This window comes from Lissotriton helveticus, chromosome 7, assembly GCF_964261635.1.
Source record: "Lissotriton helveticus chromosome 7, aLisHel1.1, whole genome shotgun sequence".
Classification (NCBI taxonomy): domain Eukaryota; kingdom Metazoa; phylum Chordata; class Amphibia; order Caudata; family Salamandridae; genus Lissotriton; species Lissotriton helveticus.
Genome location: NC_136068.1, coordinates 374,568,877 through 374,640,965, shown reverse-complemented (window position 1 = coordinate 374,640,965; position 72,089 = coordinate 374,568,877). Strand labels below are relative to the sequence as shown.

Sequence of the window (72,089 nt, the reverse complement as noted above, 5' to 3'; positions counted from 1 at the left end):
TCCAATGCACACATCAGTTATGATGCCCTTGGTTCACTGTTAGTGGTGCTGCCAGTGCAAATTGCTGTACAGATGCACATGTGTGGCTCAATTCCCCAGTTGTCATAATAAAACTACCACTCCCAGAATGTACTCTGCCCTGTACAGTCAATGTGCTATAGTGAGCCTTTTGCTTCATGATGACTGCTGCATAGACACAGAATAGGTCAATCGAGGCATGGGACACATGATGGTACAGCTCTGTCTTCACTTACATCATACTTTCAGACACATATTGCATATAATGCAATTACCAGGTATCTGCTGCTCATGCTCCTCCAGCTGAGCATGGAGGATCGGCCAAGCTGCACGCAGGACCCTCCTGTACAGTGGGAGAGGCGGGGACGATGCACATGGTGCTGGGAAGACTGGCCAAATAGCACCTTGGCCTTGTGCTGGGCCCACCGTTTTAGGTCCTCCCAGCGCTTATGACATTTCCTGGCCTTACGGGTGTATACGCCCACTGCACTGCAGCGCTCCCCAATGGCGGCCCATGGTGTGGCCGGTGCTGCATTACTCAGCTGGTCCTCTGGCCCCCCATATGGCTGAGGATATTTGTTAAGCACCCCCTCAGATAAAATTTCTACTTCCCTATGTAGCCGGGGCTTCCCATCATGGGTATGCCAATGCCCCCACCCCACATTATTTTTTGGGGTTGGGTGTTTGACATGCCCATGATGGGCAGCCCCCTACATATTAAAAAAAAAAAGCAATCCCCTGTGCCTAGTGGGAGATCTGGCTCCCCAGGGGAAGTAGATAAGGGGCAGAAAGACTTTCTTCACAATTTCTTTTGGGTGGGGGCTTGCTCTTGCCTATTTGGGCAGCCCCAAGCCTGTTTAATAATGTTTTTAAAACCCTGGTGTCTAGTGGGCTTTCTGCCCCCTTGGGGCAGATCGGGTAATAATCCTCATCTGGCCCCCAAGGGGGCTAAAAGTCTGTCCCATTTATATTTTGCCGGTTTAGGGGCATTGATATGCCCAGTGTGGACTGCCCCCACCCAACATACTAAAAAAACATATAATCCCTGGTGCCTAGTGGGCTTTTTTACCTCCTGGGGGACGATTAGGGGCAATTGCCGCCATCTGCACCCAAGGGGGAGAAAGACTATCCAATTTGTGTTAGGAGGAGTGGGGACATTGACATGCCTATTTTAGGCAGCCTCCACCCCAACTTATAAAAAAATAAGCCCTGGTTCCTAGTGGAATTTCTGCCACTTCAGGGAGGCATATTAGGGGCTATTGCCCCCATATGCCCCCCAGGGGTGCAGAAATATGGAATTTTCCCACAATATAAAGGAGGGAACAAAAGCTCTTGCCCAAGGTGCTGCTCCCCTATCACTGGTATCTAGTGGGTGGATCCCTGCTTGGGAATCACGCTCCTGCGGCGATCCCCAAGCAGGGATCCACCAAGGGGGTACCATTTCTATGATATCTCTACCACCAGCCTCAGTGCCGATTGGCTCATTTAACTTTCATTTGCACTGAAATGTCATAATTTCACTGAAAACCCAGAACAGCCTTGGGAACTGGGGAAGCTATTCCCCTGGTCAGAAGGCTGTTTTGAAGGATGTGCATGAACAGCTAGGAGCCGTCCGATGCACACGAGCACCGTTGACGTAGTGAAGGAGTTAATAAAAATTAACTTGTCGGATTAATTGCATAGTGTGGTTGGTGTCCATGGTCATAGTGGGAATAATTAGACATTATTTCACACCAAAAGAGGACCTGAGGAATTTTAGAGCCCACCAGAGGCTGACTCCCCACTATATAATTCCAAGACACAATAGAAGGCCAATTGGTCTAGTACAAGAAGAAAGGATTGGGGTATCCCTTTCCTAGGACGATTCCCCTCACCCACCCGAGGGTGGAATGCTTCATCATAGGGGATCTCCTCCCACTACGAACCTAGTCGTAGTGCGGGCTACAACCACTTCTCTGAGAGGTAGGCGCTCAGGGATGTTTTAATGGAGGTGATGAGGTAGACTAAACCTCAAGATGAGCAGGGTCTGGGGAGGGGATATTTGAACAAGCGAAGTGTAGATTAAAACTAGCTATGCGTTATGCTAAACTACTTTTAATGATGCATAGGCTAGAAATAAAAGAAACAATGTAAGACTGAGGGAAATTCAATCTGTCAAAAACATTGGATGGGTCGACATGTTTCAGCCTGATGCTCCCACAAGGGATGCAGTGGCCTTCATCTGGACCACAAAAAAGTGCAAGAAAACAGAGTGCCAATAACCACTTGTATAACTTTGAGCCAGTGGTATAGTCTATATACAAAAACAGTTGAGGGAGTGAACCATCACTCAAACGAAGGTTGTATTGTTGACCATACTGGTCTGCAAATCCCTACAAAGAGAAGAAACAAAGTTGCATTTCAACAATTAACCATCACAAAAAACCCAAATAGGCCTGTACACAGTTCCAGTACATCTGTTAACATATATGCCTAGTAAGCAGCACCTACTCTAATTGTTGGGTAAGTACATGAATACCTGTAACCTTGGTAACACAGACTCAAGGTGAGATTCATTCCCTAGGGAGACATAAAAGGTGGTGATGTAAAATGACTATATCAGTTATAGTGCGACAAAAAACCACACAGCGTGCACAGCAGACAAGAAATGTATCACAAAATAAAGAAGATAAGTGAATGAAGCTAAGACTCTTACACTCATTTTTGAGTCAGAAATATGGACGTATTGAGATTTTTTTAAAAACCGTGTTTCTCTCTCAAATAGATGTGCAATACCCCAAAAGCCAAAGCTTAAAAAGCTGATCCTGGTTAACCAACCATGCAATTAACCAAAGCTACAACAGCTATTAAAACCATGAGATGTATCTTTCCTGACCTACGCTTATTTCTATAGCGTGGTCAGAATATATTCACATATATTCAGCAGGCTGTGTTGTATGTACAATTTCAGCCTGCTGGTTATCGCCATGTTAGAATCAGAAGGTGCCAAATCTATCAAAACACGTCCGAAATACAGGCCCTGCACCTAATGCAGTCATCATAGCAACTAGAAACCATGACAGAGTGGCAGAAAAGAGTGCCTGTACCTTATTCAGGGAAAGACCTGGCATCGTCCACTGTCAGTGCATGTGCCATATTGACAACATTTAGGCTTCCATATGCGTGTGAGGACCGCCCTCCGCTAGTGGTGTGGAACGTGCCTACGTCAAGGGGCGAAACCTCCCTATGTGGTGAGACCATGCGCAATGCAAAACAAGAGGCTATGGGAAATGTAATACAAGCTGACAAACGCAGGTGCGTGTATTTAGAGTGGTGATTTTCTCATTATCGCAACGATGATAAATGCTAATCTCACTCGCGAGTTCCAAGACCAGGAGTGATGAAATAAAGCACTCACTGTATAGTATGATGTCGGACATTTCAGATACCCTACAACATCAAGTTTATCAATTTCTGAAGAAAAGAAAAGGACCAGTGGGCCAAAATGCCATTCATCTATACTACTATTATAAAGAGAGAGCCAAAACCTTTGAGGTGGGTAAGCTCAAGAAGTACAGTACCAATCACAACACCCAATACAGCATTGGAAAGGGCAGTTGCAGCATATGGACATAGGCTATACATCTGCGTACCATATACATTACGAAGGTAAAAGAACCTTAGGGGTAAAGTAGTCCCTTGTGGCGTCGGCGTTGTCAGAGGGGCCTGGCCAAAAAATAAAAAATAAATGGGCGCGGCATTGATGGGGCGCGCCATTGACGCAGCATTACTGCTAACCTTCACAGTACTCGCTTTTGGGCCTAACCGTTCTGACAGGGTCGTCGCCAAACTCCAATGTGCGCCGCATTCACGGAGCTTCGCAGCCTCAATAGTTCTAACAGAATGAAGCGGTAGTGGCGTTGCATAAACCTGGGCATTCATTTTCCTGCATCAACACCACCTTTTCTGAAATTGGTCGGAGCAATGGAGTTGAGGAAAGTTAAAAGGAAGCTAGATAAAATGGTTTGTTTGTATGCATATCCTTGACTCACCGTCCTCCTAACTTCTCAACTGCTGTATGTATGGGACACTTTAGGTGAAGAACTGCGAAGTGGGAAGGAGGGGTATCTGGGCATGCACCACTCTGTATGTGTGTGAGTGTCACACAAAACCTAAAGCAAAAGTGTTCACCTCCCCTCCCACTCATTGAGTTACAAGTGGGTGAAAAAAAGTTGTGCTTCCCTCTTTTTCCCTAGGACACGTACTCAGCACGTCAAGGAATATATGCCCATTATTCTATATATATACTGACAATAATTATTATAAAGGGACGTATGCGTAGATCCAAGAATAAGGATCTTTTTAAAGGTTTCCAATTAGGTCTTCTATTTTTAGTTTGCTCATGCAGTGTTGCTGCACTGTCATTAGGAGTAATGAGTCATCAGCCTCTGCTGATATAATGAATGCAATGTACGACTTTAAATCACACCACTATGCCAAGACTGTACCAGCCAGTCATAGCTTAGAATGACTAACCTGAAGTTAATGTCCTATTCTCTGCCCCTCTCTCACATATTTTAAATGCTTTGTCAAGCTCTGCCTTCCTCCTTCCTCAACCCTCCTTAAACGCGTCCACGTGGCTGCTCAGAAAAAAGGGGCAAGTTTATTTTTATATTTTCTTGAGCGCACGAGTGCATTAGTGAACCATACAAACTCCAACAATATACTAATTACCGGTACGTTTCAAGTGAACATTTTCTTTCTTAACTGAAGGTCAACGCTGCATTTCTATCTATAATTTAACCCTCTAATTTTCAAGTATATGTTTCATAGAAACATGCTTTTTACCGCAGAAGATTCTGCGGGCGCAACTCACTACACATTCAAAAATGGCGTTAACTTATCTGTTGCACAAATGTCTTTCTCAATTATAAAATAGTTCATTTTATCACGTTATTAAAATGCTGCACTAGATGCCCTAAATGTGGATACAAAGTTCATCCACAGTAGCGGCATTCATTACATATGTTTCTACTTTTTGTTTTCTAAAAGCATTCAGAATGACATTGTTTGTCACTGTTTTATAGACAGATGGAATATGTTTCTACTTTTTATCCTAAAGAATTCTGAATGAACTTGTTTGTCACAGTTTTATAGTTATATGGAATAGTCAGCAAAGAAAATGGTGGACTCCTGCAACAATAATACAATGGCTTTATATAGGAAAGGGTAGTCTGATTAGATCCTCATTTGTCAATCTGCCAGAGGAGATATAGTTTAAAGTCTTGCTGCCTTGTCAAGCATGCACAGTAATAAGTGATCCCTGCAGCCGTGACACTTGGCACCTTTTCTTTCACCTTAGTGGCATTGCCAACACAGGGAATGTTGTTCCTTACAAAAACAGGCAAAGGAAGGGCGTGATATGTTTTCTATGAGCATTCCAATGTTTCCATGCATTAGATGCAATGCCTTCAATTCATTTTAAAGGACAACAATTATCTATGAGCAAGTAAATAACCAGAGATTAACTTTTTACTGTAACATTTATTATGAAAGAAAGAAATAACTGGCGTGGTTATTTTCCACTTTATGCAATGAGAGCCACTGTGGCCCTGTGGGTTGATCTCCACTCAGAACCTCCAGTCATGATCTAAATGCCTCCACAGAAACACTCAGACAGCGGGTCATGTAAGCACCCCTACCATGGAAACTCTAGAGGACTTGTGCAAGGGAACGGAAAAGGACCTTAAGGAGTGTAGTAAACTTTATTGTTGAGTCAGTAAAAACCGTAACAACTGTTTGGAAACAGCAAATACATATGCAGTTAAAAGAAACAGAGGTGGTGTTAGCCCATTTTCCTTCTGTGTGAGACAGCATCAGCATATTGATCTTTTATTGCTCTATGTCCTTGCAACATTAAAGTTAATTTATCAGTGGCGGCCAATTCAATTAAAAAGGGGTGAGGCAGGTGTAGGGGACGAGGGGTGAGCACAGAAGGAGCACGAGAAGGGAGCGCAGGTGGGTTAAATTTAAAAGTCTACCTTATTGTATTGTATTGTAATTGCATTTATATAGCGCTTACTACCCCTGACGAGGCGTCAAAGCTCTTTTTGCTGCCGGTCGCCTCAGTACTCCTCTGCTCCCAGCATTCCCATGGAGACATTACACTCTCCAAATCCCTTCCAGACGCTGCTCTCATGCTATACCGTGCACCACTCCTAGTGCATGGATTCTGAGCATTTTGTTATTATCCTGGCATTTTGCATGCCTAGACAGGCAGTGACCACTGGAGTGTAGTCCAGTCTTCACTTTATTCTCCTCACTAGGTTCACAAGTTCCTCCCCAGTTGAGGAGCTCAAATGATTGCTTTTGTCCGTTATGTGAGGTGTTAAATCTAATGTGAACCTTAGTGGGTTGTGGTCACCTTCTTTTCTGTTATCTATTTCATAATTTGCGAGCTGGCCTGCTAAATGCTCTGATAAAAAGACACATTCAATTGTCGAGATTCATTTGCAATCCAAGAAGATTGCCTCCAGGCTGTCATGAAGGTCTTCTACCATAGTAGTCTTAGTTTTTTTGGGAGCACTGAGTAAGCAGTTAAAGAGTATCAAGCCAATTGGTGTTTGGTTAATTTTTATACCTTTGATGGAGATTGCCTGTACCCCCATACTGTTGGAATTGAGTAGCCTCAAGCTCACTTTTATGTTTGATGAAGATATATAGGCCTCCTGAGGGACGCCCAAAGAGGCATAGTCGAAGTGTTTGCTTAAAGATTTGATAGAACCAGGGCAAAATCGTCAGGGAGAGGGCCCAGGTCTCTTGAAGGAACAGGATATCATTTGTCTCCAGAAAGGCTGTTGCTTGCTTGCTCTGGTGCTTTTAAGGCTGGCCATTTTCCATGATGCTATGCTATTGCAAAGCTAGAGGTGACACTTGTTCTCAGGGGCTGGTGTCGGTGGTCTGTTTCGGGGCTAGGGACAGTGCCCCAGTCTTGCATTTGCAGGTTTCTCTTGCCTCCCCCTCTGACAAAGTATGCTGGTTGATTCATCGCAGTGGACCTTTAGGTTCATCTTACCTGTTGAATCTTTCAGCCTGTCTAACTCTGTGGGAATTCTCAACAGTTCATCTTGATGCTAGATCCCACCTTTCCTTGGACGGCCTCACAGTTAAAGGGCTGGGGCAAGCTTGTTAGTAGCATAGGGCAAGATCTGTTGTCTAATTTGCAGGCTCCAAGTCTCAACCTTTGCTTAGACTTCCTGATAATAGAAGGTGAAACAATTCAGTACTGCAATTGGTCTGCTTCAGGTGCTCCTGGAAGACGCTCTGTACACTGGCATTCTCCTTCTGGATACACCCTGCTTCTGCTGATTCAGCTATGCTGACCCAAAAGTGTGTTTTATGCTGTATTCAGGGGTGTCACTTAGTCAATAAGGTTCGGGCGGGGTGAGTGAACCTCGAATTTCCCAACTAAAAAAAAGCAGTAGGCTGGGGTGCGGGTGGGATACCCAAGGTCTGTGATGGACTGTTCCATGAGGAACAAGGTCAGTACTAATTTGCATTTGGTTGGTCTCTGTATAAAGAGGCACAGTGGGCATAAAGAGATTATCTAAGCGATTGCCACTAGTTAAATTATTTGTAAGCATTAATCCCATCAGGGTTTGGGTGACTTATTCCTAGTAGTATGCCTGGAAACTTCACACTGGTGCAGCTTATCAAGCCCACTTTTGCCAATGTTTGTGAATTACAGAAATAAGTCTATTTGCACTCACTCAAGGAATACTTCTGTGGATGCTTATTGGCTTCCTTTTTTTGGTAAACCAGTCGTTATATATATTTAAGATCCTGGTTCAAAAAATAAACAAGTTATAAACTTAGTGAAATGAGAACGCCAAGAAAAACGGATACAGACATTGCAGATCAGACTCAAGGGCACCAGACACAAATACTAAACCAAGAATGCATTTGAGAGGTGTCACACCCCAACATCCACACTGAAGCCACGCCTCTGCCCATTCCAGCTGATCCTGGTATTTTTTCCTGGGAGCTCATGACTACGGTCACATACAACACAATAGCTTGGAGTTCTTGACCTGTGATCACTTATTTCAAACGTATTTTCACCGCATGAACTCTTCTTAGTCTCTTCTACAAGAAGCCTTCATGGTAGAGTTATCAAATTGAGGCATGTGGGTAAGGCTTCATCTTTCTAGACCTCGCCATTTATAAATCAAATTATTACATGATAGACGGCCCTCTGTACTAAGCCTGTACTAAAATGTGATACATTTTCTTAAAAATTCAAAAAGTGTACTTCTTTAACATTCAGAAGCATTTTGCCTTATCACATCACATTATATCATTGCATACACAGTCATTTAATAAACGTGATAGTTTTTAGAAACATTAATGCTTGCTCCCAACAACAATGCCATTAGTGAACTACAAGCCAGTAGTTATGTAAACCCTTAAAGTATCCCAGATTCCCTAATGTCGTTTATTACAGATAGAGCATCATTACAGTCTATTAAATCAAATATAAGAGGTGTTTTTTTCAGTGTACTCCCTAAACTCAAGCACTGAAAAATGTGCTCACGTGATAATAAATGAAATGGAGGATCTGTAAAACCAAATATATGCCTGGAATCACACACTTTAGACATGCTGGGAAGCTGGTATTGATTCCTTAGTGATACCAGGTTATCTTGTTTCACATTTTGAAATTCAGCTACCAGCAATTCTTTAATTGAGTGGGTACTGTTTGTACTTAGAAACGGTGCTTCTTTTATTTGAGTAGGAGAGTACCTGCATCTATCAGCACTGCTGCAATACACCCAGTGGGAGAGTAGCAGCACTTCTCATGAGCAAACAGGTACAGTGGATAGTGAGTACCATTACTTCTACATTTCCAATTAAAACACTGGCCTGCAGATCGCCCCCCCCCCTCTCTCTCATCAAAGTTTGCTGCTTTGTCTTTAATTCTTGGCTCCCAATGAGAAAAACTGAAACAGACATAGCAGACTCAAACCAGGGCCCCCAGACCAAACTACCAAGCCAAGAATGTGTTTGTTTGGGGATGGGGGTTATCATGCTCCAAAAACCCTCCTGGAAGCTACCCCCTGGCTGCATTGTTCATGGAGGTCAGTATGCAGTGTTAATGGCGGCAATAAGCATTCCTACGGCTGTGAACGCAGAGCCCTGCTTTCTGACTCTGTGCTTGACCGCAATCTGACTAGATGTTCCTTGAGAACCACATTGGATTCCGGAAGCTTACCAAATTTCTGTCAGTTGAAGTCAGGAGGTAATTAAAAGAGGTGAAAGGATGTGCCCAAAGTAAAGTTAAACACAAGTTACCCAATGTTGAATTTTATAGATCCTTTAAACTTAAAGGATCACTCTTCAAAATAGGTCGGCTTTATATGACTCCAGAGTAAATTAAATCACTAGGCTTGCTGAGGTCATGCCACGTCAACAACCCCCATCCCTTTGTAAAAAGGATCATGGATTTAGGCATGATTATGGAGAGGTCAAGTTTATTGAGCTTCACCAGTATCAGTCATCTAAAGGGGGAACTGCCAGCAACTGCCAACGTCAGCGGTCCCATCTACACTGAATGTTATAGGTCAGTGTTTCTTAAACATTTTAGAACCACTGCCCAGTTTTTAGAACAAACTTTTGCAACCCACTTACCTTTTAAGCATCATGTGGTAGCGCATTCTCATTTACGGACAGCACAATTTCCAATTAAATGAAAACTCAACTGATGCAGGCATCTGAAGGCTTCACATACCTGGGTGTGTTTATATCAGTTGATCCGGTGAAGTCCTGGGCCAGCAACAGACAACCCTTTTTGACCATGGTCAGAGGCGATGTGGAGGCCTGGTCTTCCCTGCCTTTGTCCCTCTGTGGTCGATCAGCAATCTTTAAAAAGGTCTCACTGCCACTCATTTTATACCGGCTCCAGAACTACCCATACTACATCCCCCAATCATGGTTTACACAAGTCAACTCACTCCTCAATATGTTCTTATGAAATGGAGGGGCTGTACGTGTTGCACTGCGGATGTGTAACCAGTCCACCTACTGTGGCGGGATCGCAGCAGCCTATATCTTCGCCTACTATGCCCCCTTCCATCTCCACAATATAAATGACTGGTGGTACTGCTCCCAAACAGATCCAGCCTATGCTGTTGAAAGCATAATGCTGGGGGACCGCACATCGTTTGACATGCTATATAGTCGCTGTCGACCACTTGCCCCCGGCCACAAAAGTCGTGATTCAGCTATGGAGGCAAGTTATCAGCCGGATGGGGTGGACTGGGCGACTAACACAAACAACTCAGTTATGGCGGGGTGTAGATCTTCACCAAGTAGCGTTGCTACCATGCTTTTGGTCATGGGACCTTATAGGCATATCCACACTTGGGGACGTCATGAAGGGGGTGGTTTTAAAATCCTTTCAACAACTACAGGAAGACTTTCATCTTCATCAAAACCAATTCTATAAATACCTCCAATTAGGACACGCCCTTGCCACGTACGTAGCAACACTGACTGAAGTCCCAGAATTCCACCCACTAGAAGGGCAATTGTTAATGGGGATATCGGCGCCCACAAAATCAGGCAGATATATCAAACTATAATCACACATAATAGCACAACATTAGACATACTCCTATAAAACTGGGTCAGCGACATTCCAGATCTAACAGATGACGATTGGACAGAGACGCTGGTGAGCCCCCGTAATGCGGCGATTGCGTCTCGTTATCAACTGATTGCGTTCAAATTTCTACACAGGGCCTACTACACTCTTCACCGCCTTGGGCGCATGGGAGTAATACCGTCGTTGGAGTGTTTTCGGTGTACATGGGAGACTGGTACCTACCTACATACAGTGCGGACTTGCCCAGTTCTCCAGCCCCACAGGGGTAAAATACTGGCCTGCCTGGGTGAAGTGCTTTAATGGAAGATTACGTTCGATCCCAAAATAATTTTACTACATAGTACAGACAGCATAGGAGGCAACAGGTACAAACAACATTTGCTTTTTACTGGAATCACACTTGCTAAACGGGATATCGCTCAATTCTGGAAGAGCAGCACCCCACCGTCTCCCGGGAGGTGGAAAAAAGTTCTGGATTGGTGTATGGGAATAGAGCTAGCTGTGTTCAAGGCTAAAGGATGCCCACTGAAACATCGAAAGATATGGCAGCGATGGGCTGCCTATACGGGTATTGAATTACCTGAGGTGGAATCTATAGATACTTTCATACAACAAGAATAATTATGTAATAATGATACTCTTTGATTTTAAATACAGCTACACAACACACATATAATACTAGGAATCGGGTGGTGTGGGGGTGTGTGATTCCGAAGCCTTGTCCAGCCATGTTCTTATAAATTTGTTTTTATTATGTCTTCTGTATTAATATGCTGATCCACTCCGTTGAGCAGTAATATATACATTGATATTTTAGCCTGTGGCCTATACTGTACTACTCTAAAACTGAATAAAGTTTGTTATGAGAAAAAAAAAAGGTGCACGGTTGGGACCAGCAAGGTCCAGGAGACTCACCACAAGCAGGGGAGTCAGTGCAGGCCCCGAGCACTCAGGGGAGCCCAAGGAAAACAAAGTTGACCCTCAATTAGATCTACAGGCTGGAGGCACAGGTATCGCGAGAGGACCTCGAGCAGCTCACCAAAAGGAGCAGGCTACGGTGCCCACAAGGTGGGGTGGCTGAAGATCTTGGTGGAAGAAGTTGCCGGTGGTTGGGGCTACTTGAAGCCCAATGCAGTAGTCGCAGAATTGCCAGCAAGCATATGCACTTTACAAAAGTATGTAGTGCACAGGAGTTTGGTTAATGCAACCCCCACAAGAGATTCTGATCTCAGACTTGGTGAGAGGGCAGCTTGGGCCTCAGGAGACGTAGGTAACCACCACCTGTGATGTTGAACCCTTCGGAGTTCTCAGGAGCTCAGGATCAGCAGACCAGTCAGCAGTGTTGAGGTGCCTGCGAATGCAGGCAAGTGACTCCTTCACTTAAAGGGAGATTATCTTCAAGTGTCTTGGATGCTCCATAGGTGCACTTTCATCGGGGCATAGTCCCATTCGTGAGCTCAATGTGGGCTGGAAATGGTCCTCATACTCAATGTTATTAAAGTCGGAACCACTGGAGGGCGTAAAAGGTGCAGGAATTGAACCACAAAGACCAGCGTGCAACAGAAACAATTCTAAATGAGGCACACCTGAGGCCATGTTTTCAAGCTTTAAATGCGCAGGTCAATGTGGAAAGTGCACGAAATTTACCGATTTGAAAGCAAGGCTTCTGAAGAAGAGGAGAGAATTCCTTCAAACCCGTCAAGCCAGAGGACAAATTAATGGAATGAGAAGCTGCCTGCCAGTGTGAAAATAAAGGTTGTTTCCTTACCTGCAGTCTGAGAGCGGCCTTAACTTGCTGATGCAACTTTGGGTGATATATATATATATATATAATATTCCAACCAAAACCAAAGTCTTCCGATTTTCACAAACGGTGGACACGGACCCAAAGTAAGTGCACAATTTCCTTTATTTCTGGATGTCTAAGACGTGTTACAGCTCAACGAGCCTTGTTCACTCGACATTGCCCAATTATTTCACAGTGCTTTTAAAGTGGTAGTGCTGTAGAACTCTAATGACCACGTGACCAACATTGTAATGGAGCTGGAAAAAATCCTCGCCTAAGATTAAGTATAATTTCAATGTATCCCCGTGAAATCATTAAAGAATTGTTAATTTATACAATACATATATAGGAGATACATACATTACTGTTCTATAGAGGTTGAATCTGTAAATTTGATTTAAGACTCGATGATCGTACAATACAAGGTGAAGTCATAAAAATCCTTAAAATAAAGCAATACTTCTAGTATAGAAAGGTGTACTGAAAAATACTAGAAACCAGTTCCAAATAAATAACAGATATTTTACAGTCACGCAGGCCTGAATCAGTGCAAAAAGTGCAATATGTGCAAAGTATGTCCTTTCTTGAATGACAACTGTTACTAGAGGGACTAAGTCATGTGCCATGATTATACCCAAAAACCATACCAAAATTGCTGTGTAATACAATATGGAATTGAGGGTGGTTGTCATCGACTATAAGGTTTGTCATGGCATATGGCTGTGTTAATAAAAAGAGAAGTGATGCTGAGTGTTATATCTTATTCCTGTGGTAGACGAATGAATTGTGGTAAAATACCCTTAATGGCTGCCTAGCATGCAGTTCTGTTCTCAGGTGGTCAGGGCGAACTGCATGCCTAATAAAACTGCTGTAGACAGCGATCTGGTTAACCTACGTATCCCATTGGATAAGATAAGGGTCAACTTCCGGTTAGCTATAAAGTGCATGTGCATGAACAATATCATAAATAAACCTGTAATTGTAGACAGATCCTGTGTTGGTGCAAGATGATCTATCTAACAAGAGGATATATATATATATTTATACACATAATAAATAGCAGTATGGCAAACAAAGAATATATAAATATATATATATGTGTGTGTGTGTGTAATGTGCAGAATATGTTGGCATCATGGATCAACATCTTTTACTGTGCAAATGTGCTATATAGGCAGAAAATGAAGTTTAATAATTGCTGCCTGTGCCCATAGAGTAAGTTAGTATCTAAATAAATAAATAAATACATACTTGAATAAATAGGTGTATAAATACATATAAATATTGGGAAATAAATATATCTCTACATAAATTAAAAAATAGGTACCACATATTCAATAAGTACTCAGAACACACATAATTCCCAATTTTTCATATATATATATATATATATATATATATATATATATACATATATTACCTACTGGCGGTCGCCAGTAGGTAGTTATAGTTAGGACCTATTTTCCATAGGAAATCCGCAACATTCTATTTGCAATAACTTTGGCACCGGTTGACGAAAGTTTCACGGTGATTCGTGAAGCAGGGGCAGAGAAAAAAAGGGGTTCCCAAAACGTGTTTTCCCCATGCAATTTTCCATAGGAACCTTTAATCGCAGCTACAGCCCGCACTGCTGAACGGAATTACACCAAATTTGGCAAAAAGGTAGCCTTTGGTTCAGAGTTGTGCCTTTTTGTTAAAATGTGTAAATCTGTTCAGTAGTTTTTTTAGATATTAAAGGAAAAAAATACATTTATATCTGGGCAGGGCCTAACCACACATCTCATCGTGAGATTTGATTGGCTGTCAGCACTTCATTCAATAAGTGTTGGCAGCCATCTTGGGACCAATATACATGATAGCACCTCATTAAAAAGCGTTGCAGTTAATAGAAGGTTTTAAGACTTTAGTTACATTATAAATCATTTGTTGATGGTACCATACTCATTTTAGGAATTGTGGTGTGTTCTAAGGTGATTTTGTCATATGAAAAAGCCTTCTGCTGGGATACCATGAATCATGTTTGAGGGAAAACTATTTTCTCATGCTTTTCCCACAGAGGTTTGGAAGGTGATCTATAAGCTAAACTGAGAGCATATTTTCTGTAAATTCACATTATCTTTCTCAGTCATGTGAGAATGAAGTATGACATTCTCAGTAAAACATGTACATCCAACAAGGGCAGAGACTGTCAGTTGATTCCTTTGTGTTCTACTGCAGCTTCCCAGAGTGTTCTAAAGAACAACTAGAGCGCTAACAGTTCTAGGTGGGCGTAGTTCGCGAAGTAGCACAACGCGTAGCTATGCAAAGTGCACTTCGCGAGCTACCCGTAGCACTACGCGAACTGCATAGTAACATGTTTGCACTGTGCAAGATGCCGTTTTCAATGATTGCACAGTGCGGACAAGCATCCGGCACTGTGCAATCATTGAAAACGGCATCTTGCACAGTGCGAGCTGTACTTTCCTGCCGCTCAAGTAGATTTTTACTCGAGCTGCAGCTTTCTCAACGCGGACTGGTAGTTACTCATCGCGAGCGGTCACGAGCATGCGCGACCACTTGCAATGAGAAACCTTACCTCCCTGCATTGAGAATCTCGCAGGGTGGTTTATTTTCCACACTCGCGATCGGCAACTTGATGTTGCTGATCGCGAACGAGGAAAAAGTCTCGCGAAGATGTCATTTTGCTTGCTCGAGGTCGGTCACCAACCTGACGTTGAGGACCGCGAGCAAGCAAAAAATGACCGCTGCACTACGCTACGCTAGAAATGTTCGCACTGTGCTACAAGCAGTTCGCGTAGTTGCGCAAACTTTGCAAACTACGCGAGCGTAGCTTAGTGCTTTGCCCAGGGTTACTTGTGACAAACGTATGGCACACCTGAAGCCATCTTGATTGGAATAAAGTGGAAACTCTTAAAACATTTAATTTAAAAAGGAACACAATGAGGGGGTTCATTTTGCCATAGAAATTATGATTAGTGCTGCAGAAAGAATAATTAGGGCACATTTTGAGTGACTTCTCAAATCCTCTTCTATTTCATTAAAAAATTCTGACATGCAGACTGAAACATGCACTTTGAATACCAGTAGCAGACTTCCCTGGTGAGCAGTAGCTTTACTACAGTGATCTAATGAGCAGCTAGAATGCTAACAATCAGAATTTATGGCAAATGTGTGACACATCTGAATGCCTACTTGACGCAAACAAGCAATGAAAATGCAAAAGGTCTCGCCCTCATTTAAGTTAAAGCAATTCAGTATGTAATTAGGTGGCTTTTAGCTTTGCTTGTATTAATGTTTTTTAAACTTTCATGTACATAACATGCATATGTGTGCATATATGTATCTGTATATGAATGCATGCATTTATATTTGTATTTATATAGATATGCATATTATATATATGTTTATATATGTATGTATATATAAATACACATACATATATATAAATGCATATGCATATATATATATGGGCATATGTGTGCGTGTAGAGAGAGGTAGAGAGGTAGAGGTATAGAGGTAGAGAGGTTGATGTAGGAGAGTAGGGTCTGCTTTCCTATGGTCACCCCATTTTTTGCTTTTTGCTTCACTGGTTTTCGACTTAGATGTGGCTGTGGGCCTGCTGATCAGACCCACAGCCCTGCTGTTCTCTCTCTAAATTCACACCATGTACTTTAGGTACATCACCAATTGGGTCACTCTTGTGAGTCCCTGTACAGTGTACCATAGGTACCCAGGGCATAGGTGCACCCAAGGCCTACCAGGGGCTGCAGCATATCTTTTGCCACCCCTGGCTGGCCACCCAAACTGACACAACTGGCTGATCACTCAGCTGGGGCAAGGTTGTGTAATCACCCCTTAGATATAGTATTCCTATATCTAACCTTATATATAGACACATATGCACCTATAAGTCACTCCTATGGCAGGCCTTAACAATCCTGAAGGCAGAGTGCTTGGTTTTATGTGAGATGGTGCTCCAGCGTGAGCTGAGCCGGTCTGCAGCTTTCGGAACCATGTCCTTATAGCTGTTCTATGATATAGCCATACCATATACTCTTAAGTGCATTATGAACCTCGGGGTTAAATGCTAACTTTGGCTTGGCTTTATCAAAACATGTCGTGTAAGGTGTCATACGCTTTGGAATACTACCCCCTCGCCAGTTCTGGCGACGGGGGTAGCATTCCACCCTTTTAGAGGGAGAAGACATGTTGTTCCTACTAATCCCGGTTAAAGTTAACCAGAGCCTCAGCATCACAAAATGGATGCTGCTGCCACAGACACAAGTCTGACCTCCTGCTGCTGGGAGTCCTTCCAGTGAGGGAGGCTTGGACAATAGGTTTCCTGTCTTGGGAGGTGCTAGCACCACCCCAGACAGACCATAGTGTATTGGGGCAGGGAGGGCTGAATGAAATGAGACACTGCCTGGGGCACACAAGGTGTCCCATGCATAGTCCAGTTCAAACCGGTGCTGAGGCACTCCAGCCCCAGCTCTGGCACGAAACTGGACAAAGGGAAAGGGGTGTAACCATCCCCTTCCTGGGTCCCACCCATAGGAGGGACCTAGCAGGTAATCCAGCCCCTAAATTTGGTATATAGGTAGGAACTGAGTCCAAAGACTTTAGATTTATCCTGACAAACTCTGAAACGAAACTCTGGACCTTCGACGATCTATTTTGCAAGAAGACGACTGAAGAATCTCCCTTGTGGTCAAGGAGTGACCACCCTGTGCAAGCAGGCACCATCAAGCGATCAACGGTTTGCTTTGTTGACGATCCTGCCGGAGCCCGAGCACAGAGCCTGACAAGACCCGGACTTCCAGACTTCCAACAGCCCGATCCGCAGAGCTGAGACCCGTGGAGGCGACGAGAGACGTGGGACCGGCCATCTTGGAAAGCCAGCGAATTGCTTTCCGTGCAACTTCTGAGGCACCCTCGAAGTTGTGCATTGGGGATTGAGAAGCCCCAGCCCCGAGCACCAACTGCACCGAAGATCAGCCCACCACACTCCACGAGTTCTGCGTGGGGCCCTTCTGCATTTTTCTGCTCTACGCATCTGTCCGGTCACTTGCCCGTTGGCTAGTGGCCTCTGTGACGACGAAACCTTCGATTTACAATGCTGGTCTGGTTGCTCCAGACTGGGCCCTGCTTCCCTGAAAAGCAGAAGCCCATCAGACCTTGCTGGTCTGATCAAGAAGCCATCTTCGATTCCTGCGTGGGTTGCCTTTGCCAAGGCTTGTTGACTACAATCCAGAAGCAGACACCGCCAACAGCGAGAGTCTTCGTGGGACAGTCCGTATCCAGCTCCTGATCGTCGTCTACACCTCCTGGACCACGTGGCTGCAGAGACAAGCTTCACAACATCACCTGATTGCTTTGCGACATCGCCTGGTTCCTTCCTGGTCCCTGGCTAGTGACCCAGACTCTGTCCCCTCTGCTTTCAGGTACTCTTCACCCTCGATCCGCCCTTGGATCCAACCAGACACTTCTCTCCTGGTCGCCTGCAGCATCTTTCTCCGAGGCTCCATAGGAATCAGCGACAAAACTCGACACACTTTGACACCTATGCACCCGCTTCCTGTGGGTGAGGTAACGCGAGTATTTCGGTACTCCTGTGGGTATTGACTATCCTAGTGTCCTAGTTTCAAGTAGCTTTTCCCTAGTCCATCCGGACGTGTCCTAAAAGAACTAGTTTCCATTTCTTTCGTTCCCATTCTAACTCTACCGTAACTTGCGTGCGTGTAAAGACACTGCACGCGCATCCCGTGGGCCTCCTGCTCCCTATCCTTTGGTAGTACAGTGTAGCCCCAGCGATTCTCCTGGCCCTAGGCCTTTCCTTTGTCCGTGACGTGGTTCTTATACCACTATTTTAGTATATGGTTCGAAGTGTCCACAGGGCATTACTGTATTTTGTACAACTTATTGTATTTTAATTGAGTATCTCGTTATGTGCTTGTGCCTCTGACCTCCTACAGAGTTCAGAGGATTTATTTAGTAATAAATGTATATATATTTTGATATACAACCTGCGTGGTGTCCTTTCACTTGGTATTAAAGGGGTTACATATGGTAAAACAGCTGGCTTCACATGCCCTCTTGAGTTTAGCCTAAGACTGCTTTGTCCATGCTACCACTAGGATAGCTGGTCTTTAAGGTTGACTTTACAACCATCACCATAAGGGTTGTTTGGACTGGTGCAAGGTGCTCACTAGAATAGTGAACATCATATACCAGGCCAACTTCTCACAGTCGAGGTAGAGAGTAGTAGGTAGAGAGTGAGTAATAGAGAGTAGGGAGAGAGTAGTAGAGAGTAGCAGAGAGTGAGTAGTAGAGAGTAGTAGAGTGAGTAGTAGAGAGTGAGAAGTAGAGAGTAGTTAAAAGAACAATAGTACATGGTCTACACTCTATAAGCCCAGTCTGTTTATCCCTACGAAAGAATTGCACCAAAAGTTCTTTTGTTGGTTACATATTTATGTATTTATTTTTTAAGCTTGCATAGCGCGCAACTACCCCCAACAGTGGTGTCCGGGCGCTTGGACAGGAAAAAGGAGGTAAGAGAGCTCACTGGAAATTAGGCACAGGAGAAAAGACAAGTCTTAAGATCTCTGCGGAAAATCGATTCTGAATTAGACAGTCGCAATGGCAGAGGCAGGTTATTCCAAGTTTTTGCGGCGATCACTGCGAATGCTCTACTGCCCATTCTGGTGCGATGAAAGCGGGGGATGCAAGGAGGTGAAGGTGGTTGGATCTAAGATTGCGGCTAGACTGGACAAGTTTGAGCTGGGTTCTCAGGTAGGTTGGGCCCGTATTCCGTAGTGATAGGAATCCAATTGCTGGTCATCAAGGACTACCCTAAACTTTGGATTAAGTTCAACTGTAGTTTTGGTGCTCTGATTAGAAAAATGATATACAACAAATGATCAAGGAGTGCAAGGTATGTGAACGTTCAAAATCAGATAATTTAAAACCTGCTGGGTTGTTGCAACCACTTCCCACACCTATCGCACCCTCTGAACATATCTCCATGGATTTTATCACTGTTCTCCCTGAAGATCAGAAATGTACGGTGATTCCAGCAATTGTGGATACTTTGATGAAATACGCTCATTTTGTGGCTTTGAAAAGACTTCTAACATCCAGTCACTTGGCCCCATTGCTCTTGTAACACTTGGTTCGCTTCCATGGCCTCCCAAAGGTCATCCTTTCGAATAGAAGGTCGCAATTCTCTGCTCAATTCTGGCAAACGTGGTGTAAGGCCCTTCATATTTCTTCAGCTTTTTCCACCAATCACTATTTCAAAATGGATGGGCAGGCAAAGCGTCTGAACCAGACTCTTAAGCAGTATTTATACTAAGTGATAGATGGAACATACTCTTGGGTAAATCAACTCTGGCTCGCTGAATTTGTCGATAACAACTCATACCACTACTTGACAAGTTTCTTTCCCTTCTTTGGAAATTATGGCTTCCACCCTCTAATACTACCCGTGTTATTGCCAAGCATTGTAGCTATGAACCCTAATGTGCAGGACACCAACTCACATCCATCAAGTACAATCTCACATACGCTAACACTTGGAGAAGGCCAAATAAAAGTACAAAATACCTTACGATAAACACCCCAGTAAGGGACCAATATATCATCCAGGGGACAAAGTGTGATTGCCCACCAAACACATAGTGTTCCAGAAGAAATCACACTTCCATCCAAAATATATTGGGCCTTATCAAGTAGCAAAGCAGATTAACCCAATAAATTGGTATTACCCCGCACCGGCTCCGCTTACTGGTATCTTTTTTCCAGGAAAGATTATAGCCCAGAAAATTATTCATCGAAGCCTGCTACTAGCATTCAAGTTCCGCAGCTTTTACAGCGCTCCCACCTCTATTATCATCATAAGCTGGACCCTAGAATGCATTGGGGAAGGAGTGGGGAGTACTGTTAATATGATGGCGTGCGGTGTAGGGCCCACCCCAACCACCACCTCTTGTGCTCAGGTGAAACCCATACCATTGGTTAAGACTTTACAGGGCTGCCATTAGCGTAATGCACAGGGTTTTTCTTGTAGTAAAATTCACGTAAACCAGGGCTGGCGCACCAGTGGTTAGGCTGCACAAAATCCCAGTGTTACGAGGTACATGCTGATTCAACCTAGTTGTACTTGTGGTGTAATACAGTTTTGCATACTTAATTACCCTTTGCTTTCTTTGTAGCTTTGAGTTTGGCCTTGTTTCCCTATGGGAACATCAAATCCCAGAAACACTAGGCAGTGGCCATCTTGGGCGGGGCGCAAGCCTACAAGGAGAAGGCCCAGCCTGAGCACATGTGCTCTAGTCTGGAACCTCCTCAGAATCTGGTCCAGATCTACGTCGGCTGTCTCCGTGACAACGCAACGTCTCTGCAGATGTTAGCAGATTCCTCTGCACTGTTTACGCCTGAAGAAAAATATCAATGCCATTCACATTTACGGGTGCTCTCGTTCATCACAGTTGATTAGGCTGCATGTCATTGGTGCTGCAACACGCATTATACACAACGGTGAGTATGATTGTGTCCTTTAAGCTCAAGGGTGCTTTCGCTCGTCGCAGTTGAATTAAACTGCGTATCAAGCCTCTGAGTTAGTAGTATTGTGACATTCCTCTTACATGAAGGTGAAAAAGATTGTGATGAGCATAACATGCAAAGAAAAGGTAATTGTATGCTTATTAATACAATCTCTGTAGTATCATATTCGCTAGTGCAGTAAACCAGGAGAGCGAGTTCTTTAGTGTTCCTTGTAGAGTTGCTTAATCTTGAGGTTAACAACTGTTAGGTATATCCCGAGGTAAACATATGTGACAGCAAGCAAGAGATGCTGACACAGAGTTAGTTGTATGACTGAGCTGAAAGATCAGACGATTCTATCCTGTTATTGCAATCACTGTTTAAAAATCAACCATCAAAAAGTTCAGCATATATGTTGAAGGTTGTTTGTCTGTTCATTTAACTTTTCCTCTGTTTGGCCGGCCAAACTGACATGCACACTTTTAGTGCCTACCACTCTTCCTCCCCCTGCTGTGCGACACTGTGGCCTGACCCCCCCCTTGACTCTGTGCAATGTAGTAAAAATTACGACACACAACTTATCCACTCTGAAGACATCACCAATACAGACTTACACAACTGCCTGACAGACGTCACCAACTGGATGAAGGACAACTGCCTGAAGCACAACAGAAACAAGACCGAGGTACTGATTTTCAGAAACAAAAGCTCCCCATGGGACACACCTTGGTGGCCCTTAGACTTGTACCTACTCCCACCCCCACTGACCACGCTAGGAACCTAGACATCATTCTGCACAACAAGCTAACCATGACAATTCAGGCCAACTCCCTCTCCTCCTATTGCTTCTTCATCCTCTTCATGCTTCATAAGATATTCAAATGGGTACCCCAAAGTTTAAGACGCACCTTCATCCAAGGCTTCATCTCCAGCCAACTGGACTACTGCAAAACTCTTTACGCAGGGATCGCAGTTCACCTCCATCGACGAGTACAGACATACATAAAGCTGCAGCCAGACTCGTCCTGGATCGCCCTAGATGAACCCACATCACTCCCTACCTCAGGGAAATCCACTAGTTCCCTGTAAAGAAAAGATGCCAGTTCAAGCTCGTGACCCATGCATACAAGGCCCTACACAACTTTGGAATACAACAAAAAGACGGTCCCTGGAAATACCTTATAGGTGATAGAAAGATCAGGGAAATACAATCAAAAGACCAAACGACAAGGCTTCCTACCGATACATATTTTTGGTGGGCGGAATCTCTCACCATCTCATAGATGCTCGCTAAGAGTCCTAAAGGAGCCAAGACGAAACAACTGTATATATAGCCATAATGCCTAAACATTTATTGGACAAACAAACAATAAAAAGTCTTGCTTTTTGTGGTTTTTATTTGTAATATTTATGTAAAAAAAAATTCTATATGATTTATTTATAAATATATACATTCTTATATGCAGCAAAATAACAAAGCTGGATCAAACACCAAAAATAAAATATATACACCTCTGGTCATAAAAAAACTCGCATACTTTCAATCATTGCCCACTAAAATAAGAAACAATAAATATAAGGAACATCAGAAAAACAATAAGACAATCAGCTCTTTTCTCTGAGTGTTGCGAGTTAACACTTTCTCCGATAATGGCGATAGGCCTATTTATACATTCCAAACAATAACTAGGTATATTGGTCCTCTCGTCTTGTCTTCTGATACCCTCAAGGGTGACAAGAAGCGCTCTACAAACCTACTGATTGATTATGTGACTGGGGCACTTTAAATAAAAGCGTAAACATGTGACTAAAAGTACAGGTGACTGAAATGAGGAATGAAAACAACCACAAATACCACATAATAATCCCTGAGATAAAACATGTGAATTTGTTATACAACTGAGAGTCCCTCACTTTCGAATGGCCACTCGCATTAAACAAAATCGGTCATTGGGTTAGAAGAAATGAAAGTCGAGATTAGTTTTTCTATCATGCTTGCTTCTCTGAAAAGCTATCCGCAGACAGTGCGTGTGGAGCTGAAAACTTCCTCTGATCTATGTTCGCTTTTCTGACGTAGTGGAGGACAGACCAAACTTCCTCTGTAAAATACCCGAAAGTAGTAAGAAAGAGGGTGCTGAGGAATCTCCCTGCTTTGAGCGGCCTATGAGGTGGTTTTTCAACACTTCCGTCCCTCTGAGCTGGGAAATTCCTATCGGGGAGGCGGTGCAGTATAAAGACCCAGCAGGGCTGGGAGGAGGGACTCACTCTCTATCCCAGTTAGCCTTCAGCAAGGGGAGGAGGCACTGTATAAAGTAGCCACATACCGCGACGAGCCGATTCAGCTTGTTGAAGAAGAGGAAACTAGTAGAGTGGAAACCAAGCGACCACACGCCAAAGCGCCGCGAATTCACGCGTGTTATCTCTCACGGAGACAAGTTTCCAAACACCGACACCTATTGAACGTCGCTGATTCTGCAGTAGACCCCCGCTGTCCGGAGACAGTTGGCGCCTGGGGATATATTTATTTTTGTGCCTTCGTTGGATTGTGCCTATGAGTGGGATGTGGCGACTTCTGGCACTCTGCGCCGTCCTGGCGGCTGCGGGCGCCGAATCGGTAGGTGGAAATGAAATTGGGATGGGTTTATATATACCGTGATTATGTCTCATGGAAAATGTGCTTGGCGGGCTCTGTGGTCTGTCTCCAGATATATTAAACTTTCCGTAGTGTTTTTAACCTAGTAGTTGTGTTGTTGTGTATCGGAGCTTTAGCCCGGATGGCATTAACGTATAATCTTACTTTTGGTTTCTTTGTTTAGTTTTAAAACGTGTTGCAGGTCTGTTTTTCAGTTCACTGTGATTGCGCTTTTCTGTACTCTGCTGCTGTTTTAAACTAGCCCCCTGTGAGTTGTGATTGAGCTTTTCTGCACTCTGCTGTTGTTTTTAAACTAGCTCCCTGTGGGTGTTTGATTTTAACAGGTTCGGGGTTACTTGTGAGATATCAGCCCATGCGGTTGTAGTTTATGTTTAGGGCTGTGGGAACGGAGAATCGCCGCCTTCCTGATGGTCGAGTGTTGTGTGACTAGGCTTCAAAACCAGTAGTGTTACGTGCAGTTCCTCGGCGAACTAAGTGACCCTTCTCAATTGCAGGGTTTGTTTCCTTAAGGTCGTCGATGTGTTTTTACGCTTGTTAGATTTGTCTATTTATTGCTCTTTACAGCTGAACTTAATAAGTGGGTGCGTTCTCAATGAATGGTGGTTGGTTTAGTAGTTTGTGGAATCCTCAAAAGCTAGAATTAGCCTGCCTGCTGTAGTTGTTGACTTTAGTTCTCATGGTTGTGTTCCTCTGTTTCAAGTCCCGTGGTAGTTTACTGGTAAATGTTCGGGTCTATTTGTGTTTCTGGGGTGTGCCCGTGTGTAGTTTCAGGTCCCTCTCTGCGATCTTCTGTTTGCACAGGCCTTGAACTGGCAGCCCTGTGATTTCTTGAGTCCTTCCCCACCCCTCTTCAGGAATATAACCCAGTCACGGCAACTGTATGCACATAGTAACCCACACCTACCTTGTACTCGTCAACACCGTGGTTTTTTTATTGTTATAATGTGGCGACACATAGCACTTTAAAGAAATGTTGATTCAAGGGAGTCGAGTCGTAGCATAGGTGTGGTATCCGGGAACCAAGACACTTCGAATTTTTGCCTTACCTTAACTTTTTCTACTTGCTATGAACGTGGGTTTGAAGTTTAGGATGGAGATAAACCATGGCGGAAACATAATCTCTGCAAGAGAGACTGTGAACCGGTAATACCGACACTACTTGCATAGGCGTAAGAAAGAGAAGATTGTTCAAAATAGCCGTAAAACAACCTCATTCTTTAATAAAAACTCTACCTGCCAGCGGTCTGTTTATGAACCGTGGCGTGGGATTAGGGAGGGGGACGACTAAATCCTGCCTCCTCCTTCTCCCCATTTCCCGATCCGCGTGATTCACCCGTGCGTCAGCGCAGCTTGGACAGGATGTCGCCCCGTATTGCGTCAGTGCCATGCTATGTTCTTTCCATACAAGGAGACGCGACCAGCTGCTGCCTGTTGTTGGTGGCCGCCATGTTAAATAGAGGCGTACTAGATAGTACTCTATAAGTATTCCCGAACAATCAGTAGTTAAACACAGTGATTTTATCGAAGGTGTAACACATTTCTTTGTAGAAGCAAAAACATTTTTGTGAGGAACCACTTTACTACCGTTAGAATTATTTATACACATGCTAGATATGTATAAGATTCTAGTCAAACACAACTAATGTGCTTGCCGTTTTACGGTGACAAACAATACTCTTTATTTTTTGTTACGTCTTTGGTGTTAGTCAGTTAGTCATGTTTCCGTTAGTTAACACGGCATGACTTCGCTTTAAAATGTCCGTCCCATTAGCAAGTTCTGCTTCGAGGGTACGCCATCCGTTAGCACATGACGCGCCAAACATGGGCATGCTTCCGAGACAGGATTTCGTAAACGGAAAAGGCTTGATGACGTGACAGCGGACACTGTTTGACTTCACAGCTCATTTCTGTTTTGCCATCCATAGGCGATTTTTTTTCTATTATTTCATTTCCTTCCACTATAAACGTCATCTTTCCACAGAAGTTCTAAAACAATAATCCTAATGTTTTTTTTGTTTTGTTTTTACAAAGTACTTGTCGAGTAAGTATTGACGCCACCACAGGTTATTTTGCCACAGCGAACCTGCAGCGGCAGGGACCAACTGTCCAGCATTAACTTCGTATACCGATCATAGTTAGTGCCACTATCTTTCGCGTCGCCAACTTATTTATTGACAGTCCTTCCATTCTACAATGCCACTAATTGAATTTGGTGCTCTGGCGAAATTGCCAACTCGATTGGGATGTACATCAGTGTAATTCTTCGTTTTACTGCTTACTGAGATTAATCTATTTTGCCTTTTCCCTCTGCTAGTTGTAAGGTGGTGAATGTTGTTACTGTTCAAACCCAAGATTGTATTCAATTAGGCCAACCCAGAATTTGTTACAAAGGTATCAGTAAAAAAAAACAGCGGTTTGTGCTCGCACATTCCGCAGTGAGTTTTTATTTTGATACATTTTGGTGTTAGAGCACGTGTGCCTAATAGCAATTTCCTTTTGCTTGCATTTGTGTAGTGCCCTTTCGGTGTTTGATGTACACCTGAAGCACCCAGTTTTCATGTGGTTCTGAAGTTAAAATTACAAACCTGAGTACTATTAATTTTGTAGAGCAAGTATCTCAACTTCTCCCAGAACATTCTACCTCTGCTCACCCATCCTTCTCCGTCAATACTCTGGTAAACCCCCTTGATACATTTCAAACACCCGTTTGTTATCAAATCCCACCCACACCTCTCTTGTATTAGCTACATGGTGGTATTCTGGTTATTCTAATCTCTTCCCCCAACCCCACCCTACTTGCTCTGTCCCCCGTCCCCCCCTACTTGCTCTGTTTTTCCTTGTGCCAATTCTCTGCTTAATCTCACTCCCCGTCGCCCTTTTACATTACCCCTTTACCCTCTACACGCCTTGAACAACTGATGTAACTTGTAATTGACATACCTTCTGTAACAATGTGTAACTTGTAACCTATGTAACTACTCATGTAAAGCGCACTGATATCTCCGGTTCTAGCCAGCACTATATAAAACTCCAGTAAATAAATAAACATAGAAAATATAATTCTGCCTTCAGGCGTTCATTTTGAAGGATACATTTTTCCACCTTTTGTGTAGTGTTTGTAATCTGCCCAAATTAACCCCACTTTTAAAGCTGGCCATTCTGATGAACACATATGCAGTCATGGAGGAGAGCTAGTGGGGACATTCGCCTACATGAGGGAGAGGCCTGATATCCTTCTCCACTCCCATACTATTGGTGCCATCTTGAGGGCATGGAGCCTGACTGGTTGGAAAATGTTTGCATGGGATTTTTAGGGAGTGGGGTTGAACACTGGTCTCACCATGCCTTCCTTGATTGCTAAACCAGACAGAAGAGACCCTGCACAACATGTTTGTGGATCTAAGGATATTCATCATGCCCGGTAACTTGGATTGGGGTTCTGGAACTCAGTTGGAAGCTAAGGACGTTGCACTCATGTCCTTGTGAGCAAATTTATCAACGTTGAAAATGGAGCTTGCTTCAACTCCGTTGTCCTGCAATTGGTTGTTGGGCATTTGAGCCTCAAGCAAGGAATTATCAAAGGCACTGACACTAATGGGGGATAATAACTATCAGCGGAATTACATTTGAAAGGGAATCCGACTTTGAGTACTTTGGCAAAACTAACTGCACAAATGTCCTGGGCCATGCAAATCAGCAAGAACAGTCTAAAATTCCAGAAGAACGTCTCTGGGATATATAGTACCTAGACTAATAGATCGGATACCACATCCCTCTACATATATAATATAAAACACGGGGAGGTGCACTTTGCAGAACAGAGGTGTGTGAATCCTTGCAGGCAAACAACTCACATTGATAGACCATACATTCATCAGATCTATGGCTGATTTGCCTCAGATTGCCCTGCTTGTACCAATATTTCTGGATCTGGAAGTGAAATCTGTCCCTTAAATGTGGAACACCTGACTCCTGCTTTTTTTGGTGGAGGCTAGGGCGTAACCCTGGAATTAACAGAATATTGCTTCACTATTGAAGAGATCATGTCACTAGATAGACCACCTAAAACCCTGTGGATTAATGACGTGCACTTCGTGATAAGGACTCTGTATTGAACAACCGTGTAAAAACAAGAACGTCTCTCCGTTGATATCTGAAGAGACGATAAAAGAAACATATTGGAAATGTATATACAAAAGGGACATTGTTAATTCCAGGTGCAGGTTCCTAGCTCTAGCCTTTCTGGATTACAAATGGTTTGCTCATTTGAGCACTTCTTTGATGTCAACAGGCTTACTGCCACTACAGTTATATATTTAATTCTATTATGGCGTTTTTACCACAAACCGTTTCTGTTCTAAATGTCAAAATACCCAGCCTTCGTTTAGTACTTGTCTGGCCTGCACATTGACAGATGAAATTGTTGCACACCTATTTTTCTTTTGCTCTGCCTACGCATAATTCCAATGTGCCGTACCTTTTTGAGATAAACAAGACAGTTGTCTAAACAATATTGAGCCCTGATACTAGATCAGCAATTGCAGGCAGCTTGTCTCAGTTGCTCCACTCCATCTGAGGCGTGCGGAAGAGGCTTATTGACAAGATGGTTGTAGAGGTGCTATGTTTTTGCACATCGTATGTAAAACGTAGTATCATTGTTTTTTTCTTTCTCAATACTGCATTTAATAGTCTTATGAAATTGGAAAGAGTTGTTATCTTGTTACCTTTTGTATCGACCACTTTTATGGATATATATATTTTTTTTCTTTCTAGAATCATGCATCTGATGAGTTGAATCGAGTAATTGTTCCAGCTCTTTTATGGAACATTGATAACTGTTTTCAATTGTGTTTGAGTGATTAGTCTTTTATATCCTTGGAGCCCTTCGTAGCGGGCTCTACCGGCCATAAAAAGCCCAGTCCGGCTTTAAAGCCCTGAGCCTAAGGGAGCGGGCCTTTAAGGGCTCTGGGGCTTTTCGAACATTCCGTCCATAGGGAGCAGAATGTTCTAAATAGTAAAATAAAGGCCTCACGGAGCCCGAGAGGGTTGGAAAGCTACAGCTGTGAAATAAACATTGGAATATTGGCACTCTGGGCTACCACCGGCCCATAAGAAGCTCGGAGCACTCTATTTTCTTCAATGGATCTCTCAACATTCCAATGTTCTAATATGGTTTTAGCAACTGAAATAAAGATTCTAGGTGAGTGATTTTGCCGAACCCATTGGGTAGCAAGTAATCAAAGCACCTGGTCTGACCCCAGAAATTGCCTCTAAACCTGAGCGGACAGTATAGTTATGCTGGTACTCATCCAGTTCTGGGTAGTCTGTTTTTAAAGACCATGTTGGACGTTTTTTATGTGTTTGGAGGAGTCCCTGACTATCCCTGCCTGCAGAAGTATTTGAAATCGCAAACTAAGTTCCGATCCACTGAAATCAAGAGACTGGAATTGAGAACCACTTTGGACAAATACAGTTCTTACCTTTTAACTCCTCCACCTCGTATAACCAAGTCAGTTGTTATTTACTCTTCATCTATTGGTTTCAAATTACCCTCCATATGTTAAATATGCACCCTTGGTTTCTAATGGGTGCCTTATGCATTTTCAGCATTGAGCAAAATAGGATCAGAGCATCCACGTTTTCTTTAACTCCAACTCGCATCAGATTAGACTACAGTCAGTTTTATACAAGGGATAGTAATTTCATCAGTTTACCAATCTTCTCCATACACAAGCTGTCATTTTGTATATCGAGTGGTCACATATTTACACTTTAAGCCATTGATTGTTAGAAAAAAAATTATTGACTGCCTCTCTAGTCCATTTCAACAAACCTCGGAATTGGCTCCAACCCCAACTCCCCTTGCTTCTGATGGTGGACACAGAAAGTGTTTGTTTTCGTACTGCAGCACATCTGGTTGTCTAAACCCATTATGAGGCCATTTGTGGAAAAATAATTTCCCTCTACTGTATCATACCTGATCATGTTATACTACTTTGTGAACTTGGGTTTCCTGCCATCTCAAATGCTTTGGAAGGCGACAGCAGTGTTCTTTAGTTCATTTTTTGGGACTTTGCAAGCCGGTTTGGACTGGCCTATAAGGCCATCAGGCAGTGCCCGATGTGCTGGTCTGAAAGATCAATATCTGGGCAGTTTTATTACCAGGTTATAGGCCTGCAGTCTTCCATATCTTTTAAAGCACTTGTACAGCGTGTCTCCAAGTTCAAAACTGGCTGATTTTCAAATGTGGGCCACTTTTTTTTTTTTTTTTTTTGGGTTAAGTGGTTCAATAATGGAGGACACTTTTATTTTTGGTGCCTGATCTATTTTTGCCCCAGTCCGACCATGATTGAAGGTGTACAGCTCGCTGAAAAATGTGGCCTGCATTAAGGGTAATTTCTAGAGAAATGGGGGTTTAGGTGGAAGTAAGTAAAAAGCTCCACTTTTATTAAGTGGTTGTTTGGAGAATCTTGCTCTGCTAAAAGTGGCAGTTTTTCTTTTTATTAAAAATGAATTGCTTTAGCTTCAATAAATTTTACTAGCAAGACCGTGGCATGTAAAGATTCTTGTGAGGTAATACGATTTACAGACCGGTGCATACTTGTCTGGATACTGTGATCCCTAGCTGCAGTTTCTTCCCTCTACCTCTCAATGAGGGATAGGTCCATTTTGACGGGGGGTGTTGGTAAGGATGGACGTATTCTTTAAAACAATTTCTCCTTGGCTTGTTGGTCAACTTTGGACTGATATTCAAGTGCTCTGTTTAAGGAGGCCCTGCTGATGTGTGTGTGTTTTTTTTTTGTTTTGTTTTTTTTTTTAGTTTCTAACTCACTGCAGGGTGCTGCCAGATGCACCCGACAGAGTTGGATATGGTATAGAACACCACATCAACAGCACATCCATGAACTGAGGCGATGACCGACATATAAAAGTGTACCAACAATCGAAAGCGAAACATGGCTGTACTATTCATCCAGGCCAACCTCCTGCACCAAAATGGACTCTTGCCATTGTTTTTTGTGATCTCAAGGGGTGATAGGAAGTGGAAGAATGATGTGGGGCAGCCTTTCTAAATCGGTGAGCGTAGTGAACCGCCACTACAACCCCTTTTAACATCTCCAAAAACAGAAATTGATACTTCCAATCCTTACAACGCTTGTTCTTGTTGACCGTACATACAACATGAACTTCATATTTACTCCGATTCTAAAGTTTGAAAATCATTTTCGCAAATGGCCCTTGAAGCGTAGTTTAGGAACTAGTGTGAGTGGTTGGTTGCCTCCTACCCATAACTCGCCATGTGACAAACCTTGATGGGTTATGATTGGATTCAAAACCGGCACCAAGATACAGTCTGATAGGCATGCTGGCCATGTGTCTGTCATTGGATTTTCTCTTTTTGATCTGTATTCAGACGCCTTAAGCAAATCGCTTCTGCGTGTTCCTTATCACATGCATTGTTCTTTATCACATTGATTGTGCTGTTGCTCTCATATTATCGTACTTTGTAAGCCAGCAATGTCAATGTTCTCTACTATGATCCGCTTTCAACAAATGACATTGTGCTGCCTCGTTAGGCTTATTCTTTGCACGTAGTTTCAAATTAATGTTTAACGCCAACTCGATAAGAAATGCATAACAATGAGGTCGAATTCATATTTCTTTGGAAGGGAGATTCGAGTGACCTATTCAAATTACAAAACCGACCTTGGAAAATCTACAAGCTCAGGAGGCAGGGAGAGCATGTACTCATGCGAGTAACCTTTCCTTGGCAACAAACTACCTGCTGTATACTTTGAACTAGTGAATGTTGTTGTTTCTTGTCTCACTACGGTGAGACAATGCTTATATGAAAGCCTTGCTCTGAGGCTTACAGTGTGAAGCTGTACTCGAAAATTCAGTTGGTTGTTGCAATCTTCTAACCTGCTTGACCTGCATGGTCGGCGCTTTGGGCTTTGGATGAAGGCCAGCATTTATAGTTCTGTAAAGCTACTTTTTACTGTAGTGCTAGCTAGGTTCAACGCTTACATTCCGGTGCCCGTGCATGCGAGGGCAACTGGTAGGCTTGAGAAAAAGAAACGCATTGTTTGCAAAATAATGTAGGGTTGAAGCAGAACCGTTCATGTGAAGCACCAGGAGCCCTGGGGGATTCTGATTTAAATCAGTAGGCAATATGGTCTCCAACTGCGTTTCAGCAGCGAAACGCGGTCAATGGAAACATGCCGCTAAAAAGGACGTCACAAGTGATGCAGGGGAAAGGCACAAATACAAGAAATTCCATTACTTCAGTAAATGCATCCTGGAAAACGGTGGCTTTCCGCTCATTTACTGGCACTTTTTTCACGCCAACTAAGTGAAAGCTAAACCATGTGTTCCATAGACCTTTCCGAAGCACCCAATAAAGTTAATTTCGTTTTGTGTGCTGTGTAGGAAAAATCTACACCATTGAGCTCTTTTAAGAGCGTGTCACACCTCTTTGGAATTTAGAACATTAGATTAAAAAAAGGTAATGCCGGAGTCCAGGTCTCAAAATGTGAAATTACCCTTCTAATTGCTCATGCCTCAGTACCCCGGCAAGCATTATGTACAGTGATGAAGCCTGAAATGACATGGATGAAGTTAACCACTTGGATGCTCATGACAAGGGTAACTCGTCATGGACTGCCCATTCATTTCAATGGAAATTACAGTAAAATCCTTGAAGTGCCTTAGCACTAAAGGAGTTTTAAACAACCACTTGCCTGCCATTCAGCCTCGCCAGAGCACAAATGTTTGTCCAGGTTTAATAATTCCTGGGTTTCCATACTGCTTCCAAGGCTCCTAGGAAGAAAGAAGAAATGTCAATACTAACTTTACATGCCATTTGTTTTCATCATCTAGATCCTCACTGCTAACCTGTAACCCCCCCCCCCCCCCCCCAACCAAGCAAATCAATGAGCACCTTAGAAGCACAAAACTCGCAGGGCTCGTGAATTTGAATCCAAAAATGTACCCAAAGTGTTAATTGGTAATAGTTAATTCTGGTTACTCTAAAGGATAACTCTTGATGAAGACCACACAGTAACCTGGACGTTCTTTGGCATTGTCCGAGTGGATACCTGTATATCATTTCTAATTAAATGAATGATCTGTCCTTCACTTGTTAATGTTGGATCTGTACTGTCCGAGTATGTTGCATTGCTGTTGTGAATGAGGGAGATGCTAACCACTTACTCAAAGTTTAAATCAGCTCTTGGCTTCTGGTAAGCTCTGCCCAGTCATTCATTAGGAATTCTTTTCTTGCCATCTCCTACCATTGTTTGTTGTGTCTATAGTCCGTCACCCCTTTGTTATTCCGACGTCTTGCCTATGAAGGAAGATTATCGAGTAGAACACAATACACTTCTACTCATACACACCTCCAGCAAGGGGCTTTTGGACACTTCTTTTCAGTCATTGACTACTGCGTGTTAGCGAACTTTAGGCATTGGCTTTAGAGATTGTTCATCAGTGGTAATATCATCTAAGGTCATTAAACAGATAACGAAGTGTGGAACAATTTTCTTAATGGTTATTATATTGCCCCATGATCCCTACCCGTGCTCTGGTTGCTTCTTTCCCATATTCATGCTTTGCTCCCCACCCCGCCCCCCCCCCCTTCCCAATTAAAACATTTTGGTGAGGGAATTCGGGGGTGAGGGAGCACAAAAGAAATCAAGCTTAACAATTGGGTTGGCATTTGCTTCTTCAATGCCTTTTGGCTTTGCCAGGGCTTGAGTTCTTTTCATCCACCTTTTGTTACGTTATAACTTAGTGTGTATTTCAGACAGTAGTTGGAGCTACCTCTGAGGCAGACTCATATATTTCTATATCTATTCCCCTTCAACAGCAAACTCTGCCTGACTAGGTAATAAATTAATTTCTACTTCAGGAAACTTAAACGTGGAAATCCAGTGGGTTTTTAATTTTTGTAAAACCATAGGTTTTAACAGCCTGGCTACCATGAAGTAAAGCAACTATAGTCGAACCTTGAATCTCTTTACTCACCAAATTAGAACATTCTATAGCAACAAAAAGAACATTCTATAGCAAGAAAATAAAAATCTAATCTTGTTATCCACAATCCAAAATCGATGACTAGTTCCAACTTCCAATTGGCATCTTTAATGGCAAATGGGAGGCCATGCACCAGCATCCCTGAGATCTTTTCAACAACGTTTTGCAAAGATGACCTCTATTTTTGTAAAGATGACATCTATTTTCATCATTGTAGTTAAAGAAATCTCTTCTGATTTAAATCTTATTGATGTGGAGCTTCTTATTTCAGCAAACTGTGTAGGTTCTAACACGTATAATGTATATTTTTAATTTGTTTTTCAATTTTGATGTACTTTTAGTGGTTGTGGCAAAGGTAGCCAGGCCATTGGGGATGTAATTTATGTACGGTCAGTTTGATATGTCTCCAAGATAGTTTCCTCAAGAAATAAGCTCTTCTTATTAGGTTTCGCCTGTACAGCACTTGCGCTGTGCTTGTGAAATCTATTGTTAATATATATCTTAAAAGGGGCTTCCATCCCTCCCCCTCCTTTTCATTGGTCCCTGTGTTTGCCAGTTACTTTTCCTCACTATCTATTGGCTGTAGCATAGTATTGCACATCTCTGAACTAGTAGCATGACTCATTGCAAAGACTCAATGCCTGTATTGCTGTGCAAGTTCCCATATTGCTCCCATCGCTGCTGAATGCCCTGTACTGCTCAATCCTAACAATGCCCAAACACCCTGCATTAAGCAATCTATATTTCAGTCCCTCCTGCGTCGCTGCTCCCTAAATTGCTTTGTTCATGGACTGGGATCCAACTCCCTGCACTGGTCCTAACCGTACCGGACACACTACTGTGCTATGATTCCATCACACCTGGCAAGTAGAGGTGGGTGAGCCACTGAAGGTTTGTGCCTGATGGCTTGCTGGTTCAGGTCGAGGTCTTGTTGTAACCGCAAGCCCATAACGAGCGGAACTTTTCATGTACCTCTGCATCCCTCCCTCCATGCTACCTCCAGAGATACCTAGGGAACCAAGTTGGAGTCTCGTAATCGGCTCAACATCGTGTGGTTCTGGGCATATCACTTAACCTCCCATGAATATAAACAATAAATGCGACCTTGTGTAAATGTAATTGGTGCTCATGAAACTACAGAAACATGTAGAGATCTAAGCCTTAACATAAGGAAGGACCTATGGATACTCATTCAGTGTCTGGTTTGTAAAATGTGAAACCAGAATAATTCACACCTCTGCTTATATTCTCGGTAGTTTATATATCATACTACAATCTCCACGGTGGTCTACAGTTAGCTGTCTGTGCAAGGATGCTGCGAGAACTGTCACTTCTGACTTGATCGGGTTCTGTGACTGCTTCTTTGGGGATTACCAAGTAACCAAGTGTAATTTGTGCCTCTCTTGCCCTGCTCTGTCACTGGGGAAACCGTAGCCCCCTATTCTACCTACAGCTTCCCTGCTGCGTGCTAGGGAGATTGACACTTCAACTGACCTATGAGTTTGACCACAAGTTGCAACAAAAAACAGCTTATTAGTAACATAGGCGAAACCTAATGCATTTAGCAGTGCTTGTTTTTTAAATAAAAGGTACCTTCTCTGTAACAAGCCCTCTTTCAGCCTTACGTCGACAAAGCATAGAATTTCGAGTGGATGTTCTTTTCTCAAGGATATTATCTTTCAATATTAATACCAGCCCTTAATAGTTGTTTACTGCAGGTACAGTGCTGTCTGTTCATGGCCTCAAAATGGTAGCGACCACACCCACATAAGCTATGCACTGTGACATGCCTGGTTCTCAGTGAGAAGCAGCAAGCCACAAAGGCGGTTCACAAAAGAGTTGCCCAAGGGAAATAAAAGGCTGAAACGGGGCTACTTTGTGTTATCCTAAAGAATGAAAGAACAGGATACAGCTATTGCTAATCTAACCAGCTCCACCTCTCTTTGAGTGGGATATGTGTGTAGATTATATCACAACGGCAGTTTGAGCGACAACATGGCAAATATAAGTAACTGCGTGTGTAGTGCAAAAGTGAGTAGTGTATTGCGTCTTCTACAGACTCGCACATTAAATGCTGACTTACTCTTAGGTTCTCATCACAACCTGCAGTGCCTGGTTCCTCACCGGTTGCTCTGTGATGAATGAATGCTTCGAGGCTCAGTTTCTTTAATGTCTCGTTTTGTACCCGTTACTGTCGAGATTACAGATGGCAGGACCTGGCCTGGATATAGTTCGTCTTGCTGCATAAAGTGTGGTCGTAGGGCGAAGATGGAGAGAACATTCAGTAGACCAAATATTACACACACGTTTACAAATCTATCCTACCACCAGAGGCAATTAAAAAACTTTTATGTTCAAATCGTGGGATCAATCAATCAATCAATCAATCAATCAGAACATTTGTATAGCGCACTACTCACCCGGAGGGTCTCAAGGCGCTGGGGGGGGTTTCCGCTACTGCTCGAACAGCCAGGTCTTGAGCTGCTTCCTGAAGGCGAGGTGGTCCTGGGTCAGGCGGAGGTGGGTCGGGAGGGAGTTCCAAGTCTTGGCGGCCAGGTAGGAGAAGGCCCTTCCTCCTGTGGTGGCTCTTCGGATGCGGGGGACGGCGGCGAGGGCGTGGCTGGTCGATCGAAGCTGGCGCGTGGGAGCGTAGAAGTTGAGGCGGCTGTTGAGGTATCCTGGTCCTTGGTTGTGTAGGGCTTTGTGTGCGTGGGTGAGGAGCCGGAAGGTGATTCTCTTGTTGACCGGGAGCCAGTGCAGGTCTCTCAGGTGTCCGGAGATGTGGCTGCGGCGGGGGATGTCCAGGATGAGTCGTGCTGAGGTGTTCTGGATCCGCTGGAGTCTCTTCTGGAGTTTGGCGGTGGTGCCGGCGTAGAGGGAGTTGCCGTAGTCCAGCCGGCTGGTGACGAGGGCCTGGGTGACCGTCTTCCTGGTTTCGGTGGGGATCCATCGGAAGATCTTGCGTAGCATTCGCAGGATGTTGAAGCACGACGAGGAGACGGCGTTGACTTGCCTGGTCATGGAGAGGGAGGAGTCCAGGATGAAGCCCAGGTTGCGTGCATGGTCAGTTGGTTTGGGTGCGCTGCCCAGGGCGGGGGGCCACCAGGAGTCGTCCCAGGCAGAGGGTGAGGATCCCAGGATGAGGACTTCCGTCTTGTCCGAGTTCAGTTTCAGGCGGCTGTTCGACATCCATTTGGCTACGTCTGTAATCCCTTCGTGCAGGTTGGCTCTGGCGGTGGCGGGGTCGTTGGTGAGGGAGAGGATCAGCTGGGTGTCGTCTGCGTAGGAGATGATGTTCAGGTTGTGCTGGCGTGCGATGGCTGCGAGGGGGCTCATGTAGACGTTGAAGAGAGTTGGGCTGAGCGAGGAGCCTTGAGGGACGCCGCAGATGACTTCGGTGGCTTCCGATATGAACGGGGGGAGGCGGACTCTCTGTGTCCTTCCGGCGAGGAAGGAGGTGATCCACTCCAGTGCCTTCTCCTGAATTCCGACGTTGCTGAGGCGCTGTACTAGGGTGCGGTGGCAGACAGTGTCGAAGGCCGCGGAGAGGTCCAGGAGGATGAGGGCCGCTGTTTCTCCGTTGTCGAGCAGGGCTCGGATGTCATCTGTAGCTGCGATCAGGGTGGTCTCGGTGCTGTGGTTGGCCCGGAAGCCAGACTGCGAGAGGTCGAGGGAGCCGTTCGTCTCGAGGAAGGCGGCCAGTTGCTTGTTGACGGTCTTCTCAATGACTTTGGCTGGAAACGGGAGCAGCGAGATGGGGCGGTAGTTCTTGAGGTCGGTGGGGTCGGTTGATGGTTTCTTTAGTAGAGCGCTGAGTTCGGCGTGCTTCCAGCTCTCCGGGAAGGTGGCGATGTCGAAGGAGGTGTTGATGATGTCCCGCAGGTGGGGTGCGATGACAGCGTCGGCCTTGTTGAAGACGTGGTGAGGGCAGGGGTCTGTTGGAGATCCGGAGTGGATGGAGTTCATCGTGCGGATGGTGTCTTCGGTGCTGATCGGGGTCCAGGCGCGGAGGGTGGCGGTGGGGGGCGGTGGTTCGGTCGTGGCGTGCGTTGGTTGAGTGCTGAAGCTGTTGTGTATGTCCGCGATCTTGTTGTGGAAGTAGGAGGCGAGGGAGTTGCAGAGGTCTTGCGAAGGGGTGATGTCGTTGTTTCCGGCGTTGGGGTTGGAGAGCTCTTTCACGATGTTGAAGAGTTCCTTGCAGTTGTGTGCGTTGTTGTCCAGTCGTTCCTTGAATGCGGTTTTCTTGGTGGCGCGGATCAGCTGGTGGTGTTTTCGGGTGGCGAGCTTGAGGGCAGTCATGTTGTCCGGTGTTGGGTCTCTGCGCCAGGTTTTCTCGAGTGCTCTGCAGTTCTTCTTGGAGCCATCCTTTGAACTGTAAAACCCTTCATTCCAGCAATTGATTTGTCTGAAAGTTGGGGACTCAAAGTGCGTAGACCTCTACCCTAAGTGTGTGTGTGTGTGTGTGTGTCTTAAAGTACAATGATACCAGAATGGAATGTTTCCTGCATCCTCTGACTCGCTGTGGAACAACATGGGTATAGTTTGATATTGTATGTGTCAATTCTGTGAGAATAATCTGATGGCTTCGAAGGCGGTGAATGTTTGTATTAGCTTGTGGAGCAGTGGGATTATTGAAGATAATTCTACTTGTGGTGCTTATCAGGATGATTTCATATGTGGGAATTAATAGTAGGAAGGGGAATGGAGATTACCAACTGGAAGTCAGTCTCCAGCATGAAGCCATATGCATTAGGTATCTCTTAAAGTGAAGCTTGCTCAATTTCTCATTGAACTTCAGGGTCGTGGAAGCTTGGATCAGCACACCATAAGGGCACAGCAGAACAGTTTTTTTACTTGTCTTTCTCTTGCTTTTGTTTCTTAAGCCTGATATTTTTGCCGCAATTGTCATTTAGCCGATTAGAGATTGTGGTTTTGGTCGCTATATAAAGCGTGCTCGCTTTTGCCTGTTTATAGATGATGCAGCAGACTTTCACGGTATGGGGGCTACAAAGGAGATAGTGGAGTTATTTCTAGGTGGATGAGCTTCTTTCAGACTTTTTAAGTCCTTAATCAGTTGGGCAACAACTAGAAGGACTCCCTACAGGGCGGACCAGATATGATTTTGGGATGCCAATGAGCAGGGTTTCGTTATGACATGAGATGATACAGGGCTCTTCCGCCTGTTGTAAAATTTGCTTCATGGATAAGTTCAATTCAATTTCCATGAATGAATTGCAGTCAAGTCCTCTAGAAATAGGTTGTTTTGAGCAGCCAAAAACAGTCCAGGAGCTGAAAGAAGTTCTCTCATGGTGTTTTTCACAGTTGGCTGATGACATTTGTGCACAGTGGCCTACATGTGCCATTGTGCAACAGTTAATATCCTATTTTCAAATGTCTTTTTTTTAATTTTTAACCGTAAAATTATAAAATAATTGGGTATACCTTTAATGAAATGAGTTGGTTTTATCAAAACTCTAGTCCGCCCCAACCCCCTCCGCAATTGCCAAGCATTGAAAAACGCCAGTATACCATCTCGGCGATGGCACCGATTAGCAGTTATTTATAGCAGAGCTTCTTAAATATACTTGCAAAGTAGGTTTTCCCACATCCTTTGCAAGGAATAAAGGAGAAAGGGTTGTAGCCTCCCATCTTGGAAAGAAAAAAAGGACTGTTGATCTTCTTGGGCACCAAATGTCATTTAGTATTCAGTAAGTCAACCGTAACCCGCACCCTTCCAAGGACATGTACTCTACACAGAAGCCTTGGATTGTCGAAGTGGTCAGGAAAACGTTTTCTTGGTCCTGTATTTTATGTAATATCAAAACTCTAGGCCACCCCCAACCCCCTCCGCAATTGCCAAGCATTGAAAAACGCCAGTATACCATCTCGGCAATGTAATGTAAGGGGACACTTTCATAGCACGTCTATCACTCCATGGAGTATCTTGGCGCTCAAACCAGATGGTAACGGTTTAAGGAAAGGATTAACCAATGGAGGCGCTTACACTTTACACCAGTGCTATGCAGGCTGCATCTGTAAGAGAAAACACCCAGGTCTTTAGCGCTTTCCTAAACTGAGTCTCATGGGACAATGACCTAAGGTGAGGTGGGAGCTTATTCCAGGCTCTAGCTCCCAGGACAAAAAGAGATTTTCCTCCTTTAGTGGCCAATCTAAATCTGGGGATGGTTAACAGATTCTGATTAGCATACCTCAGGCAGCGAGTAGGATGGTATCGTTTAAAGCCGTTACACGAATATTTAGGCCCTTGCTGTTGAAAGGCTCTAAATGTAATCAGCAAGATTTTGAATAGGATCCTTTTGCCAACTGACAACCAATGCAGCGCAGCTGACGCAGATGACTTACAAGGCCAACGTAGCACCAGCCGCGCAGCAGCATGTTGGACCATCTGTAGCCTATGGAGTACGGACTTAATGACTCCAGCATATAGGCTGTTACAGTAATCCAGCCTTGAACTTATTAAGGCAACTGCGACTGATTTCCTGGCTTAGATTAGCACAGATTATCAGTTATTAGCATTAGTTATTCACAGATTAGCAGTTATTTATAGCAGAGCTTCTTAAATATACTTGCAAAGTAGGTTTTCCCACATCCTTTGCAAGGAATAAAGGAGAAAGGGTTGTAGCCTCCCATCTTGGAAAGAAAAAAAGGACTGTTGATCTTCTTGGGCACCAAATGTCATTTAGTATTCAGTAAGTCAACTGTAACCTGCACCCTTCCAAGGACATGTACTCTACACAGAAGCCTTGGATTGTCGAAGTGGTCAGGAAAACTTTTTTCTTGGTCCTGTATTTTATGTAATTTCCCTTTGCATTTGTTTTTCTTTAATTCTTTTTATCTCTTGCTGACCAGTTGGTTTTTATGCAGTTATATTTCTTTTTATTAATTTCTGCCAATTGTAGTAGTCTTTTTTAGGTCTTGCCTGCAACTGTGCATGTGCTCTTGCTTGCAAGAGATTGTATATCAAAGGGGCTTGCAGGCCGCCCACTGCTTCATATTCGTTGGCTTTCTTGTACTTCTTACTTGCTGCTGCTTTCTAATTGGCCACTGTGTGCTGGCTTGAGGTCCTCTTCGTTCATCTGGAGCACAGACCATGTACTGATTGCTTCAGTTTGATTGCTGCCCTTCCATTGATAGTGCTGATTGAAGTACTACTTCTATTTTTTTCCTTCTTCCCTGTCGTCCTTGTTGATTCTTTTGCAATGTTTAGCTATGCTTTACTGTGCCACATATATACTTCAAAGAACCACGTTTCTCATTGAAATGGATGCTTGCGACAACAGATGTCTACTTCTAAATGTAATTTCACTAAGACATGGACAAAGTTGTTCTTTGTGATAGGATTTTATGGCAAATGTAATCCCTCCGGCCCCCTTTTTAACGCGTGGGGAGATTAATTAATTTGGTCAGAATCGCATTGGTGTTGTGCCAAGACCTAACCAGCATTGGCAAAGCAGCCAGGTCCCGCTTTTGAGTCTATTGACTCTGCCATTGCCTTTTGTTCGTGCTCTACAGATGGACATTGCCGGCTTTGGCAATGATCTGTAGCCATGCTGTATATAGACTAATGTATCCTGCGCTAATGCACTTTAAAAGGAAAAACACATTAGCCCTGGCTTTGTCATAGCGCTTTCTTAACCCCTTCGCTGCGAGCGTCAGCCAACGACTGGGTCGTGCTGTGCACGTCCGCTGTGGCCCCGCCCACTCTTTGAAACCGCTGCACCGCGATTAAGTTAGATTTGGCCACACTGCAAAGTACCTGCGCTGCTATACAGCATGGCTGCAAATCCAATAGCTCTTGCAGCAAAGACCCATGGACCCTGCAAACGCTTGTTTCCTTTGGTAGCATACGTGTGACCACCGGTTCTGAAACAGTGTTGCATGGATAACAGCTGCTTAGTCATGGCTAGTTAGAATAATTTTTATTAGCTTTTGTCCCTATTATGTCTCTTTATTGTAACGTTTATGTACTTGTTTTTTTGTTGAAAAACACAAATCTAGGCAGCATGGAATATAGTAAATTTAGGGAACAGTTCGACATTGTTGACATTTTGATGTCTCATTTGCCTTTCTAAAAGGCAAACCGATTGAATATCCGAGGAGAGCGTGGCATAGACACAACCCAATACAGTGTTTGGATTTTTTCATACTGTAGGAAAACCGCTTTGATCAGCATAGTTATTAAACTGAAACAATTAGTTTATGGCACTGTTGTCAGTGATAGAATAGAAGTGGGTTGCACACATCTCGTCAGTGATAGAATAGAAGTGGGTTGCATACATCTCGACCTAACGTTACCTTGAGCGGATATAAAATGGGTATAAGGGGAGTAATTTATCATCCAGTTATTTCCATACAGTGGCAGTGAACCGCCTGTTCCTTCGATGGCTAAAGTGTGTATGAACAAAGTTGTAGCCACATTGCTGTCTGTAATTGGACGCTATTGTACCAAGGGCAAAAGGAGTACATTCGAACCCAATCTCTATCCAGGGCGGCAGAACTGTGCTTTGAAGAGTTATCGCAGAGATGTATAGTATTCTCATCAAAGCATGCGTTAATGTACTTCTGCCACATTGTGGTTTCTCACCTTACAGCATTTTTTCCTTTCATCTTTCACTTTTTGGTATTGCACACATTATAATGGGCATTCAACCTATATTTCAGCGTTCAATTTAGTGGATAGCAATTCAAAGGCAGCGTTTGTAAGTACTTATGTGTTTTCCAGAAAAGATAAGCAAAAGCAGTGTAGGCCCTACCATTGCACAAGTGTATCGAACCAAATATCAGTGATACCATGCTCAACTTTGCATGGCCCCACTGCCTGGAAGCCTCAACTATTCAATTAACGACAAGAGGTGCGTCCACTATATTGTTTTGTTTCCGACCCAGATTCAGGCAATCCAATATTAACAAATATAACCATAATAAACAAAAATGTGATTCTGTTTTAAGAATGTGTCCAGTATCCAACTTTTATTTATTATTATTTTTTTTTTGCTTTTTTCTTTTTCCAATATATTTCATTTTCCAGTCCGTCCACCCAACGCGTTTCATCCTGTATGAACTTCATCAGGGTTGTGCTTTTCAAACTAGTGTGACTTTTAAATAGCAAGAAGTATAACCTCCGGTTTCAGTCTCTTCAAGGGTAGTATATCCCTTTTCGGGCGCTGTAGTACCCCTAAATCATCTTCCTCCTCCGTGCGTCAGGGCTCGAGTGTCGCAGAAAAATGCCTCCCCTTATGTATTTACCCCTTTTAGTTGTGGGACCAACATCCATGTCCCATACAATCATGAGGGGCTAGTGCAGTGTATTTTTAGTTCTGTGTACGATGATGACCTCTTTGGTGTGTATTTATTTTCTCTTCTAACATTGTCTCTTCTTCTCTATTTAGTACATTCATATTTCAGTCGGTTTTATTTTTAAATTATGTTTTGGCATCAAATTTGTTGATGTTAAATGTAGGGTCCTATTGATGACAATATCTATATAGACTTTTTATTGCTTACATGTTCGGAGCTGTAAACCTGGAATATTTTAATTGTAATGTTATACAAAACTTCTAAAGCGCACATTCCCACTAGTTTCATGGCACTGAGAGCACTAGCAGCAAAAGGACAATGCAGATTTTTCATAGGATTGTCTGAAAAGCTATATTTTTAGCAGGGTTCTAAATGTTTGTAAGAGGTAGCAGCTCTCATGTTGTCTGGATGTGAATTCCAAACACCAGGAGCCAGCATAGCGGCTTGGTTTGGACAAGCTGCAGTCTTTGACTCTGTCCCTTAGAAAGACCTAAATAAAGAGCATTGATGTCACCAATACAGGAATTTGAAATGCTTTCTATAGCTTTGGATGTTGCCTTGGATCTTTTTCAGTGTACAAACAATCAATCATGTATAAACATCACCACAGCTGACTATATTTTAGTCAACCTCTATCATTGGTAATGATTTTCCAGTGTTTCTTGGTGAGGGCCTAGTAAAGATGTTGAGTAAGGTACCTGGAGCTGATTTGAGATTCAATCCATAATGGACAGCAAGCATTTGAAGTCTGTCCTTGCGGTGTTACTGAGGGCTTCCCCCAGTCTCAGCCGTCAGTTGTTGATACAAGTCAAGATGTGAAATAATAAGACTGCGCTCTTCAGTAATTTTGTCTGGTGAACTGTCTTCCTTTGAACTTCGTCAGGTAGTCTGTGTCTTGACTGTTCATAGATATTTGACGGGATTTTGTAGGGGGCGAGTTTAGCAGGTTGCGTTTCTTTCATCTAGGCCTGGCTTGAGTCCTCATCGTGGTGTATAATGGTTTGTCCTGTTCTTTGCTCCTTTTGCCCCAGAATTTTGTTTGTCAAGGCAGTTTTTTTCCTGTGGTATGTTTGGTTCAAGCAGTTTGTGATGTGGTTTTGACAGATTTAATCCTGTCATATTTGGAGGTCTTTAGCATTCATCTCAAAGTTCAATTAAAAATGTCTCGATGAACTTTACTTCTGTCTTTTCACGTGGTTATGGAAGATTTGCACCACAACCCCAATTTGGAATCCAGTTCCTTTAATAATGTCATAACCGCCTGCTTGAGGTGGTCTGTATCCTTTCCTTCGTCAAGTCCTGCATTGATGTTTGCCATTTTAATCAGTCAAGAATTTGTGAATTCTCCCCCTGAGAATCCTCCATGCAAGAGATAGATGGACTCTATCTACATGGCCGTTGCTCTTTGTCATTGTCATTCCAGGTTTCATTACATCTCTATTATGTTAGCAAATTCCCTGTTCTCCATGTTAGATGTTTTGAGAACCCTTGTTTTGTTTGGTTTTATCCTGCCCATTGAGCAGTTATGGCCATTGCCCTACTTGTATTACTATTAAGCCCATCCTGAAAGCTCTGTTCCTCATACCCTCTTTGCTCAAGTAGGATATGTAGAAATGTTATTACCATCCATCCGTGAGCCTGAAAGGATACTCTTTGATTCTCTGATCACTGTTCCACCAAATGTGAGGTGGGTAGCACCAGTTTAAAAAAAAAAAGTGCGTGGAAGTTCACAACTGAGTAGGTAGTGTTTCCCTTAACCATATGAGCATATAAAATGCAGATGTGCTTTCTTAGTATCGGACTAGTTTCTTAGTAACTTTATAAATGTTATAAGATACATAATTCAACACACTTTTACTGCAATAGAGGTCTACAAATATAGCAATTGCAAGCAGTGGCAGCCCCTCCGTTGTGGTGGAGGAGCTTTGCCCCCGCCCCCAGCAGATGCAAACTTGAAAACTGGAATGATGATAATACAGTTTTTTATTATTTTATTTTTCGTAACGGAGCCGAGTCTTGGGCTTGGAGCCATCCTGACTACAGCACTGCAGCAGGGGTAGGAGGAGTAGTGGGCACTGCTGCAAGTGCACATGTCTGTTTGGCCGGCTGTCTTCAGGCAGCCAGACTGACTTGCGATGAGATCTCTCCAACCCGAGCTGCCGGGTAATAGTATTTCCAGAATGAGAGCAGCATCTGGATTGGCCTTAGGTGTCTGAGAGCCTGTCAGTGCCCTAGCATTAGAGCCAGAGGGGCAGGAAAGCGGCAAGTTTTTATTTTTTTTTGATTGCCACTCACGCTGCTCCCCCACTTTTCCCTGATACCAGCCACTATTAATTTCAAGTTCTGGAGACTAAATGGCCCTAAAACCATTAGAGGTTGTTTTGTCTGACCACTGTGCTTTCAAACTCTGTTCCTTTAACCCAAGGCTTCACAAAGTGGAGTTTTATGGAGGGAAGGAGGCTGCTCTATAAATTACTATCCATAAATCAATAAATAAATTACTCCACACTGACTTCCAGTTCTTGCAATGCATATATGCTGACCTGGCAAGCCAGAGCTTTGGCATTTGCATTGTCTTCCATTCTGAAACCTACAGCTGATTACTAAACTAATTGATTGGCTAACAGTGAACATAAGGTATTGAGCCCAAAGATAACAGGAGGAGCAAAGGAGCGCCCATATCCATTTCATATTAAGGATGCATGTTACAACCAATACCGTCCCGTCCCTCCAATGGGGGGGCTGGGGAGGGAGTGGTCTCTTGTCCTTGTTGATAGGACTCTAATATTTTGTAAAAGAAAAAACAGACCTCCCAGGATATGAGAGCAACAACACATTCTGAAGAGATGTTGTCGTGAAATGGCTTCGCTGTTAAAGCTACAAAGGCAGTTGCGTCGTGCTTGGCTAGATTTCTGCACCCTCTCCTCCCTCCTCAGCGCGGCGTTGGGAGCGGTGTTGACTGCACCCCAGGGCCAACCGAAATTGCCAGTGTTATCGCAGACCAGTTTCCGCGGATTGGCTTGCGACCAACTGCACCGAAGTCCATCGTAATAATAAAAGTCAAGAATTAACTTGCAGCAGAGTGAATTGTGGGTGTTCTTTAGTTCCAAGGTTAACGTGTTCTTGTGTGTGGAGGCCCATGCTGTCAAAACAGTCTTGGAAAAAAACTGAAGAGGCAAATAAAGGAAGCTTTGTGGGGCGGCGGTTTGTTGGAGCTGTGGCTGGCCCCTTTCTCTTTGTGGTTGTTAACAAATGGTCTTAAAAGAAAAGTTAGAATTGGTTTCCCTTTGCAGTGCTGTAAAAAGTGGAACTTGATTGCACTCTTTTGCACAGCATCCGTTGAGTTTGTTTTGTTGGCCAAATATCCTTTTGATAAGAATGGACTCGTTTGTAACCAGTACAAAGAAGATATTATTTTGTTCGACAGTTCTTAACTCTTGCTGATTTAAATGGGTACATATATTGCTTTATTTTCGAGGTCCTTTATTTCCACAGACCTTTGAATTGTATAAATGTATCACCCGGGTAAAAATGGTATCTGCTCTTTGTGCGGTCGGCTATATATCCATAATAGCTAGTCCCAAAAGTGCACTTGTTGTTCCATCTGTACCAGCCTTTTAGGTAGTAGAATCCATGACCTGATGTGGAATGATTCATTGGTGTCACTAAAGGGTGTAGGTTAATTTTGCTAAGTACTGCTTTCAGTTAACAGCGCCTCCTTGAGTGAGTGAAGTAGGAGTTTATAGCACGCTAGATTTATTGAACAACAGATATTACTTTGGATTTTTTGGTGTTTTTCTTGGAGATTGTAAAATGCCTTGTAGTCAGTGTGTGTTGGCTAGCTCTAGAAGTGCAGATCACCCAGCACCCTTCCACCAAACCAAACTGGATACTCGTGCAAGCACAGACCATACATGTTGGTGCTGAGGTAAACTCAAAGATATGTATGTCCTGTTTTTAAATATAACCCTTTATCCAGCACTTCAGGGAAATGCACTTGACTGTTTGGGAGCTTCCTCGGTCTTCTGGCACTGCACAAAGCCATTACACGACCATTGGAGTTCAACCGATTTGAACCAGTGACTCGATGGACTGATGATCCTTGCTTCCCTCTTGCCGCGTTACTGTTTCTGAAGCGATTTGATCTACATTAAGGGTGGATGCATGAAATTGTAGGAAACAAATGGCAGAGTCACCACTAAAGATCACTAAATAAGCCTGATGATTAGTAGAGGTGAGTAGAAGGTTCTCAGATTACCAAAGAGGTTTGGGTGACCTAAAGTTCACATCAATCATTCTATACGTGTTTACATTCTCAAGCTTAGGCTGTTGAACCTCCCATTGACTTTCCTCGAAATGTTTGATGTAGCTTTGTAACTATCCCTTCTAAAATACTGGAAGCCCCTTCCTCATAAAGGCCTTTTTGTCTGTTTGTAAACTTGTCCGTTTTTTTTTTATTTCTGAGAGCATCGTGCTTCTTTTGGGGTATTTATTTATGATTTTTGAATGCTTACTAATAGCAAACATGCATCCTATTCATATTATGTGGATTGCTGATGATCCAGAAGGCTGGTAAAAAAATATAGGAATGAGTTAACACCATAATGGTTGTACCAAGATGTGCTTTCTGTTTTCAAACAGTTGGTAATTCTGGCATTCTCATTTCTCTCAACTGTTCTTCCCTGTCTTCTGTTCTCCAGTTTATTTCAGATCGGTACACTTGCGTGTCCCACAAACGTGAGGCGCATAATTTTGCAGTTTGCAGCACTTGCTTTCAAAAAAGGCGTGTTTCTCTTATGTGTTCACTTATGGCTGTGGTTTACAGACTTTTGCATCGACACAAATATGGCAAGTGCTTTATGGGGCCTGTGTTATGTAAAAGCGGCAACGTATTATTGACTTATTCTGGTGTGATGCTTTAGTTTTTCCTTTTTTTATTTTTCTGTTTGTTGTAATGTGTTGCTTTTCCGTTCTCACGTGGCACCAGTCTTCTTGTGGATCTGACCTCGCAGATTTAGAACCACTGTCCTATGACCTTCACTGTCAAGCTTATGTTCCATCCAGTGTGTGCATTCCTATTCTTTTCTTATGTGAGTGGTTATTTGCATCCTTCACAAAGACTGTGCAAGCAGCAATAGGAGTCATGGGTTTGGGTCAAAAAGTTCAGTCTGAAGATTTAAGGCATTTCTGCATCAGGAAGCTACTTTAATGCAGGACAAACCTGGCGTTCTTACTAAACGTATTACATCGTTTTACAGTATTCCTTTTTGATATTGTATTTTTCTTTCTTTTGATCTAGGTAAGAGAGACTGCCATCATGAAACCTACTGGAGATATATTCTCTGGCGCTTTACCGGATGATGAGGATCAGAGCATTGATATTGGGGATTTTGATGGTGATGAAGACCTTGATGACGATGACTATGATTACCCATCAGGTTCCGGAGATGGAGGTACATACAATCCATTTTTGTCTACAGAAAGCGATCTAGTGCCCTTATTGACGAGGGCATTGTTTTTCATCTCTTCATTTGCAGTTTCCATTTTGTTGCCCATAATTGTGCAGCTGTGTTGCAGAGGCTACTTGTGTGCGCTTAGCTCTGCACGTGAACATTAAAACAGATCTAAAATGGTTCTTAACTATTAAACTTTTTGTTTGTGCTGCTCTGAAGGAGGGTCAGTGACATTAAATAGTAGAAAACTTTCCTAGTGAAATCAGTATGGTAAATACCCATCAGACCCTCCCCATTTGTTTTTTTTACTGCTAAAAATGTTGTAATGAGCTTTTGTTCCAGTGCTTTATATTCCTTTTTCTAGCATTGGACTTTTATGCAGGGTTGAATACCGATATGGTTAGGTGGCTCAATGTATAAATGTATACTATTGATCCGATACTACCTTACCAAAATTGTGCATGTTTCCATCCCAGTCATCTGCCAAGTTCTGCAGATCCAGACCTTAGATTTGAGTCTAGACTTGTCATGCAATAGGCGCTTACCAGATTGTCTTGCTGCTAAACTTTCCAGGCATTCACTTGCTTCTCCTCATTCTTCTCTTCAAAATCTGTACTATGCCCAGGTACTATTCAGCAACAAACTATGAGGTGCTTTGGAATTAAACTTGTGTAGCTTCGGCTTGGAGAGCTGTGATCACCACCAGTAGTCTCTCTGATTAGGGTAACCACTTGACTCCAGGTCCTAACTGCTGCTGTCTCCAGTCGTGAACGTTTCACCTACGAATCATTGATTTCCAATGTATTTATTCTGGTTAGGCCACTGGAGCAAAACAAGACCATAACACCTGGAATGCACTGGGCTGTCGTGCAAGCCCAGGACTGGAAACCATCAGCCTGATTCATCAAGCTGATTTGCGCTCGCAAAGGGCCAGATTCTGAGAATCTGGCCCTTTGCGAGTGCGATTTTTGCATTTGGTATTCATCATCCCAAATGCAAAAATCACTATTAGCGAAATCGCATATTTGCGAGGAATTGGATTTGAGGAATCTCTAATATAGATTCCTTAAATGCAATTCATCAACCAAATAGAAATAGCGAAATCGCAATATTTGGTCTCAATTTACCACCAGGTCTGACTTGGTGGTAAATTGCGTAAATAGTGTAAAAAGCACTTTAGTGCATTTTTTCTTTTGCATGTTACACACACACATGTCCTTTGGACATGTGTGTGCGCAACACCTGTTCAAATGTGCATTTTAGGGGGGCTACAGGGTGTCCTTTGGACACCCCTGGCACCCTTAAAATCGCTATCTGATTTGCGAGTAGCAAATTGCTACTCGCAAATGAGGGATACTCCCCATTCATTCCTATGGGCCTTTTGGCCCATAGGAATGAATGGGGAGTAATTGCTACTCGCAAATAGAGAACATGTAGGGATCGCTATTTATTTAGCAATTCCTACATGAATACCGTTTTGCGAGTCCTCAATAGCGAATCGCTATGATTCGCTATTAGGGGCTCGCAAAACGGCCCCTTGATGAATCAGGCTGCATGTCCCTTAATCCTTGGACGGAAATCGCCTTAGATGTGATTCAGATGGAGGTGTAAGGCATGGAATGAGTCTTTACTTGTTTGTTAACACCACAACTGTCAAGGTGCCCAAACTATTACTGCATCCTAACCACCTACCTTATTTTCGAGCTTGTTGGAGATATTATTTGAGCTGGCAGCAGTAAATAAAAGCCTGGCTTCTCTTTGGCTTAGTCCCCGGCTCTGAAACTGGACTTCGTGCAAAATGCCTTGATTCATGTAAGTGAAGGACTCCTCCACCTTCTTACATAATTTTTCCTCCGATTCCATATTCCAGGGTAGGTCCTTTTGTCTCTTTAGTGTTGACTTTCTCGAAAGAATTTAGAAAAAAAAAATGGTAAATGTTGGAGCTGCAGGCAACTGGTGTTCACAGAAATTAACAGGGTGGCCTGAACTTTTTTGATGCAGAGAGAGGCTTGCCACAAAGTTAAAGAAAATGTGATGCACTCCCGCGTTTCAGGCTGACCAAACGTGTCTCAACAGATTTAAATTACAATTCTGTTTGTGAACTTGATGTACTCTGAAATCTGAAGAACCGGTTCTGCTGTTGGCACAGAACCGGCTTAGACAGATAAGATGGCTACATAATGTACAAGGGCAAGACAAACGCGCTTCACTCGCCCTGGCAGATAAAACGAGATTCCAGTCCCTTCAGATTTTCGTATAGTAGACAGATTTTTACTTGGATCTGGCGCCTTCTTTACAATGAAGGCTTCTGTTTTCCGTTGTTTTTTTTCCAATAGAAACTACACTTTGTTTACATATTTACTGTTGAGTACGGAAGAAAGCTCGATACTGATACGGCTTTAAGTGGGCCAGGACTTGCCGGTGCTAGCACCGGCAGTTCTTAAACTTGAGACGAGTCCTTGTCAAGCTCTCCATTCGGGCCTCACCCTCCGGTTGGAAAAGAAAATATGAACTCTGCAGCAGTACCACGGCTTAAAGACTTTGATGTAATTTAAGAGACTCATTTTAGTTCTTTCACAGCCTCATTTAATATCTGAAGCATTTTCAATATTATATACAACAAGTCCATAGTCGTTGCTTATTTATTATATGCAACTAACAACCATTGACAAAGCCAGTAGCCCTGGCTTGTTGTAGGTGTAATGTTACTTGTTGTGTTCTATATCTAGAGGCAATGACAGAAGCAGGAAAACACCAGTGGGGTGGCACACTATGCTAGCACAGATTTTTATCGTACGTGTTTTAAAGCCATGCCCTCAATTACATAAGCCAAGACTCTTTGAGATCCCCCCCCCCCGTTTTTCCACTCCACTTAAAGCCCTGACCTTATATTGCGCGTTCCTCAGTACTGTAATTCATGACTGCCAGTCCAATGGATGTGCAGACGTACGCGAGTTAAAAAAAACTGAAAAACTTTTGTATTTTTACTTAAAGGAACTTTTTTAAGTTCAAGAAATTTTTATTAAGGTAATTTCAGACCAAATACGCATAATACACCAGAAAATGTGTTTAAGAAAAAGAGATAAGTATATAGAATAATAAATAGAGAGAGAAACCAGAAGGAGAAAGAAAAAGAAGAAAGAAAACAGCAATATAAAAAAAGAATGTATACATACATGACTAATAAGTATACCAAGGTACAGCAGAGAAGCAATAGAAAAATGTGAAAATCACAATATAATGAACGCATATCATAAATACAAAACAAGTATACAACATGAATTATAGTGAACAGTGTGGAACATCAAGAACCCTTCATGGATTTAAAGGAACTTTTAAGCAGATGTACATGTTTATATTGTTAATGTGTTCATATTGCCTATGAAAAATCTGTTTGAAAGTGATTTGTTAAAAGGATGTAATGAGACATGTACCAGTGTTTGTGCTAATGTCGAAAATCCACCCATCCAGGAATTCTTGGCGTCCTCGGTTTAATAATAAGGATATAATTTAAATAACATGTTCCCATTACATTTTTGTCTGCAAACGTACTGTATTGCACCTATTTTGAGAGCTTTAGATAAAAATAAAAAACAAAAAACGAAGTCCTCAAAGTGTAAGTGCCTCAACTGTATGTTTTTTTTTCCTCTTTACAGACATTTCAAACGAAGATGAATCTTCCTCGGTGGTACCCGATGTAAGTTTGAATAATGTTCTGTTGTGTTTTTTTGCATTGAAAACGGTGTATTTTCGCTTTTGCTTGGTGCTATACAACTATTGCAATGTTAGCTCAGATAGAACATAAGCGCAGGCCTTGCACCCTGCAGTTCCCTTTGGAACCAATTTGTTCTTACTCTGCACTCGTTTCACCAGATTTTCCATCTCTAGAAATGTCAAATGAAATTTACTTTTGTATTTGTAGAATTGTACCTTTTACGCCCATAACAGAATCACCTTAGTTGATGTGGCCCAATCCAAAACTTGCCAATTTGTTTTTTTATTTAGGCATCTCCTTAGTATGGAGAACATTGCACTGTATTTTCCCTTCTGCAACAACCTGTGAATCTTTCTCTTTCACTCTTTTATCTCCTTCTCTTTCTTCTTTATGCCACTCCTTTCAAGTGGTGTGTGAATTCTGCGCAATATAATTTTGCGTAAATGGGCAAAAATGAGGTGAAATGCAAAAACTTGCCCATTAGAAGATTGTTTGGGCTAATTTATTGGATTGCGAAAGAACATGTATGTTTTTAAAAGGAAGCTAGTTTTGCATAAAATTTTTATTAATTTTGGCATATTTAAATTTTTTGCAGTTTCCTACTGATAACCGCATTCCTGATGGTGATGCAAGGAAACCAAAGCAGGAGAATATTGATGAGGAACTGGTGCAGAGAAACGAAGTGTCCCCAGATAGGTCTGCTCCTGTGTCGGAAGACTCATCGAATGAGATTCCAATGGCCATTACTGGGCATGAAAGCTTCTTTCAAAAGACAGAAGTCATCATCGGTAAGTACTTCTTTTGAAGGGGGGAGTGAGATGCACATTGTACAGGATGTTGGCATGCCAGTTGAGGGTTGGCTCAATAGTGGTGACCTTGGGCCTATCCCACTTTCAGCAGTTAAAGCACACTTTTGGGATGTATTCCGGGACGGCCCATGCTGCGGTATGTTTTATCTCCTCTTCAGGGTTCCTCCAGTAGAGGGGAGTAGTATGCTCGAAGCAGCAATGATCCTCTTGTTCTGACAGTCAAACAAGCTTCAGTAGACCAAGGTTTCACTTAATTCCACTCTGAAGAGAGGGCTTGCTGGAAGTCAATGTACAGTCTTAAGGCTGATCTTCCTTTAGCATGGAAAATGTTCTAACCAGAGAGGGAAAGACTAACACTTTAAGAAAATAGCAATGGAAATATTTTGCAGGCTAATCAATGTCCTGTATCTATGACATAGAACCCCTGCAGAATTTTAAAGGGATAGGGTAAAGGAGAAAACCTGAAGGTTATATAAAGGTTTAGATTGTAAACCGGTTCTAATTGTTTATTTGTAGTAAAATGTTGTGTGTTTAATCCACATATTTCAAAATGTGCAGTTGCCTAATGTGTACATTTCCCAGTTCATTTGTAAAGTAGCCTCTGGGGCTGGTTTATTCTTTCGTAGTTGCACCTCTTCAGGCAGGGTTATGGTAGACATTGCGGTGGAACCTCATCATGTAGAGCAGATCTTGGACTATGAGGCCATCAATAGTTATTCATTTAAGCATTAGTACACCATTTATACAATCTCATTTAACAAGGTAAACCTTCTTAATGAGACTGGTTATTGTAGACCATCTTGTGAGCTAATTTGTGGGTCCCTACTGTTGGAAAGTGGATTATTAGTAATGGCAAATGGGTATCTGCCACTGGCAAGAAGGCCACTGACGCCTTCTAGGGCCCAGAATAAGTCTTAGAAAAGAATTTCCATGCTCTACCCATGGTAGCTTGGCTTCGAGCAGGCAGGCTTAACTTCAAAGACAGGTATTTAAAAACACCAATTTAGTAAATAGTGAAGATACAACACACAATAAAAATCTAGCACCAATTTATAAAAATAAGAAATCACCAAAATGAAAAAAATCCAATGTAGGGAACCGGAGATATGAATAATATATATATATATATATATATATATATATATATATATATATTACAGCTCCAGGTTCACAGGATATTTAATCCAAAAGAATGCTGCACACGCAGGGGTGGTTCCAAACAAGAATCTTTAATGTTGGAACTCACAGCAACAAATGTTGTTGCTGTGAGTTCCAACATTAAAGATTCTTGTTTGGAACCACCCCTGCGTGTGCAGCATTCTTTTGGATTAAATATCCTGTGAACCTGGAGCTGTAATACGTACGCGGGCACACGCCCGCTTTGTGTGCACCCGCTCGAGAGTGCGGCTGGTTGGTGTTTTGGAGCTGGTATATATATATATATATATATATATATATATATATATATATATATATATATATATATATATATATATATATATATATATATATATATATATATATTTGCGCTGTATAGTACATAGAAACCTATAACGCCTATTGGGACATCTGGTCATTCTAGACTGGGACAAGGTCAAAATTTCAAGTTGACTGCGATGGAGCCCTGCGCGGCTTCCCATCGCGTTATGTTGGTCAACGTTTTTTACCTTCTGACTTTAGAAACTTTTTGGGAGCTTTTCTTCTCGGTATCCCTCGAAGCTCTCAGCCAGTCCAGGATTCAGTGAGGGTTCGCCGGCTAGCCTTGCGACGAGCTCCCGGTCAAACTTATGAAAGTCAGACCTCCTGGAGCTTTCCAGCAGGCCGAACCAGGGATCCAGGCCAGCTCATGGTTGAATTTTTCTGGCTTGACTCTCGCAGTTGGTCTAGGTCACCTCTCAGACGTTTGGACTTAAAACATTTATAGTGCTTTTTCTTCAGGGGTCCCTCACTGCTCTTTCCCAGGCCGGCTTCGGTGACGGTTCGCCGGCTTCGGTTACAGCCAACTCCTGGACAAACTGGAAATCGAACCTCCAGCGCTTTTCAGCAGGATGAACCTGGTTGGCAGGCCGGCTCACGGTTGAGGGTAGCAGGCTTGATTGGCCAGATTGTCGGTCCCCTTATTGAGCTTTTTTTTTTTTCCCCCAAAGTTCCCCAAACTTCTGGAACTTTCCTGTAGTTCCTCAGAAGGTCCCAAAGTGTCAAACTTACTCCAAGGGTCTGGAAGCTTCAAGATGGTCCTGGAAAGTTTCGGACTTAAGTTCCCACAATCCACTTGGACAAAACCCTTACAAATCCACTGGTAGTACTCCAGTCTGGGGATTCTTGGTGGTGACGGTCCGGGTGAGCTCTGTTAACCTGTAGCTTGCAGGGAGTCCACTCTTTATCCCTTTTAAAGCCAGGTAGTCCACAGGACTGTAGTTCCAGAATGTCCAGCAGGCGCAGACTTCAGAGTGCAGGGCCTGGTTGGTGCAAATCAACCAATTCTCTGGGTCCAGCAGGAGGGCGTTTCTGTCCAATAAGGTGCAGGGCAACACTCCAGAGTATGACCATATCCTCCAAGTGTGGCACTATAGTCTTCCAGAGAGCACCATTTCTCCAAAATTCAACATGTCTAATTTTCCAGCAGAGAGACCAGAGCTGGCTAAGTCCACCTTTAAGATGGTTCCTCTCCATATTGTCCCTCACTCCTTACATCTGCTTATTCCTTCCGTAATCCTGCCACCTGGCTGGGTTCAAAGAATAGGGGTGTTAATGAAACTGGCCTCTCTTGCCTCCTTCAATTGAAGATTGTTTACCCCCCCCCTTCTCTGGCATTCCTATGTAACCGAACCCTGCCATGCCAGAATGCCTCACTAATCCCAGGGGCTACTTATAAACTCATCAAAGCAGCCTGGCTAATCGACTTAAAACTGACCAATCAGTTCAGATCACTGGCAGGCTGGATTTTGGCTTACAGACAAAGTCTTAACTTCTTGTCTGTAATTTGTAGGATAAATTCAACAATGGCATAATGTTGGATTTATCAATACCATTCTAGGAAGTCCTTGATGATATTATATGACCTCCTTAACAGGAGTTATTATTTAATAACTTCTTGCCATGCTAACCTATGTGGCTGGGGATCTGCAATTGGGAAAACTAACTGGGCAATTTCTCCAACACAGTGCTTACATATTTTATAACAAACTCCATCCCTTGAACACCTAGGGGAGACATTATGAGGTCTGATTACATCTAAATATTGCAGACCCTCCCTTAACAGTATTCCTAGCACAAAAGTCTATTTTGGGAAGCACTTCACTGCAATGTGGGGAGTGAAATGTGCAATTTCACTAACCCCAAGCGCATATAAAGCTTATTTTATATGGGTCCTTCTTATTTAGTACCTGACACCCACAGTAGAATGTAAATACGAGCTTGCCGAGGACTTGCCCTTAAAGGCTACTCCTTTTCCATCAGCACCACTGACTGTGTGAGGATTTGACAGTAGGCCTCCTGCAATCAAAAGACTGCCATATGTCCACTGACGTAGGCAATTGGCACCCATACAGTACTGAGGCATATGCCTAATACTAAGGGCTTGAGTGTAGGCAGCTGTTGCAAACACTGCTGGTCTTGTTCGTCAATCTGAGGCATGAGTGTTGTGGCACACTGACTGCAATTCTGCCATGCATGTTTGTTACCCCCTGGAACCGAGGTTTTGTGATTTGTCCTAGGAACGTTTAAACATTAGATCGCCCTGTAGGTAATTTTTGTAAATAGTTAAGTGGATTTATTAAGCTTGCAGCACGACTACTACTAACTTCCACTGTAACGAAAAGTAGTTAGTCGTTCTGCCATTTTTGCTAAATTTATAAACTCTCCTGGCAATCTGTTAGCTGAGGGGTAATTTAGGGAGCATCTGAATCCGTACACTTTTTTTTAGATTTCCTAGGTGCTAAAAGTTAAAAATATGTAAAGCTAAATGCATACACCTATGTGTAGCGAGCAGTGACTGGGCTCTTGTACCTATAACATGCTGGATGGATTTATTTCAAGTGTAGAAAATGCCATTCAACCGCATTATCCAGAATACTCATGTCTCTTTTTGTTTCCTCACTCCCTCCAGCTCTGATCGCCGGTGGTGTTGTTGGTCTGCTCTTTGCTGTTTTCCTTATCCTCCTCCTGTATTTCCGCATGAAGAAAAAGGATGAAGGCACCTACGACCTTGGAAAGAAGCCCATCTACAAGAAGGCGCCTACAAATGAGTTCTACGCATAAACATTGCTCGTTCCTGAACAGACTTTTTCACCGCATTTGGCGCCGAACTTGGGTGTACCTGCAAATGCCATTGCCGTACCTTCTATCAAAATGATTTTTAAAAAATCCTCCGTACGACCCATTATATTTTACTCCATGGTAAAAGTGCCACGTGTAGAGGCAGAACAGACTGGTTTGCCTTTAAAAACTAAGACAATGTTGCCAAATTATTTTGGTATATTTTTGGGGGTGGGCTATAGGCGCAGGGGAAGCAAAGACCGCGCAGATGCCACCCAAACCTCGAATTATCACAACATACTTTTTATAAATGTGTGTTTTTGCTGAACACTCAGAAACCTTGCGTGATTTTTTTTTTTTTAAGTCCTTTCCTTTTAGAATACCGACCTGTTGAGAAAAGCTTGGTTGTGGGGCATTTCATATAGAATATAAAAAAAATAATATATATATTGGGTACGTCGCTTTTGTCCTTTTTTATTTTTTTTTTTATTATTATGTTTAGAACACTAAACGTGTAATTCCTTTATAACGCTCTTCGGATAAAAGACTTCAGGGGTTTCATGATGCATTTTGATTGTGGCTCTAGGAACTACAGTTTCTTGGCCATCCATTTCTCGAGCGCAATCCATGGCGCAATATCCTTAATATGGTGACTCGGAAGGTACTCTTACAGTTTTGAAGACCATTCTTTGTGTAGTGTTGTTAAGCAGAATAAAATAGCATCATGTAAATGAAATAACAGTGGCTTGTAGAGATTGTTCCAGAATAAAATTCTACTTTTTATACTTAATTTAATTCTTATGTTTTTAGTACCTTATGTTTGTGTACTTTACTGAGGGCATTCCTTCCTTTTCTATGCCATTTTCCGATCAAAATGAAAGACCTGTCTAAGTTTGAAATGCAGGTGTATATGGGTTTCTGCATTTCTGTATTGGCTATGGTATATGGTACATATTTATAATTTTATAAGTGACAAATAGGGATCAAAATCTTTTCATTGTATTTATACCTTTCATAGTTTTCCTCGTGTGTAACAACGGTACCTTCATGTTTGACAAAACTAAGCTATTTTGTTAATTAATGTAGCTGATTTTTTTTTTATTTTTACGGTGGATCTAATATATTTTAGATGAGTGCAGGATATTTATTTTGCTTTCTGTATATCTGATTGTCGCTTATTCGTTTCAGAATGTTTCACCATTACCTGTGCCACCCAATATTATCAGCTTTCGCATCTTTCTTTAAATGATCATATGGGAAGGCGCCCAATTTAGAACACTTTAAATTATTGGTACTGGTAGAAACAAAGGGAAAGATGTACATCCTCTATATATCAATTTTGCACTCAAATTATTTTTCTCTATATGTAATGTGCATCAGATGCTTAATTCCTCAAATTGTATTAACCAGACAAGGCCTTTCAACATGCTTTACTACTAGAATGCACGTAGATGTAGTATCGGCGAGGATTGTTTGAATTTTTCCAAAGAGAATTTCTTTATGGATAGTAAATGTAACTTTCCAGCTTTGCCTGTTTGGGCAGAAGGCGGCAGTTGATTTCTCCACCAGAGACATGTTTTATTGGTGCTTTTTAAATTATATATTCATGCTTGTATCTTTGGGGTGACTCCAAAGTGGCTATGTGGGTAGAGGGAAGAATACATGATTGGGCTTGGATTACTTCTAGAAAGTTCATCTGGTTGATCAACTGTTAAGTCGTCCAACCTTGGAAATGTACAATGTCCCCAAAGCACTTTTTTGCTAAATTTTATAGACTCATGTGAAATTGTTAGAGGCTGTGCCTTCGGCGCCACGTGTGCATGTGATGGGCAGAAAGAGAGAAGGTGGTCCCAAGTTGTGCCAGCCCAGGCAGGCTCGAGAGTGGGTATTGTCTAGTATATTTAGATTCTTTTTCTGTTTAAAGACCTTGTATTAGTCTTACTAACAGAAGTATTTCTGCCTTTGCAGGGTGATTACATTTTCTCAACCTGCCATAAAACTCACCCACCGCAAAACGCTACCCCTTTGACGTGTTTTTTATTTTCTTAAACGCCATTGAAATTGCAGCAAGCACTACAAATTATTGCTGAATTCTAAAAAAAAAAAAAGTGTTGAATCTGTTATTGGCCCTTATTAGGTCTGGCTTTGATATATTTGTATTGGTTTTGCCAGCCTCCTGTGTTTCAAATAATACTTAATAAATATGTCTGCATATATGTGTGTATATAGATGAGCTTTGTTAGCTCTCTATAGCCATTGGTGTGGCCAAGTGTCACTCACGTTTTGCCTCTGCCCATAAGAGCATAGGGCAGTTGGTCTGACCACTTCAATCATTGTCTCTCTACACTGTGAGTGACTGATTTGGTTCTTGCCCATCTGCACAACCATGTAAAAAGTAGTCCACTTCAGTGGCAGGTTAATCTCCTTTCGTTGTTGCCCCAAACATGCATGCCAGCTTTTAGGTGACCACACCTTTACTTTTTATTAAACTTAAACCTTTAGTTTATGTTGCATATGTTTTGGCAAAAAGACATTTTAAAAAAATTGCATGCTTGCCAAGGTCAGACCTTTTGGATTTGCCAGTGCTTACTTGGTCTTAGAATTGATATAGATTGGTTCACGTGTAACCTGCCCATTCTTTAAAAGCAGTTGCATGGCCGAAGAGCAGTGTGTAAGGGAGTTCATCTCTTTAGAAGTTGGCTTTGATTTTAGAATGAAACCAGTTCTTCAATCGTTACAGCATCATTCCCTTTAAACTTTGAAACGCAATTAGATGCTGGGCCACGATTCTTATTTCTGCTGTGCCGATGATGGTGTTTCGGCTTGTTTCATGGAAGCCTGTATTAAGTCCAGTGCCTTGAGACCTTCACGTGTGAGTAGCCGTGCTATAGAATTCCCTGATTGATTGATTGAGTAGTTGAAGATGGACCACAGACCATGGTCACCTCCGATGTGCTCATCCATGCGAGCATTAGCAATTCTAGTTTGGGTACATGTTGCAGCAGAGGGGCTTCATCTGATCCCACTGCTTGTTATGTGTTCCACATTTATCCTTTCTAAAAACACCTCAGATAGTCTGCACACTGCTTCCTGTTCACAAGACTAGACAATCTGCAACATAGAAGCTATATGCATCAAAGTACACACACGCTGGTTCTGTAGTGCTTGCTAGCCTTCACCCTCATGGAGTATGGGATGCCTTCAATTATGCGGAGGGGTCTTTTAAAGTGGCACCTGTATTTTGTCTGCATTGAAGCGCCAGATTTGTGGATGTATCAAGGAGCTACAATGACAGTTGTTCTTTACTTAGCGTACTAATGGCATTGAAACTCTGGGAAATGTGTGTGGAATTTTCCTAACGCAACACAAAGATGATGGACGTAATGTTGAACATTGTCAAACATTCACAGATCTGGATTTAATCCATCGTTCTTTTGCTCGCCGCGTCATTCCAGTTTGGACCCAGTCATATGCAAATCAGCCTTGACCCTGTTCCCCATGTGGACAGTCCAGCCCGAACTGTCAGGCCAGTTCTCCCTGGACTGGAAAACAAGCATCTGGGAATAGTTTTGGCTCCTCAGCCAGGCTAGCTTGAAACCGGTGGCATAACGTTTTCCTAACTACTTCGTTCTGACGTATCTTTTGCATTATGTGAGACATGAAGGCTCTTAGTCTCCTTTTTCTGCTTCCATATATTGTGATCTAATATAGTAGAAATGTCCACTGTAATGTGTAGTGGCCAAGAACTTGCCCGTACTACTCACAAGGATTCTGGCCACATTTGATAGCTTTTCTTTTGTTTAGAAAACGTGTATTAGATTTGTAAATGCAACTCTGCCCATATCAGGGGCCTTTGTCTTTTTAAAATTGACCAATCAGTTTTCAACTGTGCAGAGAGAACATTGCACCCAGAGGTTTATGTAGACGTCAGTAAGTTTGTAATGCATGTCTATTTGGCGTTTGATTGCAGCAGGTTTTTTGTTTTTTAGCAGAAATCCAGTGCCTACGTTTACTGTACTATTTTTAAGCACTTTTGTCGCAATGCTAAAATGTGCTTGAGCCTATCACGGAAAAAAACTGCAACATAAGGAAAAAAGTAAATACAATTATTTAAAACTCTCAAATTAATAACAAACGGCTGAAATGTTTGCAGTTATGACCTGTATGGAAGGATTCCCTTAAACAGCCCACACTTCCTTTGGGGTACCTTAATTGCACATGGATTCCTCATACCGCCCCTCCCCAACAAAGAACCCAGTGTCCCCTTTCTGTGTGTCCTCTCTTCTTGTCTCAGCACCTATCACCTCCCCTTCCTTATCGCCTACCCACAGCCTCCTTGTAGCCTCTGCCTCATACTTGTTTTTAAGCAGTCTCAGGTGCTCCGCTTCCTGTTACCATACAACCCAGTACCCGCTTTTGCACCTCTGTGCTACATGGGGTCGTCTGTACCCATTCCACCGCCTCTCGCCTAAAACTCGCTCACTCCTTGTGCCGGAGTTTTTTTCTAAACGTGATTTTTTTTCTTTTTTCTTTTTCTTTTCCTAGCCCTGTTTGCATTCCACCGCCATGTTATGATCCAGGCACAAGGGCCTTATCCGCTGCTTGGAGACAGCCACACAGACCCAGTCAGTGTGCCAGATAATGGCAGGGTCATTCCCCCTTCATCAGCACAGTTTGCCGCTAAAATGCAAACAAACTAACCGATCGGTTTGTGAGGAAATTAGGAGGCGCATGCGGATGCAGCTTCCTTCTAAATGAGGTTTCGGCTTCAAGGCTAGGTGGACCTAATGCATTCCGGGAACGAGTATTTCACTTTTTTTTTTTTTGCTCATCTGCTGCCCACATTTTGCATGGTTCAGTTAGCGTTCAGGAATCGTATTCAAGAGGAAATTCCATGGGGCTTATGTATTGTCTGTGTGTACAAAGGGAGAACCGCTAGTCCTGAAAAGTGCTTTCCCTTTTTTATCATAACTTGACACGCACATTTTCTGGAGTGCTACACTTAAGTTGACTTCAGCAATTAGCGCCTTTTCTCTGCTAAGAAGATCCAGTTTTAGACCACTTTCGCTACCAATAAAACTGTTTCGAGTAAACCTCCTTTTACTCGAGTTTCAAAGAGTGGGTGTTGCATTTGTACCCCCTCGGAAATTGTTCTGATCGACCACGTTCTCCACAAACAAACTTTGGAGCCTTCTAGCTAACATACCAGAGTAGCGCAGTGTTGTGTGTTTTCTATACTTCATGTAAACAGGGAGTGTATTTAGAAAAGGCATTGATATACTGATCGATCGTTAACCCGCATATTTTTGTATTTTAAAGTTAATGAACGGTCTTCCTGTCAAATACCCCATGGTAATCAATTTGAAACCCCCTTTCTATGAATTTCATATACCCAAACCCTTCTCGTCGTTTGTTCAGCTACAGTAATTTGCAGGCCCAGAAAGTTTTATTTTCCGAGTGCCATTTGAATTTTAAATCTACTTTTTATGGACCTAATTGTGCGGGAATGTTTCCGTGCTGGTCATGGCATTTAAGGCACAGCTTGCCTGCTTTTCATGTCCAAACAATGAGATTGAAATGCCATGGAGTGTCTTTGCCGCTTGCACAAGCCTTTAATGAATCGATCAGCCCATTTCCTTTTTTTTGCATAGTGGAAAGCCGTGGAATGTTCCATCCTGCTGCAGTTTTCGAAATCTAGCCAGGTGTCACAGGAAGTTTTAATTTCGAGTTCACTGTAGGCTGCGCAGATTTAACACTACTTTGGCCTACATAAACAGACGGAAACGTGTTCTTTTGCTTTTGGAAACGTCTTCTCGAAGTGCCAGTCAAACTTTTTTGCTATACAAACTATTTTTATGTAAATCTGTAAATAGTAAGTGCGACATCTGAGGCTGAAATGTTTTTACAGTCTTTTTGGAATATTTGTAATCTAGCTCTTCTGTCTATATTTGTACCAGTATGTTTGTTATTTCAGGTTCTGACTTGATTTGAAATAAACAGTTTCCCAAAACAAATGGACTGGTTTGATTTTTGAGTAACATCATTCCGATTCTTTGAACATTTATTACCATGCTTGTAAATGACCTTTTCCCCTTTTTTTTTCTTCTGTATTTGCACTGAGGTATATTTACAGCGTGGGCAAAATAATGTATCCGTACTCTTAGCCCAGGCACAAGAATGCCACGACACCCAGGCCCCACAGTCCCATTTGGTACTGGCCCGGCTCCTGTGCTTGGCTTTCTTTTGAGTTTGTGGCTTTCTCTTGACAGCCTGATACTCTAGCTCTACAATCAGTTCATTCAGCTTTAGGCTTGGGGTTTTGCTCACACTTGATTATGAGAATGGCAGAACAGCATACAGTTTTCTTGACTTACTCCAGGGAATGCATTTGATGTGCCATGACCCTCTCTAATTGATTTCCACATGAGCTCTCCGATGTAGGAATCTTTGGATTGCGGTTTTACCCAGCCTCTTAAAATTACTGGGTCAGCTTCACAACTTTATTTCTAAGGCTCAACTGAAAATGTTGCTTGTGTCTGTAGCCATCTGGGCTACTCCACAGACTGGTTGAGTAAGGAAGCGAGTGAGGCAGGGTTGTTTAGTGGTAAGCATTCCAGCTCAGCGCGCACTGAGAATGCAAGGCTTTTAAATAATTAACTTTACCACAAAACAAGTGCCGTTGTGACCAAGTCCACTGAAACTGCCTACACCATTCTTATTTAATATTACAAAAAGAGAGAGGTGGGCATGTTAGTCTGTTATTTGGGTTGAAATGGATAGTGGTGGGACAGAAGAGGGAAGGATTTAGACTTTTTCCCTTTTTTTTTTTGGTGGTCACAGCAGTAGGAGGAAGCTTGGAATAAGTAAAAGGAATGTGGAGGTAGAAGAGTCAGAGGGAAGGGTTTAGAAAGCCTGGTTTTGTGGCATCAGAATAGTAAGAGGTATGAGATGATGCAAGGATGGGTAGAGTAGGGAAGAGTCTATAAAAAGTTTTTTTGGAGGATTATAGTAATGGTATGGGATGAATGAGAGAGCAGCGGTAGAGGATATATTGATCAAGATATAGGGTGAGAAATAGGGTAGTGCATTGGAAAGAGTAGTAGAAAGAGGTTTGAGATGAGTCCGAGTTGAGAGAGGATATATTGAGAGGGGTACAAGGCGAGAATTAGGGTAGTGCATTGGAAATGCTTAATTAGAAGAAAGTAATAAATATATAGATCCTTAAGTACATGGAAGGTATATAGATGCATAAAGAAAGTAAGAATATGTAGATTAAAGAAGTATTAAATGGCGCTGAGACGGACTGGGGGGGTGGGGGTTGTGGCCCAGTGGACAGAATACCACCTGAAGCCTCTGGAGGCAAGGTTCAACCTAAACAAACCAAAATAGGGCAGCAGGCGAATTCCGGGCCACAGCTTGCAAAAGAGGGGCAGCTGGAAGCACACACTGAACGCATTCTGGCGGTGATCAAGGACCCCAAATTGGCTCTTGAGTGCAAGATCAAAACAGTGACTTCAGATCTAGGGCTACATCACACCAGTCATAAGAAACTGGCAGGAAAATTGTCAGACACAGAAAAAGTACTGACCCACATCACACCTGTAGTCCAAGACAATAGGGCCCAGTTAAGTAAGCTTCAAACGGAGGTCAAGACTCTCACAGAGCACCTGGATGATACAGAAGGGTGCTTGAGGAGCAACAATGTGCAAATCATTAGAGTCCCTGAAAAGACTGAGGCCATTAGTGCTAATCTTTTTAGAAAAATTGCTTCTGGAAACAGTGCTGACTGGGTGGGCTTAGACGCTGTACACAGTGGAAAGGGGTCACAGAGTACCAGGGTCCCCCCCGACTCCGTGGGCCCCCGTCCAATCATTGCATTCTGCAGGTGGCACGTACGCCTGGCTCATGGACAATGGAGGGCAGCTCAGTGAATGTCTACCAAGAATCTATACAAATACAGTTCAGCAACAGCAGGAGTCGTTCCTACCGGTGAAATGCCACCTCCATACTCTGTCTGAAATGTGCCCTACTCTTCTCTGCAAAGCTCTGTGTTTCTACCTCCAGAGATATCCTGGTTCATTATGATTGCAGGCAATGGTTGGAAGAGCAATGCCATCCACCGCCTAAACCTGAGACTGGGCCCTTTGAACACCCTCTGCAAGGGACGCCGGCAGGGGACTACGACTCCAACAAAGGATTGGGCCATGTGAGTATAGCCATAAAGGTCACAGCAAGGATAGCAATTTCAGCTAGAGTTACCAGAGTGACTGAAGGTATCTATCATTGCTAATTGGAAGCTGTGATTTATTTTTTTATTTTAAGAAATCAAACACTAGGATGTACGAAGCAACCGAGAAGTTAAATAGTCTGAGGATACATTTGTAGCAAAGCATATTGGACGTATGTTGTATATATCATCAAATTTTATTTTTAGTCCTCAAATTTTATGATTTAGTGAACACTGATCTGATTTTCGATACAGGAGGTTTCAAATCTGTGTTAACACAACAATAAGTGTAGTTGAACTCCCTATTTGGCTAATTTCTTGCAGCTTGCTCATTAGAAAATACTGAGAACCCAACAGATCCTAATCATCCTTGACTTCTCACATTTGTCTGTCAACAGAAGATCTCTACTCCCCACGAGTGATTTATTTATTCATCAAAGGTCAACAAAAGAGGCCATGCCTTTTAAAACTGGCGATACAAAAGGGGATGATGGACGGAGTGATTGAGCAAATCAAACACTCACACCCAGTCAACTGATCTGGGTTTAATCCATCACCATTCTTTAGCTCCCTCCGCCACCCCAGTTCAGACATGGCCATATGCAAATCAGTCTGACCCTGTGCCTCATGGCTTTGGCAGTTCGGGCTGTAATGCCAGAAACCGGTCCCACGATGCTTGTTTCCGGTCCAGGGATGACATGGCTTTGGCAGTTCGGGCTGGACTGTTCCCATGAGGCACAGGGTCAAACTGATTTGCATGTGGCCATGTCTGAACTGGGGTGGCGGAGTGAGCTAAAGAATGGTGATGGATTAAACCCAGATCAGTAGACTGGGGGTGAGTGTTTGACTTGCTCAAATGCTCATGCCATCATCCCCTTTTGTATTGTTTTAAAATAACTGGGTCAGCTTCACAACTTTACTCCTAAGGCTGTGTTAGCCCTTTGTACAGAAAGGCCTACATTTCTCTCGGGATTGTAACAAGAAATGAAACCAACAAAGCACATAAGCTAGTTTTAGTTTATGCAATTGGGGGTCTGGTAACCGGATCATCCCACAGACTGTCATCTCCGACTGCCTCTCACCAGACAATGATGTGAGTGCAGGGTACCCTGAAATTCGAGACCCCTGAAAATTCACCTCCATCAAAATGCCCACCCTTACTGGATTGGTGCCTGTTGAACCTCAATTTCATGAAGCAATGTGTCCATGTGTTAAGGCACCTACCAGTGCATCAAAAGTTCAGTGAAATGATCAGTTAGGTAAATGGGCTACTCAATAACTGCGTTGTAGATTAATGGAAAAGTTAAATGGTTTTATTACAAAATTCAAAAGTAAAGCGGTGCAGAGTCTAAGTCCAAATGAGAAGCAAAATCAGGAGAGTAACGGACCAAATCCTTGTATCCTTATTAGAACAGGAAAGTCTTCTGCCTCACCTTCAAGTTTGTGGGTTTTTATACGTTATTTTCGCATATGAAATGAACTGCAGAATCACTGTGGTGTGTGCAAATGTACCATTTCAACAGCAATTCGGATCACAATAAGTTTGAAATGTTATGAGTTAACACCCGGCGCTGGGAAACCCTAGGGTAGCTGTGCGCCTTACAAAATTAAAATGATAACTATCCCACTACTTGAATATTAGTTCTACCCCTTCTATGCTGATATTATCTGGAGATACTAGATACATGAACAATAACCTGTTATATGAATGATAGGGCACTGAACCAGAGGAAAGACCATGAGGTTATTGTTGCAGATTGTGATTGACCCGTGGAAAGTTCATTGAGAGCAGCATACACAATGACAGTTGACATAAACCGCTTAAACAGCTGCTGCAAAAATTGCTAAGAGGTGTGGGCAGTGAGGAAAGGCATGGTGACTTCCATCATGGACAAGTTAACTTGGACCACTTAAAGTGAATCCTAGTTAACAAGAATCAGAAAAATACACTTCTCTGCATCATAGAACATTTGTTTCATATGCAAAGTACTATATTCATGTGTACATGTGTAATAGAGTGTGAAAATACATTCTGCAAGTTCTTAATGATGCAGAAAAATATAAACCCACATTCTCAACAGCTCCCCCCCGATAATTCTATAATCACTAAAATGCTCAATGAGTGGAATTACTCTAGCCAGTAATTATAACCCAGTCTGCATCACCTTCTATCGAGTTGATTCTCCCATCAATTTTAGCTGATAGTAAACGCAATATTTGACATTTCCATCACAAATACTTCTCTCCTGTGCTTTAATGACCATTTTAATTTTACACCCACATTTTAAAAGCAAATATTGAGAACACTTAAAAAGAGAAACTGGAAAATTGCATAAATTATTACAGGGATTAGAATTAGTTTTAGCATTACCCCCAGACTATCAAACCATTCACCAAACTTGGTAAAACCCTTCTCTAACTCACTAAGCCAAAAACTTTGTTTCTCACAAGCTATGCTCTTCTAAAGCTTGGACTTAATGAGATATGTCAGTACTATTATTCATATGTAAATTAATAACCCACCTGTTATCAGGTACAAAAATATAGCATACTTTACCTTCTGTACCTTGCAAATACCATCTTCCTTTGCAAGAAGGACAATCTGATTGACTGCTAGCCGCAGATCCCTTCACGTAGAATTATCCCCAGGCGTGAGACTGGATCTGAAAACTTTTTGCCACAGCATCCCTGCACGTGGGGTAACATCACACGACTCCGCCCAGGCGTCGTCCACTCACGTGACTTCAGCGAGGTCACATAAGACCCGCCCCGGCGCGCCTACGTCAGTTTTTTCCTTTTCCGCGTCTAACGCGGACCCGGTTCTTGCTACCGGCCTGTTTCGGGCCTTTTTTTCTCAATTTCTTTGGAACACTACCGACTGCGAGGCATTTCAACAGTTGAAGCCGAAGTCGCGGCGGTAGCGCCACATGAAACTTCTCTTGGCACGTCTCTCCAGGTCGACATCCTCCCCTCCATCTGCTTCGGCGGATGGTTTTCGGTTCGGCCGTGGTCGTTGTCCTTGCCCTTCTCCCATGTCACGTGAGCATTGCTCCCCGGTGGGTAAGTATCAGTTTGTCACCGGGGGCTGGGTTCCGGCCTACCTGGGCACGGACTCTCATTGGGTGATGCCGCCCGCGTGTCGTCCTATCCACCTTTTGGCGGTGTTGGGGCATCGAGAGTCCAGATGGAGACATACGCAGCGGCTTTGCAGGCCTCGCTGATGTGTTTCTCCCCCCCCTCCCCTCCTTCCCCTCCAGGGGTGTCGGCAGACCCCTCGCCTAGCGCAGGGCCCTCCGTGGCACCGCCGGCAGCGCCAGCCCTGGCGCCGACTGGTTTGGATCCAGGCCTTGAGGATGTGGTGCTGTTGGGGTGCGGCTCCTCTGGGGGCATCTCCTTCAGGCCACAGCGTCTCTGCCTCGCTGCAAACTCCTGCAGGAGTCCCTGTGGTGTCGCGGGAGTTCGCTGGGGCCCGGGTCGAATCACCGAGCCCCTCTCGGTCCCTTGACAGGGTGGTCCTGTCTGAGGCCTAGGTGATGCTGCTACGGTGCTGGCAGCAGCTGGACTGTGTGAAGCCACAGGGGTCGGTGAACCCTCCTCGCCCCGCTCCAGGCCCAGGCTGGGTGAGGACCCCTTGCCCCTCTCCGGGCTCCTCTTGTCCTTCCCCCGCAGGCAGCTGCCTCGACGTGGGGTGAGTTGGAGGTTGTCATCCCTGGCACCGCCTCATGGGTTGCCGAGCGATCTACGCCTCATTCTGGGCCGCGGGTGGCAAAGGGCTTCGTGTCACTCCCCAGGGCTATGTCGTCCCCCGCCCCCCCCCCCCCCCCCCCCCCACACTGATGGCTACCTCGTTGGAGGTCTGGTCGGTGCTGTTCTGGCGCCACCCTGGGACCAGTGCAGCTCCAGCCCCTGCTCCGGTTTCCGCTTCGGTCCCCGGTGCAGGGCGACTGGGAGGACCCTTGTCCGGTGAAGCCGGATGGACCCGGCACTCTGCTTCAGGCAGCGGACTTTACGGCTCCGTGCAGGGGTCGTGCCGTGGATTCGTCTTCGGACGCTCCTTATCCGGAGTTAGCCTATATATTGGTGTCATCTTCCCCGGAGACGGGGCGTCATGTGGTGTCTTTTTCACCCGCGTTGAAGGGCGGCTCTCCGCCCTTCCTGAGGCAGATGTCTTCGTCGGAAGAGCAGCAGGTCCCTCATTCGTCTGCTCCTTCTGGCCCTTGCCTGACCTGCTTGGCCTCTGGGACGGCCGCTTTAGTTTGCAGCTGTCTCCCACAGAGGAGATGCTTTCCCCGCCACTGGGCCCTACGGAGGCAGGTGTGGCCTTCGTTCATGCGGTGTCCACGGCTGTGGGCATCCTGCGTATTGGTGACTCGGTGGCTCATTTTCCGGCGGACCATCTATTGGAGGTCCTCCACCAGGGCTTTGGTGGGAGGGAGAATCTGCTCCCCTTTGAAGGTTCCCTCTTTTCTTGCTTGACAGGGGCTTGGAGGCATCCTGCCTTAGGGGACCCGGTGCCTCAGCATCTTCTGCACTGGCATCTCTCGACGCCGCATGACCCGGCGTGCCTTTCGCTCCACCCTTCGGCCTCTATTCATCTTTTCATACTGCTTTTTTCCTCCCTGCCATCATTGTTGACTCAGCTGTCCCGAGAGGCCTGCTGGCTGGAATCTTGGGGGCGCAACATGTTCGCCTCGACCAGCTCTGCCCTGCGGGCTCTGAACACCTTGTGTGTGATGGCTCGGGCCTCCTCTTGTTTGTGGGACTCGACTGAATCTCTGGGATCCGCGGCGTCCCCTGAGGGTGGTCAAATGAACTTACGGCATCATGCGTTGGATGGCCGGGAGCTGGCGGCGTTTATTCTCCGCTCTGCCCTGGATATCTCATGGGGTTGGGCCGGGCCATGGCTTCCTCAATCGTTCTCTGTCACCATGCTTGGCTTCGAGATGGAGTATTCCCTGAGAATATTCGGGAGCAGCTCATTGACCTTCCGTTTGATGGCATCCTGTTGTTCCATGCCCCGGCCGACTCTGCCATCCAGAGGCTCTTGGCAGGGCTCCGTCCTCCTGCTCCTCCTCCTCCTCCTCCTGCTCCTCCTCCTCCTCCTCCTGCTCCTTCTCCTCCTCTTCCTCCTCCTCCTCCTGTGTTGGAATTGTTGCGCAGACTTGGCCATGAGATTTGGCCTACTACTTGCTTGGGCTGCTTGTCAAGCCTTTTGCGGGGATGTTTTTTTCCCCGTGGCTCTTTTGTTTGTTCCTCTGCTGCGGAAGGTCTTCCAAAGAGGGTTCCCATGTTGGAGCTTATACCCTAGGTCATATGGCTTGCGTTCTGCTGGAGGGTTCTGGTCGACTTCGGCTGCCTGTTCTCCATGGCATTTGTGTAGGTTGCTTTTGCTCCTTGAGGTCTTGTGCGAGGCTACTCCTACTGGTGTGCCCGGGCATTTCCTCCTTTCCCTGCTCCTGTCCTGAGGTCTGGGACGCTCTTATGTTCTCCCTTGCCAGGTGCTGCCTACTCAGCCTTCTGGGGCCTTGGGCTGTTCTTCTCGTTTCCTTGGGCCCTCTTGGGTTCTTCTTCCGCTTTTCCTGCTTTGGTCTTGGGTGGATGTTATGTTGCCTTGTGGAGAAGTGGGATGCTTCGGCCTTTCCGCCCTTGCCTTTGGTTCCTCTGCTGTGAGTGTACGAGCCTCTTCAGCCTTCTTTTCCCTCCGACATCCACTTGGGGTCAGTAGGGTTCTGCTTGTGGGGGTTCCCCTTGCCTGGCAGGGACTAGGTTCTTCCTGGTCCACAGATCTGGTCCTCTAGGGGGCCCTCTGCTCTGTATTGGCTGGTGGGGTCCTTTCGCAGACCCTCCTTCCCAAGGGGTATTGCAAGGGTACCTATTCTACGTGAAGGAATCTGCGGCTAGTAGTCTTTCAGATGTACGAGTAACTTACCTTTGGTAACGATGTATCTGGTAGAGTCGATTCTAGACGCAGATTCCTTCACGGCCCGCCCCTATTCTGTGAGGACCCTTGGGTTGGTGTTTGGTACTCGCCTCCCGGTGGCGGGCTGTGTCTCCTGTGAGTGCCTTCCTTGTTCAGGTGACTCCGTCTGGGGGCGGTTCATTCCTCCTTGGTTCTTGGAGGATGGGGTTCCGGTGCTCTGGTGCCCTGCTGCTCTGGATACTCCAGGTTTGAGTTAGATTGCTTATATCCCTGTCCTTCCCTTCCCTCCCTTCCTTCCAGTGCTATCCCCTGATTAAGGGTCATCTGGCCAGGTCTTGCCCTGTCCCTTATAGGTGGTTGCCCTCTAGGTTGGATGGCTTGGAGGGTTGTTGTCCCTGTCTGTCTTGGGACTGGTCCCCTTCCTCTGGATGGGGGTGGTAGGTTCACTACAGGTACCATGACTTTACACATGTTCCTTGCCTCTGGGGCAAGGGAGTGGGAGGCTGTCTATGTGCTGACCGGGTGGCTGGGCAGGGTTCTGCTTGCTCTTTCTTCTTTCCTGTCTTTAGGTTCTACGGTGTTGCCACTATTCTTTGTGGTGTTGTTAGTCACCGCTTCTTTCCCATTTTTCTGCTCTTTGCACACTGTTCCCATGCTTCCACAGTTTTTTATCTGGTGATTCGCGTTGTGGTGTGGAAATGTTCTACGAAAACAA

The 72,089-nt window shown here is 43.6% G+C and overlaps 1 protein-coding gene across 1 annotated transcript; it reads left to right on the top strand.

Moving 5' to 3' along the window:
* Positions 1 to 23,245: 23,245 nt before the first annotated feature.
* Positions 23,246 to 63,241, top strand: SDC4 (syndecan 4). Its single transcript, XM_078652194.1, has 5 exons — positions 23,246 to 23,601; positions 48,293 to 48,446; positions 52,103 to 52,143; positions 52,757 to 52,949; positions 57,079 to 63,241. The coding sequence occupies exons 1-5, from the start codon at positions 23,539 to 23,541 to the stop codon at positions 57,228 to 57,230; spliced, it is 603 nt and encodes a 200-aa protein (XP_078508320.1). The 5' UTR covers positions 23,246 to 23,538; the 3' UTR covers positions 57,231 to 63,241.
* Positions 63,242 to 72,089: the final 8,848 nt, after the last annotated feature.

Bases quoted from the DNA above. Each gene is read 5' to 3' on its own strand.
- SDC4 (XM_078652194.1), top strand. From the start codon at position 23,539: ATGAGTGGGATGTGGCGACTTCTGGCACTCTGCGCCGTCCTGGCGGCT. The intron at 23,602-48,292 runs GTAGGTGGAAAT...CTTTTGATCTAG, and splicing joins CGGCTGCGGGCGCCGAATCG to GTAAGAGAGACTGCCATCAT. The intron at 52,144-52,756 runs GTAAGTTTGAAT...AATTTTTTGCAG, and splicing joins CTTCCTCGGTGGTACCCGAT to TTTCCTACTGATAACCGCAT.